We start from the raw sequence: 72,089 nt of genomic DNA on the forward strand, positions 1-72,089 counted from the left end.
TCTCAAATGAGAGTCGAGAGTCTCTTTCAGTGTATCTCACTCTCTAATCTGACCCTCTCCACTTAAATAAGTGAGACATATAAGCTTTCTCATTTGAGTATTTACTCCACATAAGAAGGGAGTCCAAAAAACCCAACAAAAATAAATCTCTAATTGCAGCAATGCTCTTAGAACCCTTTTAAAGGAAATTATACTTCATTTTGTTGCTCTTACAATAGAAAAAAAATTACATTACTACAATTCCGTCTAAAAATAAATATCACATTTTAGAAAAAAAATTATTTCAAAATAAATGTTACATTTGACTTTTTAATATAACATTAATTATTTTTTTCATCAATATTTCTAATATATGTCAATTTAAATTTTGAATTTAATATTAATATTATTCTCTTTCATCTATTTAATAAGGTTAGTTTTATAGAATTATTACTATTTTTCCATCTATTTATTAGTTTTTATTTATATATATATAATATCTTAGGAGGATATTTATTTTAGGAAGAAAGAAGTATATTTTATACACTCCAACACTTTTGCAAAATCAATCAAATTAAATTTAAGGAAATTTCTAATAAACATACTAGGATAATAATGAAGAAAGTAAAAGGAAAATATTAATATTAGAAGTATGAAAAAGCCTTAAATGCTTACTTCTTCAAACAAATAATAATTTTTTTTGTTACAAAAGGGAAACAAAAGTAAAACAAATAATAATGTCTAATATTTAATTAGACATATTAATTAGTATCTTTTGATTAAATACTTAATACATTTATTAACAACATCCTTCATTCATTAATATTTATTTTTCTCAAGCCCCTTTAACCATTAATATATTATTTATGCTTCAATTAATTATTTCATCACTAGTCCGCGTCTCGCCTTAAGATTTTTATTCTAAAAATAAAAAGTAGCAAAAATAAAAGAAAGTGCATATTGATTAGTTTACCCAAAAAGTGATATGCAAGGACTTATTATATGTCTTAGGAGGCTGGTGTTCTGCAAATTAAAAGTGTCCCTCCAAAAATGTCAATCCAAGGCAATCCTTTTAAAAGTTCATTAATAATTCATTTATTATTTTATAATTTTTTTTACTGAAACAATAGTATTTAGTATTCTCTCTATTTGAAAATGAAGAAAGTTGTTTAAAAAAAACATTATAAAAATCTTCGAATAATTCATTGATAAAATTAGATTTCCGACCATGACGGCAAAGCAATTTTATATATTTAACATGACCAGATGTCAAGCATTGCAATGACGAAAATGGTAGTAGTAAAAGTTTTGAATGATGTCCTTCCTCTCTCTGTTTCTTGCAATGAATGCCAAGACACAATTCATTACGTTCGGCATGGTGGGTGGAAGTAACTTCATTTGTCAGAATATTTGACAATTTTTTTAGTTTTCAATTTGAGAATTGAATTGAAACCATTAACTCCGTCGTCCATTGGTTGTAGACCATTAAATCATTGCACCTAAATTCTAGAATTTAGATGAATTCAAACATGGCAATAACTTGGTCCCAACCATAAAGTCAAATAATGAGAATTAAAAAAAAAAGAGAGAAGAAATTACTGCTCTTTCCATCCCAAGATAATAGTAATCCCATGTAATTTTACACGAACTATAAATAATAATAATTTTATAAAATTAATCTTATATAATTATTCATTTATTTATAAATTTTTTATCTATCATTAATATTATAAGAAATATAAATAAAAAATGTAATTAGTATTATATTAAAAAACTAAAATAATATTTATTTTAAGATATTTTTTTTTCTTGTAATAAATAAAAGATCTTATTAATTAGTATCCTTAAAATATTAAGTAAAAATAAAAACACATATTCATATAAAAAATATAATTTTTTTATCTTTTAATAAAAAAAATTATTTTACCTTCATTTAATATATCTACTTAGCATTTGCAATAAACAAAAAGAGCATCTTCTTTTCCACGAAAGTGAAAGGCAAAAACTTTCTTCCCCTTTTACTTTTATGGCACCATACCACACACCTCTTGACCAATTCGGTCCCGAAAATCTGTGACGTCATCAGACGCTGTGTCGTTTTGGACTTTCTGCTTCTTTCTTCCTTCCACACAGCAGCCACCATTTAACTGACAACACCAGCTCAGACTTTCAGACGCAGTGGCATTTCCGTTATTTTCATCCACGCGCTGTGTCGTTTATTCAACCTTGCATGCGTTGCACGCAATCAAACCCTCCCCCTGCACCCTATTCACTACTCCTTCATTCATTCATTCATCACACTCTCACAACTCAACTCAACGCCTTCTGTCGTTTACTTTACTCATTTTCTTCTTCTCTGTTTCCTTCTTTTTCGTTCTTCCCAGAAACCACCGTCGCTCGCCGCCGATCACGACGGCGATTTTCTCAGCTTAGTTTCTGTTTTTCTCGATTCCATGTGTTTTCCGTGCTCTGCCGCCGCCGTAAGCCGCTTCACGTGACGGATGGGTTGCGTGCTCGGGACGCCGGCCGGTGCCGGAGATCAGCGCCTTCGCCGGAGCGAGAAGCGCAACGGTGCAGTCGACGAAGGCAATAATGCAGTTGGGCTTCGAGAGAAGGAGAGAAACCGGCATACCGGCGATTTTCCGGGGACTCTTCCGGCGCCGGGGCGCCGGAAGCCTAGACTCGATCCGTGTGCCGTCACGCAGCAGGGATGGCCGTCGTGGCTGATGGCCGTAGCCGGCGAAGCCATCGGCGATTGGACTCCTCGTCGCGCCAACACTTTCGAGAAGCTCGCTAAGGTTCTTTAAAAAAACTAATTTTAATTATTTATTCTCGTTTTATTGTAAAATTTTAAAAAAAAATGAAAATGGATATATTTTAGTAACAGTTTGTTATGTTATGTGTTGTTGTTGTTGTTGTTGTTCAGATTGGGCAAGGAACGTATAGTAATGTGTATAAGGCGAGGGACCTGGTGACGGGGAAGATTGTGGCATTGAAGAAAGTGAGATTTGATAATTTGGAGCCAGAGAGTGTGAAGTTCATGGCAAGAGAAATACTTGTTTTGAGGAGGCTTGATCACCCCAATGTTGTGAAGCTTGAGGGTTTGGTTACTTCTAGAATGTCGTGCAGTCTTTATTTGGTTTTTGAGTATATGGAGCATGATCTTGCAGGGCTTGCTGCTGGTCAAGGTGTTAAGTTCACTGAACCTCAGGTACCACAATTTTAAGCTGGTGTGTGCTACTGGTTATATGTGTTTTGCTTTTTGCATGTGCTTTTGCTATGATGAAATTTGGGCATGAAAGAGATTTAATTGGGTTTTGCAACCTTCGGTGTTGTGGATTCTGATTTGGGTTTTGTTTCAGGACATGGTATTTTATTTTATTTTTTGCCTTGCTACGGTTGAAAGTAAAAGTTGTTTCTTCATAGAGTGTATGTCTTTGATCTTTGCTCATAGAGCTTTCTAGGAGATGTTGGGTCCCATGCACAACTTTAAGCATGTTTAGTTTCGTGTTTATTCCACCATTCTTTGATGCCCTCAGCTTCTCGTATGGTGTTTTGAAAATTCCTTTATCGTGTCTCTCTAGTAAGTAAGGTTATTGCTTAATGAGGAATACTTTTGCTTTCCTTTTTGATGGAAAGAAATCTTACTTCTAGGGAATAAGTCTACTTTTATTTTTCGACAAATATTAATATTTCTAGCATGATGAGAGATTATTTGGTTATTATGAAGACATTATAATTTTTATTTATAGTCTATTCCTAGTTTAAATGGAAAACAGAGTTTGCGTTTACATGGTAGGTAATTTACAGTTTACAATTGCATATAGTTGTATGTGAATGCTAAATCATAAAACGCTTATTTCTTGATTCATGGGGGTTTTCACACTTGGTGTTTGATGGAGTTGTATGTAGCAGTGATACTTTCTGAATTATTGACAGATTAGGAGGAAGATAGACTTATTCGTATTACAGAGTAAAAGGAAAACTCATACTGAAAGGCTGATTTGTCTCTCAGTATATTCTTTATGACAGGTTAAATGCTTTATGAAGCAATTACTATCTGGTCTTGAGCATTGCCACAGTCGAGGGGTGTTGCACCGTGATATCAAGGGTTCCAATCTGCTTATTGACAATGAAGGGATCCTTAAAATTGCAGATTTTGGACTGGCAACTTTTTATGATCCTAAGATAAAACAGGCAATGACAAGCAGAGTTGTGACCCTTTGGTATCGCCCTCCTGAGCTGCTTCTTGGGGCTACTGTTTATGGTGTTGGTATTGACCTTTGGAGTGCTGGTTGCATCTTGGCAGAGCTGCTTGCTGGAAAGCCAATAATGCCTGGCCGAACAGAGGTATTGCTCTTCATCTTGTTTATTGGTGCTGTTGTCTAAACTTAGATTTTTGGATACTCGTTGTGATGCTTCTAATCTGTTCACAAATATTTTAAGCACCTGTTAGCAGTTTGCTTTTAATTCATCTTGCTCCTTACCCAGAGTCACTTTTAAGGCTCTGTGCATAGGCAGCATCTTTTTGCCGGCCATTTTCATTGGGAAGTTCTCTTAGACACCAACCAAGTTAGGTAAATAGGGGCTTGTGTTGGACAGTGTCATCAAATTTTAGTTTGTTGATGACACTAACCTATCATCTTGATGGACCATATATAGATTATCAACTAGAATACAAAAACCATATTAAAGACAAACAAAGATGAAAAAGAAACAACAGAAAATGAGAATCATTTATTTTATCATCTGAGAGTGCAGAGGAATTAGTTTAGGTATCCTTTCTGTGTGAAAACTGTACCCTTTGTGGCATTTACGTTATAGTACCTTCTGTTTTGCAGTTAATTGAACCTTATTCACATTCACTATATGCATCTTTATCTGCATTCCAATATCCCCCTTTTTTTTCCTTTTAAAATTAGTATTATTTTCAGGATGATACATGACTAACTTTCGGGTTGCTTGGGGCCAGGTTGAACAACTGCACAAAATATTTAAGTTGTGCGGCTCTCCATCTGAGGAATACTGGAGGAAGTATAGATTGCCAAATGCTACTATCTTTAAGCCCCAGCAGCCATATAAACGTTGCATCTTAGAAACATACAAGGACTTTCCTCCATCTTCACTACCTCTAATTGAAACCCTTCTCGCAATAGATCCCGAGGATCGTGGCACTGCCTCAGCAACACTAAATAGTGAAGTGAGTGATCACTGTGTATTAACCTTGTATTTGGGATATAATATATAACATATTTCATATCTGTATTCTGTCTGCAGTTCTTTACCACAGAGCCTTATGCTTGTGAACCATCAAGTTTGCCAAAGTATCCTCCCAGCAAAGAATTGGATGTAAAACTGAGAGATGAAGAAGCAAGAAGGTCCTCTTCTTCTCTTCTCATGTTTGAGAATAACTTCTGGACTGATTTTGCTTTTTGTCCAGTTTCTCATTGATGGTTTTCATTTCAACCTCAGGCAAAAGGCTCTAAATGGGAAAGCTAGTGCAGTTGATGGTGCAAAAAAAGTCAGAGTACGTGAGCGTGAACGTGGTCGGGCTGTTCCAGCCCCTGAAGCCAACGCAGAGATCCAAACAAACTTAGATGTAAGTCATACACGTAGTTGTTTGTGTCTGTCATCCTTTTTGCCTCCCTTGGTTTTTCTATTTGTTTTAATTTCTTATTCCTTCAAATCCCAAGTTCGTGCTTATGTCATAGACTTCCATGAATAATGAATATCTTAGGTTCTCTATACTCTTGGGACTAACATACACTTTTCATGACTATTTTAGGTCCGAGTTTCCTTTATTTTTTTATTCTACATACTCAAGCTGGCATAAATTTTTCATGAAACCTTGTCATTTGCGCGATTAGCTATATTTATAAATTGTAATGATGTCTGGAACTTGAGAGTCCTAGATTCTTTAGCAATTTTTTACTTTGGATTCTTTGATCATGTCTACCCTGAAATTTAAAATATGGTTTTCATGATAATATTTTTTATTCCTTGGGGACATAGAACTTTGTGAAACTTTTGTTTGATCTGATGATCTCATGGTGAATTGAGCTTTTCATTTAGTGTCTTATATGTTGCCTTGAGCAACATTATTACATGTGTTACTCACTGAATTTCAGAGGTGGAGAGTTGTGACCCATGCAAATGCAAAAAGCAAGAGTGAGAAATTTCCACCTCCTCATCAAGATGGAGCTGTTGGATACCCACAAGATGCATCAAATAAAGGACCTGTTTCATTTGGCGCCCCAGACACTTCCTTCTCTTCAGGGATATTTAATTCAAAACCTTCTGGACATGTTAGGAATCATGCTGCTGCAGGGCTTAACAGAGGGAGGAAAACTAAGAAAGATGAGTCCCAGATGGCATCATCATGGAAATTCATGCGTCCATTCAAACCATCAACAGCTGGACTTTCCATGGATTTATTATTTAGGAGCAAATAATCAATCAGTTTCTTTTGATTTTGGCTTCCTAGAATATGAGGGTAGTGATGATTTAGGCCTTTATACATCTTTTTTTGCATTTCGCAATGGTTTTCATTTTTTTTGTGTCGCTCCTAATTTTTTGTATTTCATTTGGCATAAAGTTGTTGTATAATCTACAACGGGGATCCTTACATTTGTATATTTAGAGGAATAAATTCTCTGCTGTACAGTTTCTGGGAGGACTTAGTTCTTGAGGACCTTGGAAATGTTTCAATTTAGCTAGTAAATGAGTTTTAAAAAAAGTACTGTCACGTCTAATGTTGTAATATACTATCTCCGTCTCCAAATATAAAAACTTTTTAACTAATTTACATGAACAAAGTTGGTTTATTAAGTGTTTTGTTTGGATTACGAGTGAAATAAAGAAAAAAAGGAAATAAATATGAATGATAGAAAGGAAAAAGAAATAAAACGAAAAAAATGTTTTCTTGTATACAAACAAATAGAGGAAAGAAATGGAAAAAATTCTCTCTACTTGTTTAGATAAGTAATAAAAAAAAGTCAATCAAAATAAAAAAAGGAAAAGGTTAACTAGTGCTACAAGGGATATTGGTTAAGAAATTTAAAGTAGAAATATTTTTATTGGGAAATAGAAAATTATATTACTTATGATCTTTTTTATACTATTTTATGATCTACATAATACATATTTTTTTAGTTTCTTAATTAATGTCATAAGGACAGTAAGATCTGATAAATAATTGTAGTCTTTTGCAAAATAAAAAAAATAATTATAAGAAAAATATTTTTATAATAATTAAAAATATTTTTTTTATTCTAATGATTTTTCTTAACAAAATTATTATTATTATTTATATTACTTCCATCAATCTTTTTTTATAAGACTTGATTTACTCATTCACCGATATTAATGAAATTAGTAGTATTAAATTAGTCCAAGTTTATATGTTTTTCAAATATTTTCATGAGTTTTAGTTATTTTAATCTTTCTCATCATTAATATATTATTGTTTTCACTTTTATTAGCTATACATGTGAATAGTTAAAGTAAAGTTTTTAAAATACTCTTTACACAAGATAAAGTTAAACTCTCAAAGAAACTAAGACATTAATGTATTCTACTTATAATTTATTTAACTAAGAAAAATAATACAACAAACATTTTAAATTAATTCTTATGAAAAACACCCACGAGGGAGCATAACTTTTTATAAAATTAAAGAAAAAATATAATAAAAGAGAAACAATTTCCATCCCATTTCATTTTAATCCTGTTGGAATGATCATGGCATGTACTTTATAAAAAGCAACAAATAAATTTCTCAAAATTCTTTGAACACAGGAAATTAGGAATGTATACCTTTTACCTTTTATCAAATTTATTTACGTGCAGGTCAATAGCTTCGAGGAAAATCAATAGCAATTGAAGCGTGACAAGAAAATGAAAGGGACAACCAAATTCCAATGGTATACAATTCAATTAATCGAAACGAACATCATATAATAATAAGCAAATGGATAAAGTTTGTTTCCAACCAAAATGAACAAGTTAGTTATAATAAGCAAATGGATAATGTTCGTTTCCAACCGAAATACGTAACGCCAGTTGATAATGAGAAACAGTACTTTATGGAAGGATGTGGGTTGGTAAGAAGGTACGTTGTATGATCCCAAAAATATAGAGATGCTCTTGCATTTGTTGACATGGTTTGACACATGTCACGTGAAGAGAAAGAAAGAAAAGAGAACCGCAACTTGACTTCAACACACGACTTGTGGTTTTCCTTTTGCAAGTTGTGGTTTTCAAAAGTACAGCCAGAAAAATTCTGGCTAAGCCATGACCCCACAAAATTCTTCGCTTCTTGTGAATATCCATATCGTATCATCATCCACCAATGCCTAACCACCCCCCCCCCCCCCCCCCCCCCCAAACCGTGTTTTATGTGAGACATGGTAGTTTTGAGCAACAACAACACAGCACTCGCCAAGGAGGAGGAAGAAGAAGAATAAGGAATTTCTTGGACATATGAGGCCTTTAACGTTATGGGGTTTGCAAAAGTTTGTTCCTTTGATTGGTTCTGTTGGTGAATTGTGGAAAAAAGATTGAATTTTGAGAATTCGTATGGATTGTCTGATTGTCGTGGTGGTGCGTGTTTTCATCATATCATACCCCATGACTCTGTGTTTTGGTACTTTAAGCTCTTTGTCTGAGTATGGATTAGAGAAACATATGAGGGTGTTGCATTTGGGTATTCCATGTTTTGCTTGTGTGATTTTAAGGATGAATACAATGATGTGCTTCACATTATTTTTTATTCTAGATTATGTAAATAACACTTGTGGACTAGTGATTTTTCCCCCTTGCTATTGGATTGGTTGTCTGGGCTTAAAGGCAAACGGGGAGTTGTTGGGGCTTTCTTAGAGGGTGCGTTGAATTAATGTTCCTTCTTTAATTTATGGCTCAACCTCGCAATTTAAGACTGAAAATAATTGTAAGATATGTGATAAGGTGTGGACTAACTGTTGAAGGCTACAGATTTTCTATGTAATTAATATAGTTATGTGTTTGCATTGTATTATCTGAGGGAACTTATCAATAATTTCTTTGTTTCTACAGGAGAGTGCCTCTAGTCCGATGATGCCGTAAAGTCTGATTAATAGGTTTTTTACTTTTCATTGGAGGAATCAGTTTATTTATATATTCTGGGCTGTTTGGTTTTGGGAGTACAGTTGAAACATGAATTATCGATGTTGATGCATGAATACACTTAAAAGATGGTGATGATGGAAGATAGTAATTGAAGAAGTGATTCTTTTTGGGAAATTTGGAAGAGCCCTGCCTGAAAAATAAAAATGGGGTTGCCACAGGTGGCTTCAGGCTGCACTGCCGAGGAAGTGGCAGCATCACTAGGCACATTTGTGCAAACTGCACCTAGAATGGCCAGCATAGGCAGCTATGAGGTGAACTTGTTGGCTGGAGAAGACCTAGGTAATTGCATGCACATTGATGTGCTTAAATCTGAAAAAAAAAATGTTCTAGAGCTTTCAAAAGAAACACATATTTCAAGTATGTGTAGTGATAGTAAGTTGAAGAATGACCCCATGGAACAAATTAGCAAGTTGTTTGTCAATTCAGAGAAAACTAGGCAGACACCTGTTTCTAGGACTGTAGGTTTTCAAATTAGAGCATCAACTCCTCGTGTTAATGGTTTCGGAGGAAATGGATATTCATCACCTGTGTTTAATGTCATCAGTGATGCAACTGAGGCTTCTGAGTCACAACTTAGAAAGCAGTTATTGTCACCTTTGAATGGGATGCTGCTTGCAGATCATTTTAAAGGTGATCCACTAGACATAGGTGCTGGTATTTATCAAAGTCGTTCAAAGGCTGGTGATGATAATTCTAATGCTTTACATGAGTATAAGAAGGATCATATTGGAAACAACAATCAGATTCACTCAATGATCTGGTCTACATCTTGTTTCCAGGAATTTACAAATTCATTCTGTAATGACTCTACTATAAACCATATTGTATCTAGTCATCACCAACGTGCAGAGCCATGGTCTTATAAGCATTTTAAATCATCTCCAGTACGTAATGTTTCTGAAGAAACAACTAAAACAAGGTCCCAAACAGCTGCATTGTCTATACCACAAAAAAATGTGTCATCACCTCCCTTCCCTTTGTCTCCTCTGGGTAAAAAATCTTCTAAAAATGAAAATTTGGGAGAATGCAGAAATATTGATGTTATCTTGGATGATGGCAATTTTACTTTTAATAGTGTGGAACAGTCACTTGATAGAACTTGTCAAGGCATTTTATCAGCTCAGGAGATACCAGGTAAATCACAGCTCAATTTGAACAATATGCAGCAAAAGTCTGACCTGTTTACTCCTGACAACATGATTGATATGAAAGAATACTGGACTCATTCTGGTAGCTTTCCTCCTCGGGATGCCAAGTTATGTGGAACTATGAGTAGACTGCCAATTAGAAGGTCCTTGGTTGGTTCATTTGAGGAATCTTTGTTATCTGGTCGCCTACTATCTGGGAAAGTTAGTCCGGTTGGTATTATTCTCATATACAGGCTTCCTACTTTATGCATTAGTTTCCTAATGACCTTTCAGTTATTTTACTCTTGTAATTGTTGTGGCTTCTATTTGCAGAAAATTGAAGGCTTTCTTGCATTGCTGAATGTAACTGGTGGCAATTTCTCACCTCAATCACAAAAAATACCATTTGCAGTAACCAGCGTGGATGGAGACAAGTACTTACTTTATTATTCATCAATTAATCTTTCAGGAAAGCTATTATCAGGCAAGTCTAGAGTTGCTAAATTTCAGAGAACCCTTAGCATGGATGAATCACGATCTGAAAAGCCTCGTATACGTATACCTATGAAAGGACGTATTCAACTGGTAATTCACTATAAGACCATTAAAGTTAAATTGAGAACATAATTTCCCCCCTTCTAACTATAAATGCATTTATATGTATATGTAAGAAGAAAATGGTTATGCAAAGTGTTGCAGACTTGATGCATAAAACTCGACAAGGTAGCATTATACAACTGCCAACTTTGATTTGAATTTGGAAAGAAGTGAAGTGACTAATTGACACATGGTGTGTAAAGGACAGGGTGCTAAATTAGTTCCTGATTTATCACTAGTGCACCACAAATCTTGAAAAAATGTTAAACTATATTCACATCTGATTCATGATAAATCTGAAAACTTTGTTCCAAACAATTAGCTTGTAATTCCAAAAATTCAGGTGTACATTATCATAAATAATTTCAGAATGAAACTGACTTTACCGGCACCAGCTTGGTCTGGTTCTGGATGCATGATTAGTTACCAAGTGTTCATTATCCATCTGGGCATTTTGATTCACTGCATAAATACTAATAGTGAAACTAACTTCTTACCGTCAGCAATCTGGGTTTATACTGTAACTTACTCGTGATCGCTAGTATTGCTAGGATGACAGTTGTCTGAGGAAGGGTGATGAAAGTTATGATGGTTGATCAATAGTTCACAGTCTTTGTTTATCATGAGTTATGGTGCTGTGTGGAAACAACTGGCTGTCTAGTTTCTCAATTATATTCTGCGTTCATGTGTGGAATTCTACGTAGTTTTACCAATTTGTGTGTGACAAATTGACTGACTTAAATGCAGGTTCTCAGCAATCCAGAGAGGACACCTATCCATACCTTTTTTTGCAATTATGATTTGAGTGACATGCCAACTGGTACCAAGGTAGGATTGGGTGAATATATCACATTCAAAGTTCTATTAGCATGCAACCATGGATTTGCATGTCATAATCCTCATCTTGCTTTTTTTCTTTCATATTAGTTAGAGAAATAATAATGAAAATCATTCATGCACTCTCACTCAACGGCTCAAGCTTTTAGGAGAGTTGTTTCATGACATGGTATGCAAGTCTCTATGACCAAATGGTCTATAGTTCAATCCTTTCCTCCCCCATTCTTCTGATAAAAATTGAACTTCAGCACTAGATAAGACAGTTGTGCATGCTTTAAGCCCGAATCACTCATGTAAGAGATTATGTTAAGCTTTTGGGAGAGTTGGTTCATTACAGTGTTAATTGAAAATTTTAAGCTGAACATATTAAAAAAGTTGCATTATATATTTAGCTTTGAATATAGATGTAAGATACCAAATGTGTAATCTTGTCTTCATATATCGTTCACATCATAAAAATACTTTTATATGGAAACAGAGATGTAAATGATATAATATACTATTGGAGCAAATTAGGTAATAGTGAACCTATTCATAATGAAAACAGAGCAAATTAGGGTACAATCCGAGTTTAAGGGAGTACAATGGCCAATTGGAGCAACTTGGTGTAACTAGACTACAATATACCTTGGCCTCAATATTAAAGGCCAAGACTGGTGTGATCTGTGTTCGAACAGCTGTTAGTTAAGGATTTCTTTGATATATAATAGAATATAATTGCATAAATTTTTGTTAGTGCATCTGCCTATGTTGAATAGAGATGAGCAAGTTCTTATATCAACTATAAGATTTGGTAAATTAAATTGTACCTGGCCTTACCATGCCTTGAATGGTCAGTCTGCAAAACCTTTTGGGCTAAGCACTGAAACCTGCTTTTGTTAAATTAATCTGAAACTGTATGTTTTATTTAAATATGAATAATCTTCACTTGTTATTTCTTCCCCTTGCTATACACTGTTTTAGTGTTTTATACCAATTTTTTTTACCAATTCCATGTTTAATGAGCTTTTCTTGTATTCCTCTAAAGTAGACATTCTTGCGGCAAAAGGTCACTTTAACTGCGTCTAGATCAAAGTCTATGATGGGTAAGGAAAGCCAAACAGATTCTGACACCAGAGCTGATGCCAAGTCTTCGTTGATCTCAGTCACCAGTCACAGAGATAAAGATCTTCTCACCTCAAAATGTGGAGAGTTTGATAGTTTTACATGTTCAAAAGCTGGTAAGGAAGAAAACTTTAGTTCAATAGCATGCCTCATTAATCAAGACAAATTTTTACATGGTTCTTCCAAGATCATTGACAACGCTATTAACACAGGCATTTTGCTTTATGCTCTTCACCTTCGCTTTATGTGCCCCTTGCCTAAGAGACGTTCAAGGTCTGTTCATAAGTGCAAATCTGGCCCTGTCTCTGCTGATATGAGAAATATTGTGGACATTGAACAAGAAAGAAGCTTCTACTTGTATGATGATATGAGGGTAGTGTTTCCTCAACGTCATTCAGATTCTGATGAGGGCAAGGTATGTAAATATATATATATGTGAAGTGGTTTTAATGCATTCTTGCACTAATAGCTTAGGAAATATGTGGCTCATGGTATATTTCATGTCCTTAGAAATCATTCTTGGGTAACCATGAGCATAGTTACTAAATGCAGACCGGACTGAACCCATCAATTCAAACTGTGATATTAATAAAACGGAGGGTGACTTGGCTTGACTCAGCTGGGTTTCACCATATACTGGTGATTATTGTGGACAAGTTGACTTGAAAAAAAATTCTATCTGGTCATATTCCTATTAATAAGAAGAACTTGAAATGACATCATTTGCCTAAAACCTAAAAGATAAGGAAAATAATTAAATGACATAAAAAAAAGTGATTCAACTAGTAATTGAACCTCTGATCTTTTAAATCTCTATATGTGTGTGGTTCAAGTAGTGATTCATTCATTGAATGAGTAGCTTAATAGCTTGACTGAGTCGATGGTTGGATGGTGTTTTACAACTCTAATAATGAGACTGTACCAATCTGAACGAGTGGTTAAATACTTGCTTCAATCTTGCAAGTTATTTTGCTTTGTGTTTCTGTCTATCAGGACTACACAAAGCACTGATAGTTAGGTATCTTCACTAATGAATGTTCAGTTAACAGTCTGTCTTGAGCTAAATAAATGATGTTAATCTTCTTGAAGAACATTGCACTTTTACTTTAATATGATTTCAAATCTAGTTCTAGAAGCATCACTTATGGAAAATTTGCCACTTTCTGGTTCCCTATTTCTCATGTTCTTATCTTTTCTAATGATTATTTTATCATGTCGCAGTTACATGTGGAATATCATTTCCCTTCAAATCCAAAATACTTCGACATCAGCTGCTGAAATGCCGCTGTCTCTCAGTGATTTTTGTATATATAGTTGTAAATGTTGTACGTATACAATTCATTTCTTTCAATTCTGGGGTGATTTGCCTCCATGTAACTAATAATTTGTAAATTTGGATTGTAGATGTTCATATTTGATTCATAGCACTTGCTTTGACCCTTTACGAGTGTGCTTATGCTCTCCTACTACTGTCCATCAGATGGCACAAAAGAGGCCTGAGGTGCCGTGGCCAAAACAGAAATACCATTATGCTTATACCGGAAGAGTGTGACAAATGAGAAGAGCTAATATGGAAAAAGAGTAAATAATCACATTAATCTATGAATTCAAGGAAATTAAAAAAAAAATCCTTGAAAGGATAAATCGACAATCACATAAATCCAAAATTAAAAAAATCGTGTGACTAAGGGTTAATATTAACATATTTATGGATTAAAATAGCAGTAAATAATTAAATTTAGGGATTTATTTAATATCCTAGGGACATATTTAATGTTTTATTAGTTTCAGAAATAATACTTTTAGGGACTAAGGACTAAGGTGGTTGTTTATGTAAAAATTCTTAAGGGGTTTCCTAGACTATCAATGATAGGAAACAACAGAATCTTGAAACCTATGGTTCTCACAAACAATCAATAAACAGCAATAGATAATGATGTGTACCTTTCTCCATAGGAAGACTTGTACCTTTCTCCGTAGGAACTTCTCTCTGGTGCACTTTGATTTCCTTGAAAGATGAGAGAAATAAGATTTCACTTCCTTTGACATTTCTTTTCTGCCTCTCTCCGTTAGTGATGGCTATGAGTGAGAGAGAACACTTTTCTGGTCAGGAAGGGGACCTTGTTTCACGTTAGTGGGTATTAAGCCCCTTTTATAACCACTACTCCCATCAAGTAGCAGTCAACCCTAGAAACTTCTCCTATTAAGCCCAATTACAATTTAGTCCTTAATCGTTAATTATTTACTTATTAGTCCCTACATAAGTCATATGCCTCTCACATGAGACATAAATTCTAACATTCTCCCACTTGGCTCATGTGACATTAATAAACATTATGGACTAAATAAATAAATAGATTAACTAACATAATGCGCATTAAAATTGACTAAATTGTTCTATACATTGGGTACATCATAATTTCATGATTAAGAATAGGAACCAATTTGAGTCATGGCGGTTGTACATCATCTAATCGACATAGTCCCTTCCATGTACTACAAATTAGTCTTCTCCTTAATGTGACCATTAGTTAGGAGTACATAATTGGTCCAACATAATGTCTTCTTTCAAGACAAAACCTGTTAACATTACTCTAACACAAACATGCATGCAAACATAGAGAACAAGTAATCAGAAACATATCATAATAGAGCTCAGAGTGTCAGCAAAATTACATAAGGTAAATTACACTTAATGATCATCAATAACAATAATGCCCATACTTTCAACATGTTCTATAATGTCTTGGGCAATAATCCCTTATTCAAAGGGTTAACTATCATAAGGTTTGTGCTAATATGTTCTATTGACACTCTTTGTTTCTGAACTCCTTCCTTCACGACAAAGTACCTCAATTTTATATGTTTAGCACCCTTAGAGTACTTGTCGTTCTTACAAAAAAATATTGTTGCGGAGTTATCACAATACATTTTCAGCGGCCTAGCAATACTGTCGACAATTCCAAGCCCTGAAATAAAGTTCCACAACCAATTAATCTGAACTGTAGCCTCAAAATATACTACAAATTCAACTTTCAGATGCAACAACAACTGATGCATACAAAATAGCTTTCATTTATTTTCGTTCCATATCATTTCTAGGACATTCTGCGAGACTAAATTAGTCTTCCTTCTAAATTAGAATAGGTGATGTTAAATACCTTTCCATCTTGAATCTCTCTAGTACTTTATCGATATATATACTTTCTGAGATAAGTTTGACAATCCTTGTGATCTATTATGGAATATTTCTATCCCTATCACATAGCTTACCTCATCCATATCTTTCACTTCAAAGTTTCTAGAGAGAAATTTCTTAGTCTCATGAAGAAGACCAAGATCGTTAGTTGCAAGCAAGATATCATCAATATACAGAATTAGAAAATAACCTTACTCCCACTGACCTTCAGATACATACACCGATAAACAATATTTTCCTTAAATCTAAAGGAAATAATGGTATCATTAAACCTCAAATACCATTGGCGGGAAGCTTGCTTTAAGATTGTATATTGATTTCTTTAGTATGCACACCATGTGTTCATTTCCTTCAACTGAGAACCCTATTGGTTGGTCCATACAAACATTCTTCTCTAAATCTCCATTAAGAAAGGCAGTTTTCACATCCATCTGATGTAACTCCAAGTCATAATGAGCTACTAATGCCATGATAATCCTGAAAGAATCCTTTCGTGAGACCAGTAAAATGTCTGTTTATAATCAATGTCATCTTTCTGAGTAAATTCCTTAACAACAAGTCTAGCCTTGTAACATTCAAGGTTGCCATGAGAGTCACGTTTAGTCTTGAAGACTCACATACAACCAACTCTCTTACAACCCTTTGGTAATTTTACAAGGTCCTAAACACCATTATTTTCCATGGAATCTATCTTTTCTTTCATGGCATTTAACCACTTCTCAGAACTATCACAACTTACAACTTGTGAAAACAAAACTGGATCATTATCATTAATGCTTAAGTTTGTTTCTGTTTCATGTAGGTATACCACATAATCATTCGAAATAGTTGGTTTCCTTTTCTCTTTGAGACCTTCTTAATGCTACTTCTTGTGGTTCCTCCATAATAGGTTCATTATGCATCATGGGTTCATTATTGTGTTGCTCCTCTTCATTAATTTTGTAGCAATAACTGAAGGAGCAATCACCTTACTGTTAGAGGCATAAGCTAAAAGGACTTACACTCTAACTTCTTTAATTTCCATTTCTCGTGGAACTGTACTCCCACTGATTTCATCATTTCTAATGAACCTTGCATTTCCAGATTTGATAATTCTCATACTATGATTAGAACAATAAAACATATACCCTTTTAACTTTTCTGGATAACCAATGAAATATTCACTGATTGTTCTTGCATCCAATTTTCTTTCTTGCGGATTATAAATCCTTATTTCTGTCTGGCAACCCTAAACATGCAGATGCCTTATACTAGGTATCCTATTTGTCCACAGTTCAAAAGGTGTCTTTGGAACTACCTCACTAGGAATCCTGTTCAACAACTACATGGCAGTTTTCAAGGTATACATCCACAAGGATACGGATAAAGTCTAATTGATTAACATACTCCTAACCATATCCATTAAAGTTCTATTCCGCCTTTCTGATACACCATTTTGTTGTGGTGTACCGGGAATTGTGTATTGCACACAAATGCACGTTTCTGAACAAGCTTAGCAAATGGACCTGGGTGTTGCCCAATTTCATCATATCTTCCGTAATACTCATCACCTCTATCATATCTAATAATTTTCACACTTATGTCTAATTGCCCTTTTACTTCATTGTAGTAAATTTCTAAGGCATCCATTGCCTAAGAAATCTCGGGCAGTAAGTAGACATAACTGTAACGTGAATCATCATCAAAAATGGTGATAAAGTATCATTCCTTTCCGAAAGAACTAACATCAAAAGGTCTACAAATATCAGTATGCACAATTTCAAGAAGTTGAGTGCTTCTTGCAGCTCCTTTCTTTGTATGTTTTGTTTGTTTTCCTTTAATACAATCCACACAAATATTTAGATCCGTAAAATCTAGATAAGGAAGAATTTCATTTTTTATTAATCTTTCCATCCTTTCTCTAGAAATGTGACCTAAACGTTTATGCCACAAGAAAGCAGATTGTTCATTCACTAAACTATGTTTAGTGCCAACATTATGATGCAGAGTTAAAACAGTTTCAGCATACAAACTGTTTATTTCCAATTTATATAAACCATCACAAGAATACCAGTACCAATGAGATGATTATGCTTAAATAAATTGAAACATTCATTACCAAATTAAAAGAGTATCCAATAACATCAAGTTTAGATAATGAAACTAAATTACTAGATAAACTAGGTACATAAAGAGTTTTCAGTAAATCTAAATGATGTCCAGTGTCGAGTTTTACGCAATAAGTATCGACTGCTTACACTGAAGTTTCACTTTATTCCCCATGAAAATGAACTTCTCATTTGAGCTTATGGTTTGGATTGTAAGGAATCTCTGCATAATGTTAGAAACATGAGTCATACATCCAGAATTAACCCATCATGTATCATGGAAAACTTTAGTTAAGTTTGATTCAAAACATACACGAGCATTAAGCTCACTTTTCTTTTCGAACCAAGACTTGCACTTTAGGTAATCCTTCTGGAAATGTTCGGATTTCCTACAAAATTAACAATTATTTCCCTTTGATACCTTCCTTTGGATTTGCAAAGAGTCGTTATTGTTCTTTAATGACCATTTGCCTTTATCATGCTTCTTCATAAATTTCTTTTCAAGCTCCTTGATTTCCTTGGTGGCTTACATAATGAACTGAGTGACTTCCTTGATTCTTAAGCCTTAATTTTTTCCTGAACTAACATACTGTGCAATCCATGCACATTCCATTTATCTTTCATGGTATTATAGTTCATTTAGAACGGGCCAAACTCAGACGGTAATGAGTTTAGAACAAACTGAACAAGAAAGTTCTCATTCACAGCCATTATATTCCCAAGGTCTTAAGTCTTGCTGCAATGTTTGTCATCTCAATGACATGTTCATACATAGTACGTGAACCATCAAACTTCATGGTGGTCAATGTACTCATTAATGTCCCAGCAACAGACTTATCAGCTGTTTGAGAGCACTCTCCCACTAATCACATAAACTTTTTAGCACTTTCGATTTTAGGGAGAGTTGTCTTAATACTGTTTGCAACAGTCATTCTCATCAACATTAGGCTGAGTCTGTTAGATCTTTCCCAAGTTTTATAATGGACTTTCTCTTCATTGCTACTAGCATCAATAAAAGTAACAAACTTCTCTTCCAACATAGCAAGATCATGATCCAAAACACTAAGGTGAAATTGGACTTGCTCATTTCATTCAGAGAAGTTAAGCCCATTAAAATTGGCTCAGATGATACATAAGAATCCAATGAATTCAAAACATGTATTACATAATAAAGTTTACATAAGTGTTTTGAGACATAAAATACATGTCATACATATGATTCATTCAGATAACGGTTAATGTATATTGATGTTCTCCTTTGGGTGATACACCAACACACAACATACAAACATAATGATGCTAATAAAATTTTAACATTATTTGACAATTAAATATGCACCAATTAGTAATATCTATTTCCTTTGGGCATATAAATAAAACTAATGATACACACAAATTGCCTACAATTATATTCATTAATTATAAGAACAACTAATCAACCTTTGGACGATCCATAAATGCCTTATAACAATGAATTTCAATTACCCATAAACCAATAATCATATAATTTAGCATCCATTATTCTATGAGTAATTGGAATAATCATTAAGTTGGAATTAAATAACCTTACAAATTTGGTCACTTTTGTGACTAACAAATTCAACATACATTTAATTTCAACCAAGTATAATTGAAATAATCATTAATTTGGAATTAAATAACCTTACAAATTTGGCCACTTTGGTGACTAACAAATTCAATATACATTTAATTCCAATCAAATATGTATGGTCTGCACATACTTATTGTTATTAACAATTCATAGCCATTCTATTAATTTCATTCCAGGCCATAAAATAATATTTGCATTTATTTTTGTTTTTACATTCAAACACGTTCAAGCAAATATGTAGCATATACATATATTTACTGCTACCAATAATTGCAAAACATTCACATTAATTTAATTACAGAATATAAACTTTCAATCCTTTAATCACCTTCAACAATAATTTTTTTTTTAAAAAAAAAGGATCAAGTGGGATTGGAAATAGCAAACATAAGGTTGCAAATAGCAATTTCCAAAATTTCATATTCTTCCCTACAACAAACGTACCTGCGTAACTTTTCAAAATTGGAATTGAATCTTTACGTTAATGACACGCTTCCTTTCTTTCACCATTAGAAGTAAAAACTTTTTCCAAATTTAATATATACATGTCGTGTAGCTTTCTCTCCGATAATCATAAGTTTTCAAATAATCTTTGTCCAAAAATTGGTATTCAACAATAACAAAATATTGCCAATAAAACAATACATGCAGCGGAAAATAAAATTCCTAAATTTCATAATTAGGATTTATGCATAATTGGAAGAAATTAAATTATCCCTAAATTTCATAATTAGGGTTCATACATAATTGAGAGAAATTAAATTATCCCTAAATTTCATAATTAGGGTTCATACATAATTGAGAGAAATTAAATCATTCTTGGAGAATCATAAATTTCATAACACATGCTCTGATACCACATGTAAAAATTCTTAAGGGGTTTCCTAGACTATCAATGATAGGAAACAACAAGATCTTGAAACCTATGGTTCTCACAAACAATCAATAAACAACAATAGATAATGATGTGTACCTTTCTCCATAGGAAGACTTGTACCTTTCTCCGTAGGAACTTCTCTCCGGTGCACTTTGATTTCCTTGAAAGATGAGAGAAATAAGATTTCACTTCCTTTGGCCTTTCTTTTCTGCCTCTCTCCGTTAGTGATGGCTATGAGTGAGAGAGAACACTTTTCTAGTCAGGAAGGGGACCTTGTTTCACGTTAGTGGGTATTAAGCCCCTTTTATAACCACTACTCCCATCAAGTAGCAGTCAACCCTAGAAACTTCTCCTATTAAGCCCAATTACAATTTAGTCCTTAATCGTTAATTATTTACTTATTAGTCCCTACATAAGTCATATGCCTCTCACATGAGACATAAATTCTAACAGTTTATTCATTGAAACAACTATTTTGAACAGCGTAGGGCTGGTTAATTTTCTCCTCACGGCATTTCTTTTCATTTACCTTCTCTGTTCCAAACCCCTCTCTATTCAATATAAGCATGAAGACGCATGGTTTTGTCAAATTAATCCAAAGGCAAAAGAGTGCTAGAGTAGAAACCCCCATGTGAGAAAGAGGAACTACTTGTAACCTTGTTAGCGACTTCATCATAGAGAGCCCACTCATACATTCTTCTCTAAGCTGCATTGAGCTTGAAAAGTAAGACAAGTATAGGTATTAGGGCATACAGAGTACAATATAGGCTAAACACAGGGAATGGAGGTTTTTAGAGCAATATGTTAGGGCAAATGAATGAACCACTTCTATTGTTTTCAAACTTAGTTCAACTCTAATATTTATTTGGTAGTCAAAATAAGAAAGGTGAGATAGGACAAGTTATCTTATTTTACTTTATTGTTTTGCCAAGTCAATAGGACTGAATAAACTTATCCAGTTTACTTATTTTATCCTATTTGTTATTTTAATAATTATCCTATTTTATTTATTATTTAATAAACTAATTCATCATTTGATAATTATATTATGAAATGAACAAATGTATATGTCATTTTATATAATTTATTTTACTTCACCTTACCTTTTTATACAATTAAAGAAAAAAAATCAATTCTTTTTTTCTTGATTTATTATCTTTATTTAAACAAAATAAAGAGAAAAATGTATCTTCAATTTCTTATTTTATTTCTTTATTACAAAATATTTTTTGTTGAGGAAAATAAGAAGAAGGGGACGAAAAAGACATTAAGGAAATTATTAAATTAAATCTTAGACTTAATAATATTTTTGAAACTTTAATTTAGTTTTTAACTGAATGGTGTCATGTGATCGATGTAGCCGACCTCACCTAGTGGGATAAGATATTGTTATTGTTGTTGTATTACAAAAAATTCTTTTTCTTCTTTGTCTTCTCATCCAAACCAATAAATTGAATAGTATAAAAGAATCTGACTTCAGTAGTTCCCATTCCCCCAAGATAATGAGCTGAGTGAGGATTCTACAACATGAAAAAATTAGCTATTCAAGTGGGTTGAAAAGTTGAAATTGAAGTTCAACTTAAATTTTTATATCAACTTATTATAAATGGCAAAGTTTTCTTCTTCAAAAATGCTTATCTTATCCCCCCAAAATGCATATAGTTTTCGACTAATAATAATTACTTGGAGCTAGAGATCATATACTAGTCCCATTATTTTAAAAACAAGTTGAAGTACAAGTGTGAGGTAAAGTCTCACATCGACCAAGAATGAAAAAAATGAGCATCATATAAGTGAAGGAAAGACCCATAAAAATAAGCCTTAAGATTTTGGGTTAAGGTATAATATTGAGTTCACTTATGTAATTTGCTCATGACTCTCAGGTGTTAACCCTCGTTTGTTTTACATTTGAACTTTAAGTTTTTGGGTTAAGGTAGGATGTCGAGTTCACTTATATAATTTATGACTAGTTGATATAGATCTCCCTAGTATTTACCTGTCACGACCCACTCTTGGGACATGACCGGCGCACAGACTATAAATTCCTTAGTCTGGTCAGTCTATCCTATACAACATAACCTGTAAAGACACACCATATATATATATATATATCTAGACAAATCCATATGCTGGTATCTCATCTCATCCATTTAATAACAAAGTGGATTATAATTACTAATCACCAAGTGTCTCAAAACATCATCATAGCAACAAGAGAGAATCATTTACATCTCAAAATACAAGAATTCTCTCTAAATCTCTTACTACCCTAACCCCTATAGCTGCATTATACTGGAGTTACAACCAAAATATCCATCAGACACAATGGGGACCTACCAAAAAGATAATCAAGTTCCTGGGTGTGTCAGCAAATCCCAGGAAATCGGTTACTCCACTACTGGATATCTGAGAAAAAAAATAACATAAAGGTGGTAAGTCACAAGGACTTAGTGAGAGCATAATATACTAAGCAAACATGAAAGAGAGCACCATTTAACATGAATCCTTCCATTTCAAAAGATATTAAAATGACATTTCAATAAATAATGAACGAAAGATACACTTGCTTTTAGAAATCCATGTACGCAAATAATATACATTTCAGAATTTCTCATAATCTGGTATTCAAAATAATTACTTTAAAAATCAAGCATTTATTCTACTATGTGCACATAGACCACATTATCTCTTCGTTGTGGTGAACGGTAATTATATAACTACGACATTTAGCTCGTAGGTTGCATTATCTCTTCGTTGCAGCAAACAGAGCATATAAATATACTATGAGAATTCAACTCATAGACTACATTATCTCTTCGTTGTAGCAAACGGAAATATCATTGTACTATGAGAATTCAACTCATAGGCTACATTATCTCTTCGTTGTAGCAAACGGCATATATCATTATACTACGAGAATTCAACTCATAGGCTACATTATCTCTTCGTTGTAGCAAACGGCATATATCATTATACTATGAGAATTCAACTCATAGGCTACATTATCTCTTCGTTGTAGCAAACGACATATATCATTATATTATGAGAATTCAACTCATAAGCTACATTATCTCTTCGTTGTAGCAAACGACATATATCATTATACTATGAGAAATTATCTCATAGGCTACATTATTTCTTCGTTATAGCAAACGACATATATCATTCATGAACTCAACATAAATAAAATTAAACAAACAGTTCAACATTCATCCTTATACATTATCAAGATCTCAAAATAAATTTCAAAGCTTACCAAAAACATATATGTTCGAAAGTATACTTGTTTCTCCATAGATGAACTTTAAGAAAATCGCTAAGTATATTAGCTACTCACCTAAATAACACAATCACTGACTTCTACCGTTGTTAGGAAGGTCAACCATTGTATTTTCCACAGAACCTTAAAGAGATCAAATAGGAAAAACCTAGGAAACGCGTAGCATTTTCCCCTTTTTCCTGTCACCTCCTCGTGCTTGGAAAAACCCAAAGATGTAAAAAGCTTGAAATTTTCAAAACCATGGGAGGAGATGAGCGAAAGGTTGAAGGATTAAATCTTTGGGGAAAAAGGGATAGGGTTAGAGAGGTGTGGCTGCTGCAAGAAGAAAAAGAAAAGAAGTTTTCGGAAATGGGGAAACTCTCCAGAGTTTAAAAAAAACTGCAAGAGAATGAGTTTTGTTATATTATATTATTACTTTTTCTTTTCTCTTTCCTTTTTATTTAATCGATGTGTTTCATTACCTTTCTTGGATTTTTCCAACAAAAAATATATTTAATTTTAGTATAATCCTCAATTTGCCTACATTCAATTGAACTTTAGATTTAACATATTTATTTAAAGTATCATCAAGAAATGATTTAATTAATTAAAATGTAAGAAATAAAATAAATAAATGTTGGCAAAATTGAGAATTGAACTAAAGTTGTATTTTTTTTTAAAAAAAAAGATAAAATAAAAGAACTCAATATTTCTATTTTAAAATGAGAAGACTAAAATTACAAATTTGAAAAAAAAAAGAGGAGACCAAATTGAATTTAAGCCTAAAAATTATTGCGGAAATAAATTTTTAAGGTGATTAAAATATAGATTAATGAGTAATGATTAATCAACTTGTCATATATGACAACTTATAATTACATGATACTCCTTAAATCCTTATTTTTTTCAACATTTATTTATTTTAAAAACCCTTTTATTAATCCTTAATTTTGTAAAACGTTGTTTATTTTTACTTTATTTTTTTTATCTCCATGTTACACTAAAATGAATGGCATTTTACAAAATCAAATATTTACGGAGGATTTTTAAAATCTTAAGAATTAAAATGTCTTTCTTACCTATATTCTTTCTTAGACTGAGGTCATCTCCTCTTCCTCAAATTTCAATCCAACAAAAAACAAAAAGGAGGAAAAATTCATTTTACAGCCTCAAATTGTAATCAATGCATGCACATTGCACACAAAGTCAGTAACGTCACCTAACTGCGCGAGTAACGAGAATTGAAGGGAGCAGTGAGGCACTATCTATTTGCTTCTATTGGTTGCTGTGCGGTATTAACTGTAATCCTGTGAACTTACCAAACTAAGCTAGCAGACATGTCTCTTTCAACCGAGGGCAAATAAGAGAGCAATCATTATTTGCTTCCCACATGATTTTAGTAGTAGTACTTGTTTTTGCAGCCTGGAAAGTTGAATCTACCTTTTATGAGATCTCCCTTGCTTACACCTTTTAAAGAGATCAATTTATGAAACTCTGAATTATATTGGTAGAAACCAGGATATGTCAATACTATCCCACATGGAGTTAATCACATATCGAGACTCACTTAGTTGAGTCACTATAATGCTTGTTTGATTTTATATTTGGAGAATTAATTTTAGATATATTTTATATGTTTAATTTTATGTTAAAAAAGAGTTTAAGGTTAAAACAGTTTTAAGTAACTTCTGTATTAGATTTAAAATTTTGTAATTAATTTTACTCTAACTTAATTTTATAATAAAAATATTCAAATGTTCACATAATTTAAAAATCAAGTATCCAAAATCAAATCAATTTTATCAACGGTTAATTTAAACACGCACAATGTATAAGCTTAAATCAATTTTATCAGATTATAGTTACTTAACTAATCTCTAAACACTAAAGGATCTCTTTAAAAAATGATTATCCACCAAACAAAATTTTAATGTTTTAAAAAGTCGAACTCACTTATTGCTGCAAGTCTAAATTTTAAAAGTGTTCCAAGTTTTCTGGTCGTTTTGGTGACGTGGCAGCAATTTCGGACTTTCCTCACCTATGAGAATGACCCAACCCCTTTATTCATCACTTCTTTCTTCAAGTTGAAGGTGAATGCATTGTGAACACCGGGCATAGACAAAGCAAAACTTGGGCTGTACCGATACTGAGATCAAGGTTTTTTATTATTTCATCTGGGTCATACAGTTGGCACGCATGGAAACTGTAATTCTAGGGAAGTGTACATTTTCAGCTAGGATGCAACTTTTATAGTATAGTATATTAAGAAGTGTCCACGGAATTTGAAGATTCCCCCACATATAGCTGTCACCATATACTCGTATTTTATACCAAATTGGATTTGTTATGAAAATGACAACGCAGCAAGGAAAATGCAGTTCGTTGATTCTCACTAGCAGGGGTCTTCCACAGATAATTGATTAAAGACTAAGGACAAGCCCAAGAGTGTAGAGGCTGAGGGAAGAGATTAAGGTAGGGTCCTAATTTGTTAACAAAATAGACAACAAGACTGCTGTTTAGGGCAATCCCATAGACCATATGCACATGGTCAACAACAAGTGCACATGGGTTTCACAGACCATCATGTCACCGTCCACCAAAAAGACATTGTGGAAATTCCCACAGTATCCAACCCTCACCAATAATCTAATCAAACACTATTCGGGCAAAGATAGCCAAAATAATGAACAGGTATGATTTAGACATCTATGGAAAGTAAATAATGATGAAGTAGCCCGAGAAAGCAACGTCCAAGATAGCCAAAATACGAAATTTATAAGGATAAAGGATCTGTCACACACGTAAAAGTACAAAGGGCACCTTATATCAATGATGATCCGAGTCCTGGGATTTCCATGAACATGTTACACGCCCGTGTGAAATCATTTATGATTGTGGAAAGGTAAATAAATAAATTAGCCAAGTTTTGCCAACTCATCTTGTTCATATAAAATCAGGTGTTGGATGATTCACATTGGTGTTGCTCCGGAAAGCATTATTAATGTGCAAAAGTCACAGCTGCTGCCGACAGCATATTACAGAATCAATCCTACGATCGATAACAAGATCAAATCTTCACCAATTCTATGTTTGGATTAGTGGTAAAAGATGAAAGGTAAAAAAAAAATAGAAATATACTATTTCTCAATGAAACTATTATCTTATTTCATTTAATACCTCAGATTTTCTTTTCTTTAATGTAGTAATTGGAGATTATTGTAATTAAAACTTTTGACTTCATGGTAGAATTCATATATTCTCACAAACTTTTGACAGGTTATGGAACTAATATTCAATCCAATATTAATTATACATAAAATTTCTCACCCCTTGTTATGGACGTATTTTGCAGAAAAACAAAATCTCTCCCCACAAATTCAGTATGTATTACCAAATGAGCCGCAAAAATGAGTTATTTAGTAATATGAAATTGAGTCAATTAATCAATTTATCATTTCACTTGTCAGAAAAAGGAAAGGAAAAAACTTCAATCTTTTTCATCATAAAATATATACAAATAACAATGATACTTGAAAATCACATTTCAATCTGAACATACTCAACCTCATTGATTACAAGTAAAAAGCATTGTATGCAAAGTAGTATTTCAGCAATCAACTATGTACTATCCCTATGCTATATGCAACCAAACTTAGCTAAGTGGATAGGTTGTACTCTACCACTGATCGCAAAATCATGTACTTTTATGTCATTGTTCCTAAACATAAACACAAGTCCTCAGATAAAATTATTAGGAAAAAAACGTACTACCTCTCTACATACAAGCATCAATTATTAATAAATAATTACAAGGGAAAAAGAAGAAGAAAAAGAAACCTGAACACGCCTATCATGCATACAGATCAATGTAATGAATAATCATGGCTTTCATGTTACAGAAATTCAAGATCACCTCTAGGGTCTAGCAAAAACACCCCAAATCTTACCACGCCCGAGGCTCTCCAAGAATTTCTTCGACCCGGGAACATCCATCTCAACAAGCTTCTGCGTATATACACAGGCTCCAGCAGCCACCATTTGCTTCCTGCAACTCTTGGAATGAACAAGCAAAGCGAGCAACGAAACAGGGTACTTCTTATCCAACCCCTGCAACGAAGGGTTCAAGAGATGAACTGCACTCACAACCCCTCTTTCGTCCTTGCGGAAAACCCTCCGATTCGCCGGGTGCATCAGCAGCACCGACAATGCCATTGCAGAAGCTTCTTTTTCCTCCACACCCTTCCCATCTAACATTTTAATCAAACCTAAAACGCACCCCAATTCCCCCATCTCCTTCCTCGCCCTCCCACTGTTCAATCCCAACGCGTAAACCGCCCTCGCCGCCGCAATCCGAACCGCCAAAACCTCACGATTCAGCACCCCAACAAGCCTCTGAACAAAACCTTCACCAACAAGAACTTCACCAATTGGACCACTTTCAGCCAAATGTCTCAACATTACAACCGCAACTTCAAGACTCTGAATTTGAGTCCCTGAATCCCAGTAATTCTTCAAACACTCAACACCACCTTCTTTCACCACCGTAATCCTCAAATTCGACAAACCCTCGGTCTCCTCCGACGAAGAATCCGAATTAATCAAATTAGACAAACACCCTACCGCGTTTTCACGCGCCACCGCGGTTCCGGAGGAGGCCAACGCAATCAGAACCACCACCGCGTTCTCCTCAACAAAATTATCTCTAATTTCCTCAAACGCGGCGAGGTTGCGCAGCACGGCGGCGGCAGAAGCCTGTGCACCAGGGGTGCCAGCCTGGCAAATCTCCAAAAGCGACGAGATTCCGCCGCGAGAGCCAATCGCCCTAGCGTTCTCCTTCGTCAAACTCAGCGCCCGAAGCGCAATGCATGCTTTCTCAATAGCGAACCCGCTTCCGGAATCTAAAACCCTAAGCAAGTGGTTGAGAAGGAGCAAGCCCTCCGCGAGAAGCACGCTCTTCGCGCTTTCCACGGTGGAGACTTTTGAGATGGCAGCGACGGTTTTCTCTTTTGTGTCGGAGGGGGGGGAATCGAGTAGGCGCACGAGCACGGGAACGACTCCCTGGGCCACCGCGATGGTCACGTTTTTGTCGTCTTCTTGGAGAAGGCCCAGTAAGGAGTCCATGGCGGAGGCTTTGGACTCGGGCGACCCGATTTGAAGACGGGTTATTAGGTTACGTGATTCGGAGCGGATGGCTTCGCGTTTCGATGAAACGGAAACGGAAACGGAAACGGCGTCGTTTTCGAGGAGGAGGCCGCTGCGGAAGAGAATGTCGCAGTCGCTGACGTGGCGGTCGAGGGTGGCGAGGAGGGAGTCGAGGTCGCTTTGGGTTTTGAGTTTTCCGTTTGGGAGGGTTTGGGGTTGGCATGAGCGGGAGAGCGAAACGGCGTCGTTTAGGGTTTTGAAGATTGAGTGGAGGAGGTGGAGGGAGAGGGGGTTTGTGGTGGAGGCGTTGGGGAACTCGGCGGAGAAATCGGTGAGGTGGGTTTGGAGTTGGGTGAGTTTGACTCGGGCGAGTGACCATTTCCCTTTGAAGTTTCTCACGCTTGGGAGCTCCGAGTCCAGAAAGGTACTCAGAAGCTCAAGGGAATCGCTGATAGCATCTGTTTCTGTTGAATCTTTCATCTTTGATTTTTCGTTGTGGGAGAGAAAAGAGAGTCTTTTGTTCATAATCACTTTGGAGAGAAGAGTAATGTCAAGGATTGGGAGCGTGGACTACACTCGCGAGTTGGGGCATTTGGGGTGGCTTTCATTCCCGCCACGCTTCTCTTTGTTTATAGTTAGTCCTCACTTTACACTGTGCCCGCGGTTTTATGTTGTACAGCTCTTCCATGCTAGTTGGTACTTTAGTTTTGCTTTTCATTCACAAACAAGTAATTGGTAGAAAGAAGGTTTGTTTTTGTTTGGCTAATCAAATATATTCAGAAGTGAAATATGCATCGTGAGCTGTGTTTGATTGCATTTTTTTAAAGAATAAAATAACACAACTTAGTTTTAAAACTTTGTTAATGTTTTTCTCTGTTTTCAAACCAGAAAAAATAGGAGCGGACTTAACAGTTCTAGTCAATTTGGTACGCGCAATTCGAATTGGTTTACAATTTCAACTTCCGTATTTGGATTACACAGAGAATTAGAATTGAAAATTATACTATTAAAGTTGCATGTATTCATCAGATAAAACGCTTTACGAGTTAGATTCGAATTTTTACATGGGTACTAGCGTCTGAAGCAAATAGATATTTATTTTCCTATCTACGTACGAGGCAGGGTAGGTATAAACATACTCATGCCTTTTTTTTTTTATCGGCACAGATAATAATATATGAATGATAATAAAGGGTATAAGCTATAACCAAGTTAACCACATGACAAGTGATTTGTTGTTTTTTTAATACATCTCATGTTTATATTTAATTAATGGAAATAATTCAATTAAATTATTTTAAATAATTAAAAGATTCAATTAAATCACTTAATATTAGAGGATTTAATTGAAAATTAAAAATAAATCTATGCACCACAAGCTTAAGATGCATTCACTCGGTGTAATTGCCCACTGGTTGAAAGAAAATACGCAACTTTTACTCTTCTCATTTAGCCAAGCTCAAGTTGTGAACAAAATTCTCTGCAGCAGTAACTGTGAATCAAACACTCCCTGTTGAAAAATGCATTCATTTCTAAGTTTCCAAATGTTCCAAACAATTGCTATCCAAGCCACCCTCCATAAATCTTGCTCCGATTTTGCTTTGAGTAGATGAATGTGTTGCCAATAATGTTCTTCCGGTGAATTTGCTAGAACCGTTGACACATGAATCCATGAATAGCATGTTTTCCATATATCCATCATTTGGCCACAAGAAAAGAAGCAATGATGAGATATGGATTCTTCACCGCCTCTACAAAAAATGCATCTCTCTCCATCACATCCCTCCACACTAAGAATAACGCCTTTGGTTGTGCCTTCACCCCCCACAAATTCTTCCACACATCCGTAGGTTCATTAGGTTGTGATCCCACTGTATCCATATGCAAAGCTTGATATGCCACCTTAACATTGAAGCTACCCGTGGAATCCAACTCCCACCTCCATTGATCCTCACGATCACCGTTAACTGTAACGATTGCTAAGCCTTGATGAAGTTCCACAACTTGAGACTTCTCCCACTCAAACAACCTCCTCCATTCTAAACTCAACTCCCATCCACCTACCCGCCATACACGCCCACGTTTTTTATAAGCTCATATGGTTGATAAACATACTCATAACTCATACTAATATATACCCGTTGAGTGAAATTACTAATATATTTAGGTCTTAAAATGATACTAATTAGTTAAGTTTAGTGCCTTAACTAACATCTCAAAGACTTATTTAACATACTTTTAGTTTCAAGACTATGCTGATAATGCCTACCACGTTAAGGAAATAAAGGAGCTATTTACTAAAAAAATTGGTATTATTCAAGCCAATTAGGAAATAAATTTTGAATTTCAATTAAATCAAAAGTGGTAGATATTAATTTAAAATATCCAGTGATTTACCACTAAGGTTTATCTCCAATCAAAAGAAGGTGCATGCATATTGGAAATTGAATTTTTACCACTAAGGTTTAGGTGGTTTAAATGTAAGTTGAAGATTACATTTTACTAGATGAAGATTATTTGAATGAATGCATTGAAAGTTATTTTTGTTTCAACTTCTAAGATAAATTATTTATTATAGTTAATGACAATTTTCATTATAAATAGATAAGAGAATTAGTGAAGAAATAACACATGAAGAGAGAGTGTGTGAGAAGAGAGGTTGTGAAACAAAGTCACATTCTTGAGAGAAAAGTATTTTGGTATAGGAGTGTTATCATTTCTTGTAACTATTGAGTGAGGTACTCGAGTTTGTAGAGTGATATACTATTTAGGATATGTTATAATCTTGTAATCATTTTTGTAATAGAGAAATACTTTTGAAACGGTTTCGAGAGCGTAGGTAAGAGGTGTCGAACTACGTTAAATTCTTGAGTTTGTTAGTATTTTTTCTACAGTATAATTTTTGTTGTGTTCAAGCTCACTATCTTTTCTGGGTGTGGGTAATTTTGTTTGTGAGAGCATTGATTACCCAACAATTTATTTATTCCTAGTGACATAAGCTTTGTATTAGTAATGGAAGAAACCGAGAGAGAAAGAAATGGAGAGGATTTTAACTCATTGGTTATTAATTAGTTAAAATGGCTAACAAACCAATGAATTCTTCCTCAAGTAGTTAGATCAATCAATTTAGTTTTCTTAAGAATGGCTGGAGAACACACACAAAAATAATATTAATATATATTGATACATAAAGAAATCCATCAAACTTCTTATCATTTCAAAGCAACAATATATTGTTCATGTTTATAACATAACAATACAATGGATTCAAGATGAAAATCTTGAAAAATAATCCTTTGTTTCACTTCATTTTCATTTTGGTCCCATTATCCTCAATATTATTCCAAAACATACAAATTATAATACACAATAGTTAATAATATATTGTCCATCATGGAATACAAGATGTTTGTTTTAGCAACACTTTGCTTATGTCATCCATGTTACAAATATACACATGAAACATATGGAGAAAAGCTTATTCTTGTTCATTTTCATCCATGCTTAAATTCTAAGCTATCTTGAAAGGAGGGGATTTGAGAGATGGATTAGCGAAAGGGCCCTCAACTAGTCCCTTAGCTATTAGCCTATACGCTGCTTCAGTAAAATGAGGCCCATCCCAATTTATTTGTTTTGAAGGATCTGAGCAAACTATTGCAGCAGGACTACCACATAATATTTGAAAACTGAGATTGTAAGGTTCACCCTTTCCACAACATGCTCTGAAAGTTTCAGTCTTACCGGAAGAAAAGCCTTCATTTCACAAATTAATGAACATGTTAAGAATAAATGGTTGCAAAATTAGAAATCACATATATAATATCCATCTAATAAAAAAAACTATAAACACAACTCACCATATTGTTGTGGTGCTTGAAATAAACGTTTGGTAGCACCATAGTAATCAAAATATGTTATCTTAACATGTGCGTTGTTTTTTCTTAATGTCTCTATAGCCTTTTTGAGTTGCTCATTGTAGTACTCAATGAAAGTATTGTAAGCTATCAAACACCCAAATTGATCATAGTCTTCTTTCTTTTCGCTATTCACTATTGCCAAAACAGCAGAATTACACCCAATTGGGAAGTTCCCTGGTACCACTAGTTCTACCGCTCCTTCTTCTATTAATTTCTAGAAAATAGAAACAAATATAAAATTCAATTTATAATCAATTATATTTTAAATCAAAATTAACAAAACTAATAAAATTGAAGTTGACATAAATTTGATACAACATACAGAGGTGGTATTGGCAATTGTTTCAACAATTGATGGAACCATTTCTCGAAGTTCTGTAATATTTTTATATGGGATGAGTGCATTGATGTCATTCCCACCAATCTCTCCTACTAGAAACAATGAGTTTTTGAAGTAATTATCGCACTCTATCATAAAAAGGAATAACAATTGTTAGTCATATTGGAAAAAAAATTCAAATATTCAACAAAAATATTATTAAAGGGGTTTTGGTAAAACCTTCTTTGCTTGTACAAAGGGAGGATTTGAGTCCTTTAAACCAATCAAATTGAGCACTCAATGAAAAAGTAGCTTCCTCTATATTGATTCTTTTTTGTACTAAAAAATCCTTATCAAGTGCAGTTGAACCAGCGTATGCAAAATTCACTCCTTTCTTAATGTCTTGTCCTTTGGTGAGATTCAAATAGGCTGGCAACATTGGCATCCCATATGCCTCGGCTACAATTAAAATGATAATAGCTAAGTGTAATAAACAATGTGTGGTTTCTAAGATATAATATTGCATCAAGGAAAATTTATTTAAGATATCCGAAGAGAGAGGGAGAAGAAGGGAGAGAAAATAAAAATACCTATAAAATCTATGATTAGTCGTCCATTTGACATACGTCCAGAAGGATGTTTAAAGTATGTTGAACCATAAGGACTATTGCCAGGCATAGGTGGGTGGTTATGAGCAGCATTTCCAGTATCACTTATAGAGTCACCAAAGTTAAAAATAGCTTCATATGGAAGAGGACTAGCATTTGAAACAACATTTCCAAGAAAACCACAAGAAAAGATTGTGATAAAGAGAATGGAGATCTTCATGATGTTGCTCAAAGCTAGGACAATCAAACTTATGTGTTTGATGTGTGCTTAGAAATGGGAATTGAGTGCTTTATATAGTGTCACACCAACCACCCAATTGTTTTGTTAGATCTCTGCCATCTTAATTTTAGCATGGCTATAAATACTATGGTTCTTAAAAAAGTGAATCATGAGTTGTAAGTTAAGTTCTTTATTTATCCAAAACATGCCCTTAAAACGAGTTTGTTACTCCATGTTATTCGTGTTGACTTTTTCTATATGGAGCTAAATCTCTATAATAAGATTTACACATTGTAACCATAGATTGAAAATATTTTTATATATGCAACGATAAAAAATGTCTTATATTAAAAAGAGGAGAACAAACAATAATAACTATTGAATTGAGATTAAAAATAATATATTGATATTAAAATATCATTGTTGTCATCTTCATTATCGACATCGCTACCAATATCACTAAATTGACAATCATGATAGTGATAGTAATAGTAATGACAACAACAATGATAATAAAAATAATAAATGTGATAGTAAGAATAATAATGATGATAATGACAAGTGCAATAGTACTAAAGGCTAGTAACAATGGTGATAACAAAAGAATCATCCAATTAAACCTAAAATGCAAAATATTCATCAACTAAGTAATCTAATACCACCATGTTTCCTAGGCCAAGATTGAAATTAAAATTATATTTAATTTCTTAATATGACTTACAATATTATTTTTCTTTTAATATATGATAATTATGTGTCTAATACCTAAGTAAATAAAAGCATGATAAAAAAATTTAGTATTATCCTAAATTTTTATATAAATAAAATAATACTTAAAATAAATGCTTTATAAAATCATAAAACGAACGTGGTTGAGGGGCACTATTAGATTATGTTTTAGGGTTCAAAGCTTTTTTTCAAAAAAAATTAATTGTAATTGTATTATTATAGAAAATATTTGTTATAATAATTACTTTAAAATTATATATAAAATAATTTTTATACAAAACAAATTACACTAAAAATTCACAAAACTTTTTTTTTTCTCATATTTTCTTTATTATACATTAAAATACACAACTAAAAAAACACCCTCACTTTACTTAATCTTTTAATTAGATATTTTTAATATTTTTTATTCTCTTTTTTAAACATGTATTTTACACACTATCCTGCTACTAGTTAAAAATAATTCTCTTTTAATGATTGCATCTCAAACTATATATCATTTCTTCATCTTTTTTTTATATACTTGATCTTTTTAATCATCTATTTCTTTCCCTTTAATCTCTTTTATCTCTACCTCTCTATTTAATTCAGTAATTTTTTTTATTTTTTTTACTTTGTTAAAAATAACTTTATATCACCAACAAGTTGCTAATTCAAATGATTTCATTTCCCTTAAATAAGGTCTTAAATTTAAATCTTCTAAAAAAAATATGATTAAAAAAGATTGATCAAAGACAATTGATTAAATTTTAACAGATATTAGTTATCGATAAAATCAGTAAATATTTTATATCAATAATATAATAATAAAAAAGTAATTTTATATCAAATTTAAATTATGTATTGTAAATATAAAATTTAATTTATATATTTTAAAAAAATTATTATAAAATAGTTTATATTTAAAAATATTTATTTATTATAAAATAAATATCTAGCAGGTGAAATACTAGTAGTTGAACATACTATGGTTTGTCTTTAAATTACTAGTTTAAATTTTATGATATTGATCCTACTTTTATCTCAAACGATGTTCTAGAGGATGTATCTTCTACCCTGTTTCATCGCGATGTATAATTGAGATGTGTCCTAGAGTTTCCCTGTTAAAAAAAAAAAAAATAGGAACTGGGAGGTGCAAGAGTGATAGATAGATAGGAAAAATTTTCCATGTCAAGTCTTTGACTCCATTTGTCCTGGAGTTTATAAAATTGGATTTGACTCCCCTGTTCAGTATATTGTATTTTAGGTGATAAAATGTAGTTATAAGTATTAATTTTACAATAAAATACAAATATACAAATGATTTTTAAACTATCATATTATTAACTGGTAATGTTTAATTTAAAAATATAATTATATTTATTTTCTAATAAAGTTTACCCTCTCCATTTTAGAAAAAACATTATTACCGATTCTTGTCTTCACAACTACCAAAACGGCCTGCTTCAATTGAGTTGGGCTGGCTTATGATGACATGAGGAGAAACCGAATTCAATCAAGTTTGGCCATTTTTGAACGCAAAGTTTGAGCAAATCATTAAACAATGACCAAAAAGAAGAAAATAAATTAAACAAAGACCTAAAAAAGTAATGGAAACATATCTTGTCTGTGAGGTAAGAGTAGTTCCTCACTTATAAGTGACAAATTGAGCCCAACTCAAATAATCCCGTAATTAAGGTTGGATTGGGTTCCTAAAGTTTAGGCCCCAAACAAAAATTGAACCTATTTTTTTGGGTAAAGTTTTTTTTGGTAAAGCTTTTAAACCTATTTATTTGATTTATCCTAATAAGTATTTTAATTTTTTTTATAAATTCTATATATTTCTTAAAATTTTGTATGTTAAAATTTTTTATTTATTCTTAATTAGGTCTGATTTAGCATGAGATAAGATTAGACTAACCAACGAATTTGTATCTCAAGCAATCTAGATCGACTTAGTTCAATCCATTTTTCACACATTCTAAGCTCAACAAGCATGAGTCAAGCCATAAGGTTAGACTAACCAATAAACTTGTATCTTAAAAAATTTAAATCAACTTAGTTCAATTCATTTCCATATTCTGAGTCTGACAAACATGAGTCAAGTCGATCCGAAAACTTAAAAACTATATTATTTGCTAGGACTTTTTTAGTGAAGCTTGACTTACTACTTTTTTGTGTGTTTGTGGTTGGTGTTAAGCTTTTTCTTATATATGTTCATAAGTTCTTAAATTAATTATATGTGAATATTTTAAAATTGTACAATATATACTTAATTTATTTTACATGCATACTTTATTAAAGTTGAAAAATATTTCCATGTAGATGATAAGTTTATTTGATTTTCTATTTTTGAATATTTATTTTTATATTACACTATTTATCATAACAATTACACTTTTTTACATTATTTATTCTATTGTTTTTAATATTAATTATACTTCAATATATTTTAATCAGTATACTAATTAGCATAAAATAAAACTAAAATTTATAAATAATATTATAAAAATGTTCATTTATATCATTTGATATTTATCGATTAGCTCAATAGATAATCTTATCACATACTTGTACTTCAATAAGTTAGTAATTTTTAGTTACTATATTAGAGTTGGCAAAAAGAATGACTTGATTCCACTTGGTTTATCGAGGGAAGCATGAAAAATGGTTGGACCAACCCATATTCTTCGTGAATCTCATTTTTTGAAGTCGACCAAACCCGATGGTCCATCTAATTGACCTATATTGATCCATTTTATTTTTATTTTTATTTATTTAAATTTATATAAATTCAAATGAAAAAATAAAATAAAGTTAAAATAGGTCCGATTGAATTTAAACCTATATTTTTTAATTCTAGTCCAACTGGACGAGCTCATTAAATCGGCGAAAATAGGACCAATTCTAATTAAACTAATATTTTTTCAGTCCAACTTGATTGACCTGATCCAACAGAAGAACACACCCATCCAATCCATTTGCCAGCTCAAGTTGTTAATCTATTTGCCATCAATTTTTAGTTATCAACTTGTATATCAGCTTTGAATTAATTTTTTTTCTTCTTTTATCACAGATGGACATATATAAAACTTTGATGTAAATTTTCCATTTGCAAAAAATGATATTTTTTTACCCTGTTTTTTAATATGATAATACATGTTCTTAGAACATACAGCACGTGAAACTAATTATTCTAAGGAGAATTTTTTCCATAGACAAAATTTAAACATAGTATTTAAAGAAAATTAAACATGTGCACTACTTGAACTAATTATGTTGATATCTTTTAATGTATTCTTCTATTTACATTTCAAAATTATAAAAAAAGTTTTAAAGTTACCACATCATTTTAAAAAAAAAATACTTATCATTTTCCAAGAAACTGTATATAGCCACTACTTAAATTTATACTTAGGATTTTGTAATTAATAGAATCTAAAAACATAATTCCAAACTTAAATTAAAATGCCAATTACAGATTAAATATTTCATACTGTACTTCATAAAATATGCCTAGAGAGTGAGAACAAAATTTATAGGAAAAAGTGAGAGGGCATTCATGAGCTGCAGGAGGAAGAACCCCATCCCCATAGACATATCCAATCCAATATTCCTTGACCCTATAGCATTCGAACAGAAACAACATTGAAACCAAATATACATATATATATATATATATATATATATATATATATATATATATATATATATATATATATATATATATATATATATATATATATATATATGTATGTATATATCTTCTTTAGATGAAAAGATATAAAGTGGAAATGCACGTGAAAAGCACTCAATCCTTTACATATACTATCTTAACGGGCAAGTTTGGAATAGTGCATGTAGTTCGTAATCAGAGAGCTCTATGCTTCACAATCCTATAGTTGAAAATTATGTGCGTGACCACAATTTTGAAGCAACTCCACTAAACTGATTGACTTTTTTTTTCTGAACTTCTGTATAAAAAATGTGTATACTATTTTTTTGTATAATTAGAGCGCTAGGGTAATCGAAAATAAATTGATTTTTAATCTTAAAATCTATTAAAAGTCTAACTAGGGATCGTAATTTCTTCACATATTGCAAAATAGTATGACACACAATATGTTAGTTTGACTGATTTCTACCCTGTTTTTGCTGGACACAAAATATATTTCAAAATATATTTTGACCAATTTCCTCTTTTTTGATTCAGATTTTTTTTTTTTTTTGTAGAGTTTGGACCTCCAAAGCATTGACATTTTGTTTAAATGGTGTACAGTGTGTGGATCTGGATACGTGCACCCTTTCTCTAAGTTTTAGAATAATGAGCCCATAAAGTCACGAAAGAAAAGAGCCCACAAGATCACACTTTCCCCCTTTCTTGCAAAGATTTTTTACCTCCTAAAAACCGAATGTATTGTCTTTGACACCTGACTTTGTTGAAATGAAGCCTATTAAGATTACGTTGCACAGTTAATACAAAAAAAAATTATAATATATTTTCTATAAACATTTTACAATCATTTCATTAAATTAGTTTCATATATATTAGTTATCCTATAAATAAAGGGTTAATTCTCTCTAAAAATAAATAAATATAGAGTTAATTACCCACGAAAGATGGTAAAGTTATAATTTTAAGAAGAGACTGCATAATAATCGTCATACATCTTTGACAAAAGAAGTTAATCTCATAGCCAGGTACAATTAGAAATATCTCCTGGTCTCAGAGAGAGAGAGAATTAGTTCGATCTTGATATTAAGGTGAATTGGTTTTAATTTAATGAATTTAAATTTAATTTGTTGTCAATTTAAAATATTGTATATTATTTATAAATAAAAAAACACATACGATCATATTATTTAAAATATTCTATATCTGAGCAAAAAAAATTAAAATATATTGTATATTATTTATGAATAAAAAACATATACGATCATATTATCGTAGTATTTAGAAACACATACATTCAATTTATTACTAGTCAATAAACAAAATATAAAACTTAATAAGGAATTGGAGATAATGATGGATCCTTCTTTTTTTTTTTTAGGATAAAGAAATTGTATTTCAGTCTAAGGTATAAAAAATTTTGTGGGATTCAAAAGGAACACTTATAGAAAATTTATATTTAGTTCATTCCAAGAAAATAAGTAGGGGTTCCAACTTACAATCTGTCATGCAACACCTTGTCATATTCTACTAAAAAAACCAATTCATTAGAATTTAGAAATGATAACGATGGATCCCTTGTTGATAGCAAGGAAGTGATTTAGCTATTGAAAATGCATATAGTATTGGACACAACATAATAATCGATGGGGTTTAGAAAGAGTGAACGTCAAAACGAACAAATTCACTTACAAGTTGGTTCATCAAAACGTAAACTCTTGCCGTATCAGTAATTGATTTTCCCATTTTCCACTTGCCATGATAGCCTAGAAGAGCAACACCTAGCAGATTTGTATAGATAGAATGTATAACTATATGGTCCCTCTTAATTTTAAGAACATATTCTTTTACATTTTTTTTTCTCTCTAGCTACCCCTTCTGTCCTAATTAGTTTTGGTGTACGATAAGGAAGTAAGGAGAAGTGATGATAAGGCCAAATATAACATTTTAATTAATTCGAGATATGGGGAATATGCCAATATGTTATTATTTTATGTGACATTGTGATGTAGATGATGGTGGCTATAAATAGGGGTTTAGTTATTTAGAGTTTGAAATTAAAATTCAATAGTTAAGAAAGTTAAGAGTAAGAGAGGGGTCTTGTATGTAGATGAAGAGTCATGTCGGGTAGCCAAGGATGGGTTGCCTAACTATTCCCATTCGTAGGACTTTGTCTAAAGTGAACATGAAGTCCTTAGATTGGTTTATTGGCAGACATCCTTGGTTGGTTGACTGACTTTTATCTTACATGTTAGACCTTTTTACTTTTCACATATATCATATGAATATTGATCATAAACAAGTTATATCCACACTATTATACGTGGTTATTTAATAAATCATATCATATCATCTCTAGCTATTGAAGGTGATCATCATGCGTTTGATTTTATCTTAGCATATGCACACGGTAAGATATTGCATGAAGCTCTTAATTTCAAGAAATGTTATTAACAAATGTTTCAGCGGATTAAAATAGCATTTAATAGTACATCTAAAATGTAAGCATTAAATTATTTCCACATGATTTATATCCATAATAAATATTTTGTGTGTTGTTAACCAGATTTTTAGGAGATTGATTAAATAATTCAAAATACTCTAGAATATTTTTATTGGAATTCATATTAAAAAATGTATTGGAATTCATATTAAAAAATGTATTGGAAATCATAGTATATATGTGTAAAAAGTATTATAACTCATAATTATAAGAAACATATATATTACCACATTTAAATGTATTAATGATTAATTTATTTTTATATCATTAATTTTTTATAAAGTTTATTAATGAGATATTACTCATTTCCTATCAAATGAATGTATTTTATGAGCTATTAATAATATAACTCATTCTCATTGGTTAAAAAGTATTCTTGAATTATGAATGGGATAATTATATTTAATCACCACTTAAACCAATTAATCTTAAGGACATTTTTAGAATAAAATTTGAATTTATATTAATATATATATATAATAATTAATTTAACTATTTTTTTTCTTGATGATTTAGTTCTCTGTTTTTTATAAATGAGACCAAGGTAGTAGTTGTGAGACTTCCTATTTTATTCTTTCATTTTTATTCACAATAAATACATGTGTAAATTAATTAAAGATCGAATAAAAACTAAGAGTAATTGATAAAAGAATAATTAATGTTATCTTAAACTTGTAAACAATATTAAATATAATTGTTTTGATAAAAATCCGACTATTAAAAAAACTCCTCCTTTTACATATTTGACCGTCTTTATTCATTTGCTAGAACGAAAATCAAGTCATCCTTTGGCCTTTGATAATTTTTAAACTTCAATAATATTTTCTCCATTCTCAAATGAATGATGTTTAAATTTTTTACATATAGATTAAAAAAATAAGTATTTCAAGAGAAATAATATTTATTAGGAAACAATTTTACTAATATATTTTTGTTCTCCTTTTAATTTCAATAAATATATTATTAAGTTTTTCAAGATAACAATATTTATTAAGAAGCAAAATTGAAATAGATATTTAAATATCTTATTAAAAATTAAAAATATCAACTAATATATTTTTTTTTCAAAAACTAAAAGCACAGTCATTTTGATTTTGAGACAGAAGAAATATTAATATTAACAAGGACAAGACGGTCGGTCATGTATATTAGTTGCTACAAAGGATGACTGTGATTAAGGAAGTGGACATGGCGGAGAAGGTATAGGTTCAAAGACATGGCAGGGACAAAAGGATAATATGCCACGTGCTTTACATTACTTTTTTTTTTCTTTAAGCAAAATAATTTTATTAAAAGATTGTAGTCCAAGTTGTGCCAATAAGTAGTTTGCAACAAAAAATTAATACTTTTATTGACTTCAGCTTATATTTTGTTTCATTGACAACCATAATTAAAAATGGTCTGATGAAGATACTTAATTTGGTTTTATGATCCTATTTATTTAAACATAAAACAAATATTTTATTCATAATTATTTTTTAAACGTGTTTGTAATTTATAAGCAAAATTATATAATAGCTTAATTTCATGGTTGAGATTTAATGAGAGTATCATAGTCGATCTTTTTACATGATTAAAACTTTCCTCATAGTTCAGAAAAGTTAGATTTTCACTCTGGGAACAATGTCGTGATACGTTGGTAATAATCATTCATAAGAAACAATGTTGCCTAAGAATTTTTTTAAAATAAATCATCAAGCCGATCCAATATTAATTAATTGGCAATGCATGTCTGTTGGCATCACATATTTAGAGAAGCAGACACCTCCTTTTGCTGACGGTTTTGCAAATCATGCTCAGAGTTGGTTGATTATCTCGTCTTACGTATACATGCCAAACTTTCTACCATTTTCCCATATCATATTCATATATGATGAATAAGCTAAAGTGGCACTTTTACAGTTCCTTTATAAGAAGCTATTGAGTGCAGTTCTTAATTTCAGGAATGGTTGTATTAACCAGCATTTTAAAGATATTTGATTAAGAAACATTTTTAAAGTCCTAAAGTATTGTTTTAAGTTTTAATGTCCTGGTTAAACATTTTTAACTTACAAGTTGAGGGGCTCCATTTTCGTTGGAGACGAAGTCCCAAGAATTGGTTAAGCTACCTGACATATAGATCTCTCTTTCACTTACCTTTCAACCTTTTATGATGCCAAACATCGAATGACGGAACCCTCTAATATTTATAGCCACCATGTTACATAAAATAAAATAGTTTATCGTTATATATATATATATATATATATATATATATATATATATATATATATATATATATATATATATATATATATATATAAAAAAATTTTATAAAATTTCATATAAGTAATGTACAAATTTAAAAATAATTGATAAACAAAATTATATTGAATTCAAATTATTAAAACATAAAGTATATAAAAAGAAAATGAAAAAAAAGAGTATAATATTAAAAAATATATAGATTAGAGATGATTTATACTGATATAGCCAAATAAAAAGATTTAAATTGTCTAAAAATGTTTTTACAAAACATTTTTTTATTTTGAAGTATTAATCTCGTTGTATTATCCTTTTAACCTGAGTCTTTTTTTTTTTGAAAATTTTTCACATTGCAAGTGAACTCTTATCATAAAAATGATATAAATAATAATAATAATAATAATAATTACTTAAATAAATCGAGTTTGTCAAGTTTAACAAGCTTTTTTTTATAATTTGACTTTGATTTTTTTATCTAAAATAAACTTTTTAATTTTGAATTTAACCTTTATAATAAAAAAGTTCAACTTTAAATACACCGAATCTTAAATAGACGAAGGCATAGACTCTTTGACAACCGCCTCACTCATTTTGATCCCTAATGATAACATATTCTTCGTTATCACGAAATAAATGTCATCGGTACTCTTATGCATTATTACTTCTCCTTTCTTCACTATGTCATACCAAAAACTGTGACATTAGCCAGGGAAAGAGAATAAAAAAAAAGTATGTGTTCTTAAAATATTAAGAGGGACCATCGATTTATATATCCATCAATACGTTATAACGTGCTAAGTGCTGTACGCGTTCTTCTAAGCTATCGTGGGAGGTGGCAAATTAAGTCAACTGCAGGTATTATAAGAGTTTCCATTTTTAATGAAACCACCAACTTGCAAGTGAATATGTTCGTTTAACATTCATCCTCTTTGAATCTCATATCAATTCTTTATACCCAGCCAGATTATTACGTTTTGTCTTGTAATTTACATTTTCGATTCTCGAATAATTTCCTTGCTATTGACAAGGGATATATATAGTTATTCTATTATATTAATTTAATTTTAGTTTATTGACAGATAAATTATATGTAATTTTTTTTAAAAAAAGCTTAAAATTGTAAATATAATGATTTAATTACTACAACAACATGATTGGATATTTTTAATTATTAGTTTAAATATTGTACTAAAACAAGTTAAATTTAAATTCATTTAATTAATACTAATTGACCATAATATCAAATATCTTACTAACACACTACACACACATAAAAAAAAAAAAGAGCTGACTGCCTAATTCTTTATATAATTAAAACCACATACTTTTATATTTCGGCCTATTTTGGCTTAATATAAGATTTCCCTTTTCATGATGGAAATATGATGATTCTACAATATATAATCTCTTCACAAACATTACTTCTTTATGATTCAAACCAGCTAGTATTCATATCTTAGAAAGTTGAGACTACATAAGACCCATATTTTGTGGGTAATTATCTCTTTGATTATAGGATATATATATAACTAACAAATATGAAATTCAATAAAAGAAATAATTATAACATGTTTACAGAAAGATATATGTTTAATTATTTTAATTTATTTGATTAGACATGCTACATAATTTTCATAGCCTTGTAAACTCAATCAAAGGTACAAACAATTGGCTTGTTTCTTTTTTAATAAGAATAATAAATAAATAAATAACTTCAAAAGGAAGGGAGCTGAGGATTGTGAACTTGTGATCTTTTTTCTTTCATGACTTTATGGGCTCATTTTATTAAAAAAAAAAAAAACTTGAAGAAAAGCTACACATGTCCCAATCCGCTAACCACTTAAAAAAAAATTGAATGCTTTGGGGGTTCAAAATAACCAAATAAAAGGATTTTGAAACAAATTTGCAGGGAGAAATTCGCAAGCAATTATGAAAACTTAGTTTATATCAAAATATTTGAATACTGTTTGAAAGAATTAATTACTAAGTAATATATATTTAATTTTTCAAGAGTCAAATTAATGTTAATTAAAGTTTCAGAACGCTAAATAAGTAGTTCAGAACACATTTAGATAAATTGCTTACACATACATTGATATTATCACATTATATGAAAGTTTATTCATGAGTTAGGTTATGAAACTTATTAAGAAAAAATATAAAAAGATTAAAAGTCCCTTTTAAATGTATCATTAGCTAGTATTTTTCTGAGAAGAATATAATATTTTATTTAATGAAATATATATTAACTTAAATGGTAATAACATTTTAAATTTTATTACTGGTAAAAAGGTAAATGGTTAATAACACAAAAATTGAACATTTCATGTATTTTAATGATGCATAAAATATGTTAGACATGTATAAGGACAAGTGTATCCTACACAACAGTAACAATGAATTTACACAATAGTATGAATCTGAGAAAGGTCTGATGTCGAACCCAAATGAAGAGTTATATTTTCAATTAGTCAAATTTATTAAACTAATAGTACATATGATTAAAAAATGATTTAAATATTTTTATGATTTTGATTTGTATAAGAAAGCAAATAAATGAATATAAAGAGAGTTTTTGAGTTATAATAAGAGTGATTAGAGGTCATGATTTACTAGTAGTAATTTTTTTTCAATCTTAGTCCTAATGAAATTCTTTTCCCATGTAGTTATCGATTCTCAAAATCAACTAAAGTCTATGATCAAGGTCAAATGATGTTCTTTTCTTTAAATCAATACTCAATAATAATATATTTGTCAATTTAAGTCAAAGGATAAAATCAATTCTAGGGATGATTAATTAAAGAATAACTAATCTATCAAAGATTACCCAAACAGTTTGATAATATAATTTGGTACAAAACATTCTCTACCTAAATCTATTAATTACATGCAAATGCAATTGATTGAGTATTAAAATGATTGATTCCAAATAAACAGTAAAATAAGGAAAAGAATTAATTAACATAAAACAATGAAGAATTTTATTAAGAACAAGGAGAATGGTACAAATGGACAATTACATCATAACCCCCGGACTAGGGGACTAGCCACTCATTATCAGAGTAAAACTGATTATCTTATAAAAAGTAAATATAGACATACCAATAGGCAAGAACAATGATCACAATCCGTCCTAACGGTGTTGTCCATGCTCTTCAGCTCTCAAAAGCCCTCAATGTCCTCTCAAATTCGTAAAAATATAATACAACAAACAACAACAACAACAACGCCTTATCCCACTAGGTGGGGTCGGCTACATGGATCAACTTCCGCCATAATGTTCTATCAAGTACTATACTTCTATCCAAACCATTAATTTCGAGATCCTTTTTTATAACCTCTCTTATAGTCTTTTTGGGTCTTCCTCTGCCTCGAATTGTTTGTCTTCTCTCCATCTGGTCTACTCTCCTCACTACAGAGTCTACCGGTCTTCTCTCTACATGCCCAAACCACCTAAGTATATTTTCCACCATCTTCTCTACAATAGGCGCTACTCCAACCCTCTCTCTAATAGCTTCGTTTCTAATTTTATCCTGTCGAGTCTTACCACACATCCACCGCAACATCCTCATCTCCGCTACACCTACTTTATTCTCATGTTGGCTCTTGACCGCCCAACATTCTGTTCCGTACAAAATCGCCGGTCTTACCGCAGTCCGATAAAACTTTCCCTTTAGCTTGATCGGTACCTTTGCATCACATAACACCCCCGATGCTTTTCTCCATTTCATCCATCCTGCTTGAATGCGATGATTCACATCCCCTTCAATTTCCCTATCATCCTGTATTACAGACCCAAGATATTTAAACCGTGTGACTTGAGGGATAATATGATCTCCTATTTTCACCTCTGAGTTAGAAACCCTCCTTCTTTTGTTGAACTTACATTCCATATACTCCGATTTGCTTCTGCTTAGGCGAAAACCATGTGTTTCTAGAGCTCGTCTCCAAGTTTCCAACCTCTCATTCAACTCCTCCCTCGACTCTCCAAGGAGGACTATGTCATCTGCAAAAAGCATGCATCTCGACGCTATCTCTTGGATTTGTTCCGTGAGGACATCCAGAATTAAGGTAAAAAGGTAGGGGCTAAGGGTTGACCCTAAAACTAAAGATTAAACTCAATGAATTTTACAAAGCCCGGATACCTATATATAGCTTCCTAGAAATATCTGCATGAAAAAGTGCACCACGGTCGTGGTCAGAAGTGATGCTGAAACCTTGGGTCATTATGGATTGACCATGACCCTTATTAGTTGACCACAACCCTCATGATTTGACTATGGCCGTTGTCGAATCTTGGCACTGTTATGGAGAGCTGTTATCACTTTATTATGGTTGTGTTGAATACCACGGTCGTGACCAATGTACAACAGTCGTGATCAAGTACAGAGTCTTCATATCTTCATAAATTCATGTAATTTTCAACTCTTTCACTCAATTGAGTGGCTGTAGTCCTACAGTACAACAAAACTAGTGTCCAAACATAAGTTTTGTCAAGAAAATGAATGCAAATGACACAAAAACTTACACAAAATATAACTCAAAAGGTGGTTTATCATTTACAAATATCAATTTTAGTATATCAAGAAACATGTAATATCCCGAGTTAGAGATTGTCATATTAACTAATATTTATTGGTTTATATTATACGAGTTAAAGAAAAACCATAATACATAAATAAATATTGTACTAACCTTATTTAAAAATAGAATTACGATAGTAATTTAGTATTGTGGGATGAAGACACCTTTATCTTTGCACATATAGAAACATTTACCACTTGTGTTTACAATTTATAGATCTTATTATATAGATTTAACTATGTGCATGATAACTATAGTAAAAGGCAAAACAAATAACACAAAATAATGTGGAGAAATAACAAACTCATATTTAAGGACATGTTTTGGTTAAAGAAATATCTTAGCTTACAACTCATGACTTACTTTTTTAAGAATCATAATAGTAATAACTACGTTAAAATTAAAATGACAGATATATGACAAAACAAAATGGTGGTTGGTGTGACAAAATATAAAACACATAATTCCAATTTCTACATCTTACAAGTTTGCTTTTTTTATCTTAGAGCAACATTATGAAGATCTTCATTCTCTTTAGCATAACCTTTGCTTGTGGGGTTGATGATATGGGTTGGATTTATTATGTGCATTGAAACTGTGTTTTTGAACCTGCTTTAAGGTGTTCTTGAACTTGTTGATGAAAATCAAAGTGTCTCCATAAAGATAAGAGCTTTTTGGACCCAAAAATTTATTAAAATTGCATGTGCCTGACACATGATGTCCTAGAGTTAACAGAGCAAACAGTCATGAGATCTCTGGGCAACAATGAAGGAGGGGGGTGTAGGGTTCAAACAATAAGTGTGTTTGAGTGTAATAAAAAGGAGGATGAGTATAATTTGTTCTTAATTTTTTTTGGTTACATAAATTAAAAATTAAATTGATTTGCAGGTTTCTAAACTATTTAATAATTTTTAATTAGGTGCTTAAATTTATTTATTTTTTCAATTGAATCCCTAAAGTTGTATTTATTTTATAATTAGGTCCCTAATTAGTATCATGTTATAAGAAAATAATATGAAAATAATTATAACAAGACATACCATTAATTACGTGAGTAATTATTGTGTTAAGTAAAATATTTGTTAAGTACAACAAAAAAAATCAAAATGTATTAAAATAAAATAAAAAACTTCAAAATGTGCTGAAGTTATTTTAATAATATTCCAAACTTTTGATTGGTTGTAGATACAGATAGAGTGTTCATGCGTGAATTAGTTTATTTAGGATTCATTGATGTTATTTTCATTTTTTTTATTGTCGCATGAATAAAGAGAATCAAAATTCCTTTTCTATGGTGCGAAAGCATTAAGTACCAAGTAATGGGTTCTTTGCAGAAGATCAGTGAACTGCAGACTTTGCTTTTAGAAAAGGTTCATCTGGAAACCCACTTCCCTCCAAAACTCGATCCTCCTTGCTGTGGTGTTAGGCTGTAATTGAAAAGCCGTAACACTCCCCTCCAGTACATAATGTTTTGTCCTGGACTAAAAGCCTTTTTGGAATTGGATCCATGTCAATTTAGATAATACACAGGTTCTACCTCTCAAATGCAAGTAAAAGTTATTTCATATAATTTCTGATTTTCACATTTTTAACGAAAGGGTTGGTCTTTTGACGCAAAACTACCAAATATAAGAGTGAAAAAAAAAACATAGTGGCTTTCATGTTAAAAACATTAGGGAAATTTGCATTGAAAATGACTTTCTTGTATATCGTTTGTCTTCTTTCTTCCAGCAATAGTCACAGTCACAGGTTCCACAACAACCTTAAAGTTATGAAATGGACCTTTACTTTTTTGTAAAACAATTTACCAAAATATGTATTTTTGAAAACTATATACCTCTCATCAATGATTTTTGTCACGTAGAATATAGGAAGAAGTACCATTCTGAGTGACACCTCGCGTTCAAGCTTTGTCTTTTTGCAAAAGACATCATGCTAAGGTTTGGTTTGACACCACTTCAAGTGTCCTGTCAATGGAAGAGACCGCACCGCACGTAGAGGTTTGCTTTCTTGTTTGCAAAGGAGATAACCTATCCCTCTTTCCCTTCTCCCTTAACCATTCAACCCACTATATTTATATATCCTAGTGCCACTTCATTTTGTTTTTGTTCCTTTTGGTTTTTCCCGTATACCCCCCAAAAATTCTATACTCTTTATGAGAACTTGAAATCCAGGATGAAATGGTCAAAACTCCAAAGGTTACAGAGTTACCATGGTTAATAACTAGTAATTTCATTGATTTGAGAAGTTGCAATATTGGTGTACATAATATGGAGAGAAATATAAGAAAGACAAAATGAGGGGTGGGGCAATTCGATACGTACCTCAATAACCAACCATAACGAAATCATAATATGTGTGCCCTGGGAAGCCTCTCCGGCTGTTTTATTGAATGCCACTATTAATTTCTGACTCTTATTCCGCTAGAAACACTTAACTAGACACTAGTACATAATGTTCCATCTACCTAGCAGTTACTACTATTCATAATCATTGATGCAATCATTAAAAATGCATTCTTCCTTCATTAGTCAATCAGTTAATAAGTTAGGCAAGACTATAAGCCTTAAAATCCCTTCCTCACCATTGATCAATCAGTTATTGATATGGCAATAATCTGCAACAGAAAATGCTTTGGTCTGCCACGGCACATTGCAGTTAGCAGAAAAGGAAGGCTGAAAAGGTATTTCTTGGCATTATTATGGTATAAAGGGAAGACACTTTTTTCCTTTAGTAAGCATGATCCTGTCAATTGAGCAGCTTAAGTTTCATACCTCAGTCATCCATTATCTAACTTATCCACCACCTTAGTTCAACTTTTGTGATTGTTAATCTTTATCCAAACATGCACACAGAAAAATGCACTCAAACTTCAGGAGCATCAAGAAACAGCAAGCCACTCGCACCTGATGACACACTATTTTTTCACCCAACCAAAATAATTCACTAACAGCTACCAAATCTGCCACTTTAGTAGCCAAGTCCATCATTATATTTTATATACCTAAGACAACCAAGAACAATTGCAATACTGTACGCTCTGTATCATCTTTGCTCTGCTCAACAACATTATTCACTGACCAACACTAGAAGTACACTCTGCTTAAGAAAGAGAAAAACAGTGTAATATATCCTCAAAACCTTGAACACAATGCAATCTATCCTCATACCAATCAACACCCATTAATTTAACCAAAGAACAGTAACAAAAATGATGCAAAACAAACAAAAACAAAAAATGGCCGTCACGATTACTATCAGAATAACAGAGCATGTCAACAAATACAAAAAGGCCAAGAGAGCCAGAAATTACCAACATAATAAAACAGCACTTTCCCTTATTAGAACCAAAACCTTTCTATCGTTTTCCCCCTTCTCGTGATCAGTCTTTCTGCATCTAAAATTACACGACAAAACACAAAAAAGTTATAGTAGAACGAACAAAAGTAGCAGAGCTATACAAACAAAAAGGACGTTTATGATTCCAAAATAAGAACCTAACGATTGAAAAAAGCCTAACAAGTTATGTGTGAACATACTCTACAACTCATCAGAGTTCATTCAGACATGCATCTTAATTCGCAATGGCTGAGAAAATTTAGTATCAAAAAGCCCCAACTCAACTCAGGAGAACCCTTTCCCAAGCTTCTGAATCGCACAAAACATTTTCCTCCTCGACCCAACAGCACTAATCCCCATATCCTTAAGATCCTCTAAGGTTAGCAAGGGCAAAACCTCGTCATCAACCTCGTGAATTTCGAAGACGGGAGCGTAACGACCTAACCCTAACCCATTGAGCCAAACCCTAACACCGTCTCCTCTTCCAGAATTACCATTCCTTTCGTGGTAATGCAGCACCTCTCTTTCTTCATCCACGCCCAAATTCTCCATAATAGGGCTCTGCTCCTCCCTCAAGGGGCTTTGGGAGTGTTCCGCGGAGAAGTCTCGGTGGTGGTAACCGTCGACGACGCCGACGTCGACGTCTTTGTCATCCTCTTCGCCGCCGTCGATTCGCGAAATCCAATTGGATCTGATTCGCTTCGAGCCGCCGCGCTTCTTGGAGTCCTTAACCTTCCAGCTTCCAATTACAACGCTGTCCACGTTGCCGTCGCTCTCTAGGGTTTCGCCGAACTCGGCAGCGGCGGGGGTGAGGTTCGTGAGGGGGCGGGTCTTGGAGGGCTTGACGGCGGCGGAGTTCCGGGGGTGGTCAAAGGCGAGGCGCCACGTTTTCGCTGCGGCGCGGCGGGGGTGGGAGTCGTAGGGCTGGTCGCCGATGTCGCCCAATCGGACGCTCGGCCGCCGCTGCCGCTTCGATCCGATGGGATCCGAGGAATTCGCCGCCGTTGTTGGGGCTCCGCCGTTGAGCTGTGCCTCCGGCGCCGGAACCTCTGCCATTCTGTTGCGACTCCGGCGAAGGGTTGTTGTTAGGGTCTGTTTGGTTTGGAATTTTTTTGAAGAGGGATTTAATTGGGGATTCTGGTTAAGAGAGAATAAGGAGGAGAGTGGAGTGGAGTGGAGGTAGTCACCGAAGCAATCGGACTCCGCAGTGTTTATGTGTTTTGTGTAGAATAGAAGGGAATGGATAATAATTAATGGTAAATGCCCAATTTCTTCTTTGTAGTTTTAATTCGGTTATAATTGCATTCATGTGTTATGAAACCAATAATTTAGTCTTTAAATATATAAATATATATTGATAATTTAGTTCAAATGTTAACTTATTTTTGTATTAGTTAACCTTGAATGCTACATGACACACATGAAAGTTGGTGTGATAAAGTATAATGTTGTGTGTTTTTAATTAATTGTTTAAGTGATTTAATTTAAGTATTTGAATAAATTAATTAATAAATTTGGCGATTTGATTATATGTGTATGCGGCTAGTGAGTTTTAGTGTTTTGAGCTTAATAGGATGGATTTTAGTTTATGGTTAGATGGTCGATGTCTATAATAAGGTTTAGGTGTAAAAAAAAAGAAATTACAAGAGTCAAAATCTCTAATTCAATTCTTAAAAATTTAAAACACAAACACAAAGTTCTCATTCTACTTTTTTCATTATCTTCAAGAAAATATATTCCTTGAAGAATTGAGAACCTAGTTTTCTTGCTCAAAAGAGATATTTTTTTTTCTTTATTTAGTGTCCATTAGTTGTCCCTTTGTGTGATAAACACCTCTCCTCCTTTTTTTATATTCCAATTTTGTTTTTCTTCATTAAGGTACCCATGGGGTTCAATGGAAAAGACTTAGTTTTTTGGTTTGATTTTGAATTGGTTTTGAGTATGGATAATGCCTTGTAGTTTGAATTGCTAGTGGAATTGAACAAAGTTTCCTCCTTAGACCCAAAGTTTCCTTCTTTCTTCATTTTTTTCATCTCAAAGCAAGTTTCTTGGGTTTGACAGGTAAGGGAAGTTGTATCCTTTTCTATGTTTAGGTTGTTGTGAGTTGGTTTCAAGGTTGTTGAAAAATGAACCATGTTCTTTAAAAAAATGAAAGTTTGAGCATTTAAGGTTTTGAGTTTTAAAATTTTGGTTGCTATTTATTTGATGAATATTGATTAAAAGTTCCTATTTGTGAAGTGTTTTGATGTTGTTTATATATTTGGATTTACTGGGAAAGAGTTTGAGTTTATTTTGAGATGATTTGAAAGCCTTCAGAGACAATTCTACAAAAATTCTGAAATTATGCAGAATTAACATCCAGTGATCATTTTTGTGTCCAGTGTCGCGTTTAGTGACCATTTTCATGTCCAACGTCTAGTGACCATTTTCACTCCACTATCCAGTGATCATTTTGAGTCCAGTGACAATTTTGAGTCCAGTAATCAGTTTTAGTCCAATGACCATTTTAAATCCAATGATTAGTGTTAAGTCTAGTGATCAATTATAAGTTCAATGATCATTTTGAATCTAATGACCAGTTTTGAGTCCAATGACATATTTTGATGTGAATGTGACTAATGTTTGTTTTCCTTGGATAAATTAATTATTGAGATCTTAATGAATTTGTGATGATATGATATGCAATTGAGATGATGTTATTTTATTATTAGAGTTGACTTTACATTAAAATAATGAGATTAACATTCATATGAGTTTTTGGTGAGTTGTTTGCAAGAATTTAAGGTGTTAGAATGTCTTACTATACTTATTGAACTATATGTGGGCTCATGAGTGTGATGGACATATGAATGGTGATTCCATGATTTTATAATCTCTTATGATGTTGAGATTGGTGAATGAATTTGTGATGACATATGATATTGATTTGAATGATCATAACATACATGCATTTGATTAATGATATTGCATGTTAATAGACATATAAGTTGGGGATACTAAGAAGTCTTCAACCTAGTGCTGGAGGTTGTCATGGTGGCTAATGCCAAACGAGCCTAAAGAATAGATGGGTAGGTGAATCCCTAGATAGGTTAAGGTCTTTGCAAGTCTTACTGAGATAAGCAACTACTCATACTCATCCATTTTTTATAAAACCACACTTCTTCCACAGGGTTAATTCAAGTATCCCTGAATGGTCAAATCATAGAGTGCGACTATGTTAAGGGATGTACTTGGGTTAATCGTTAAAAAGATGAAATCTTCCGGGAGTAAAGAGTCAAGATGACATAACACGATAATTAGACATGTGCATTGATAATTGTGACTTAAAAATGATGTGTTACTTTAGGAGTTGTATTAGTACACAACTATAGGAAAAAAAATGAAGGATTTCCATATCTCTTTTTAATATTTTGATTTTATATTTCTTTTATATGTTGTTTTCTTTTAAAATGAGTTTACCCTTGTTTTTTCTGTTGAACAGTGATGATCATGACATTTGATATGGGATCAAATTATGATGTAGCCTCTGAGGAGCATGTCACTTGTGGTTGATGTGGACTTAGTGGTGGGCTTAGGGGCAAAATCTAACCCTTCATCATTTATTTATGTTTTGTCTTTGTAGAAACTAACTTAGGGTTTACATATCTTCACAGATCTATATTATATTTATTCCCTGAATGAGATCCTTGAGTTTTGTTTAGAGATTTGTTTGTGTTGTTTAATGATGTAATACCTTGGGGCACATGTACCTTTAAGTCTTACCGACTCGAGGACCTTTTATGGATGAAGTTTATATGACACGCTTGTATTCATGCAAAAAAAGTTACATGTATTTTCATTAATTAAATTGATTCAAGAGTTTTAAAGGGACTAAAAATGAATTTTTCTGTGTTAAAGCCTTAGTACTTCATGTAATGATATTTAGGATCGTTACACAAACTAACATGTGTAAAGGGACGTTCCACATCAGCCAACATTGTTTTTGACTAAAATGTTAGTGAAAATTTTTTTAAAAATGTTGATTTTATATTTTGAACCTAACGATTATCTTGAGAAGAAGTTTATTCTTCCTGATTGTGTGCTAATAGATTGTTACATAATTACACTTTTGTACTTCAATAGATATAACTTAATCACAAAATAGTTCATGACACTTTCATGAATTTAAAACATGCAAGCAACAACTGAGACAATAATATATTATTACTCAATATATCTTATATTTATTTAGAATGATGTTATTTGTTAATTTATATTAATTTTATTCATTCACCACATAAGAAAATTGTTTGCTCTCAAAGTGCACTAGTCATTGAACCAGCTGCAGTTGAAGTTTCATCACAAGTCGCTCCTCATGTTGAAGTTGTAAATGTTCCAATAATTGTACAGCACCTCCAATCTCCTGCAGCTCTTATGATTAGTGAATAGTGATTCTAATTGTGAGTTTTTAAATATTTTCACATATTCCTACAAATTAAAAAATATTATAGATTCAATCTCAAATAAAATTCATTGTCTTCTTAATTATTCTAATTATAATGCATATATTTCAATTAGGCATTAGACCCTTTGGCTTAACTTGTTGACTGTCAATGCTTTGCTGCCTCAATTGAATGCATTGGTAAATATCTTTGCTTTGATATAGTGAGTAGTCAACAAATTATCCCTTATATATATTGTTAGGAAAAAATAGGTACTTCATGCCGCACTACCTTTTCATGTTTCTTTAAAAATAAAAGAAAAGAAAGATAATAGAAGTTATTGGATATTTTTTATGATAGTTATAAAGATAAAATAGTAACTTATAAATGTAATTATAGGGATAAAATAAGTATATAAATATATGCACCAAAACACCTCATTCCCTTTCTATATTCCCTTTTTATATATAGTTATAGATTAATCTTGTTTAAAACTTTTGATATTATTTAAGTCAAATTAGAAATAAATTTTGAATTTCAATTAAATTAAAAGTTAGAGATGTTAATTTATAAGCACTTATTATTTACAACCCCATTTTTTTAAGTACACTGATAAAAAAATAGTATCATAAGTATCTTTCCAAAATAATATATACCTATTATGAAAAGTAATATCTAGAACTATGAAAGGGTTCTAGAAATTACTTAATGAAATTGGTATATGTTGTTCCCAAAAGACATTTATAATAGTCATAACAGTACCTTAATGAGTGACGCTTCATGGGTAGCACCAATAGTTGATGTGCACACACTTATTTAAATGTTGTAGACCTGTAGTAAAGAGCTAGAAAACACTTAAAATTATAGATGGACAAAACAATGTCAAAGTCATTGTCAAAAGCTTTGCTTTGTAAGTAAAGTATGTTTTGTTATTAGTTTCTCTTAATTTTACTGTGTAAAAAAATGAAATTTGATTTACATTATATAAGATGTAGTTAGTGGTGAATTTTCCTTAAAACATAGTGTCACATGAAGGAAAATGCACATTACATATAATATTGATGAAAAACGTATTATATAATTAATCAAAAGTGAATATGTGGTTCAAAATTAGGATTTAAAGAACAGTAAAGATAGGATAAAAATGAGATCTTAAAGACTAACAAAAATGGACGTGTAAGATAAAGTATAAAAATGGGGAAACAAGAGAGTACTTAGAAACTAGGAGGTGAAAATAGCAACTGCCCAATTCTCTATGAATAGATGCGATCCAAACCTTTTTTTATTGTTCGAGATGTGTAATTGAATACAGCCCAATCAGACTTTGTAGATTGCTTACATTTCTTGGTTAAACAAACTGTGGACCGAGTTTTGAACCTAAAAACACATGTTATTATCACTAAAAAACTGAGTTCTTTAGATTGCAAGAAAACTTCCATTTATTTATTCATTTTCAATACCTAATACATTGCATAAAACTGTTTTACTTTTTTATTAATAAATTATATTTCCCTTCAAAAAATTAAATTATAGTTAAATAATTACTTCCCTTGCTTTATCTAACATGATTGTAATTTTTACCTTTGAAAAAAATTTCTAAATTAATTGATATTTTTACTTTTTAGTGAGTTATTCAAATATCTATTTCAATTTCATTCTCTAATAAATATTGTTGTCTTAAAAACTTAATAACACATTTATTGAAATTAAGAAAGAGAATAAAAATATTTTAGTAAAATTTCCTCTTAATAAATAAGTACTATCTTATTGGAAAACTTTTTTTTTAATGTGTGAAAAAATCTTAAACATTACTCATTTTAAGAAGGATTGAGTATTTTAATTTGTTTTACTTGTTTGTCATTACTTTGTATCATCAATAGTATTATTAAAACTGTCCAGCCGTTGTCATATGTTGTCTAAACAGTTTTCAAGTTTTTCTTATTTGTTACTCTTTCTTGTTTTTTTTTTATAAAAAATGTGCAATGCACTAGTTTCAATGCTAGTTTCTAAAAAAATAAACTATTTAAAAAAGATATTAAAGAAAATTGATAAATATATTAAAGATAATATATATATATATATATATATATATATATATATATATATATATATATATATATATATATATATATATATAACTAAAAATGAAAAGTTAGCTTTTAAAAAATCCTACTTCAAGTAGAGTTATAAAAAATACTATAATCTATTAAAAAAACTACTAAAAACAACTTATTTATCAAATAATAAAGCAAACTTTTTAACTTATAAATAAATTAAAAAGTTAACTAAAATTCCTTATATGACTGTGACTGTGGATTTTGTACCGGTCTCTCAATGTTAGATATAATCAAATACTAATAAAATAATGAGTTTTTTTTAAAGAAAAAACAATGTGTCTAAGATGTGCTTTTAATTTCTATAAATATATAGTTTTATTTAGTTTTCGTTCTTAAATTTATTTATTTATTTTTAACAACACATTATTTCGAGGTGACGTATGAAATAATAATTATATGTATACTACATTGTCAAATTTAAAAAAAATAAAATTTACGAAAAAAAGAACGAATAATTTTTTTTTCCAGAAATCCAAAACTAAATTAAATCAATTATAAATAAAGACTAAATACATATTTTACCTCAATAAAATAAATTAATTTTAGTATTTAAATTTTTTCATGAAGATAACAATGTTATCTCATACTCTTAATTTTAAAAAGAAATTAATAATGTTTTAAATAAAATTCTATAAAATACATTCAACTTTTTTCCCTCATTTTTTCTTCTTTTAAATAATAAAAAATTCACCATAATTTGGTTTTATTTCATTTTAATTCTCTCTCCTGTGAATCCACACACGTCGACCAAGCCAATATCTAGCAAGTCTAGAAATAAAGCAAGACATAAAGTTTCCATGATGGGACAAAGTCTGTCTTCCTCTTAACACCGTCATGAAAACATTATTATTATTATTATTATTATTTTGGCATTTATTTTTATATATGAAAAGCTGAAAAATAATATTTTCTCCTCTATTATTTCAATATGGTTGATCCATATATTTAAGTAGTTAAAAAATAAATAAACCTAGTATCACTTTTACTTAAAAAATTTAGAATATTTTTTTTTCTTAAACAATATAATACTAACAATCTAATTAATTATTCTATATTATTTTATAGAGAAGAGATGGGTGGCGGTGGTGGGTAAATAAAAGAAAAATAAAAAAGCAGGGACAAAGAGAGTTTAAGAGGAAGAAGAAAAAGAGATATATAACATAAAGCAATAAGTGGCCTAAACCTGCAAGTGCATTGTTGGGACAGGCCATGTCCAAGGTGCAAAGAGGTATGGATAATGTCACCTTCTATTTCATATCTCTAAGACAAAAGGGACAAGGCAATTCAATGACCTAAGGGGCCATGCCATGAGGCCAGGTTTGCTCCACCCTTGCTTGCTGGGCCCAATGTGGCCCTCCACCCCTCCAAATTAAGACTCTCTTCTCTGTATGGGACTCATAAAGAACCTAATATAATAGCTATAGGATAATCCCAATGTCCTTATCCATTCCCCAACAACACAGACACCAACCAAACAATTTTAATAATATAATAATAATATTTCCACTTCCCCTTTCTCTCTCTCCAAAAAACAATTCCTCCCTAAAAAAATGAAATTCTTGTGTCAATACTAAATTTCATGTACTTCATTTACTGTCAGAGTATTTAAGTTTAATTAGAACTCTTTCTGTTCACAAATGATTAATGTTTTAGGTTTTTTTTTTCCACTCAAACCAAGAAATAAGTATCCCAACATAATATATTAATATTTATCAGGAAACAATTTTGTTAAAATATCTTTATTTTCTCTCTTAATTTCAATAAATATATTATCAAATATTTCAAAACAATATTATTATTACAAGGTAAAATTGAAATAGATATTTTAATATCTTATTGATAAGTGAGAACATTAATCAACTTAGATTTTTTTAAAAGACTAAAACTACAATTCTTTTGAGACCATCAGAGTAGTTTTGAATTCAAGTTCACCTATTAAATAAGAGAAGTCTAGGGAAAGTTTTGTCTCTCTTAGTACTATTATCTCACTTAAACATAATTATGTTGGATAAATGATACATGTAATCCTTATAAAAAAATTGATGTTCTTAATTTCAAAAGTTTAAGTAAAATTTTAGATCGTTAATCAATCAGAATTATTTAATTTTAAGAAGGCCGTATTATAAAAATAAAAAACTTTATTATATACAATAAATTATGATTAAATAATAGTATAAAAAGTTTTTATAGCGTGAATATTAATTGTTATTCTAATTTGAATAGAGTTGTTTAACTTATCTACCAAATAAAAATAATATTAAACAATCTCATCAAAGTTGATTGGTGTAATATCTACAATCAATAAAACTGATTAGAATTGCAGCAATAAGTTTTGATGAGACTTTTTAATCCATTTTTACTTGGTGTAACTTAGACAACCTGAGTTCGAATATATGTTGTGCAAGTAAATTAAAATTTTGACACGTTATTAATTTTTATTATTTATTAGTATGTGAATGAGGTGTTACTAATTATCGGCTTATAAGTGCGCTGAACCTAAGAATATTACATTAAATGGGTTTACAAACGCATCTATGTTGTTGTTTTTTAGCTAATCTTAGTCCAAGTTGAAGCAGCCAGAGACACATATCCCTGAGATGTTTTCTGTCGTCTTTGCCATGTTTCTGGCAATTGAATGAGCGGTTGATGTCCTCTACGGCCAGCCACACCCTCTTTACAATGTATAATTGATGTTAATCATGAACCTAAGCACTGTTAAGTTTTAATCACTGTTTTTTATTGGTTGGGGGAAAGTTGTGGTGTCAGTGTCAAAGCTACATACAAACTTGAGCAAATCAATATACGTAACCTTGTATCCCGACAATTTAGTTATAGCTTTAGATCCTTAATGCTGGATCAATATCTTCCCAATAAGCATTATTTATTTGACTGATTAGAAAGCAAGATGCCTATATTATATATTACAAACAGAAAAAGAATTAATCATACTCCCAAACTCATCATTAGCATCTAGGAAGATTAATTAATTGGTCTATATGCGTGATCATAAGGGTGTACTTGGTAACTTATCATTACCATTTTAAAGGGTTTTGTAGATTTACGTTTTAGGATTAGACCTGCATTCATGTTAATCACACTCTCAAGCTTTCTGATAGCCGATGATAAGACTACATATTCACTCTAAAATTCGTGTTGACACTTTTTAATCATGCTTTTATGATTGGACCAGATCAGGCAAAGATATATATATCAGTGTATCCCATTTACAGTTGTCGGCTTAATCATTAGGACAAACAAGCTTATACATCAAGCTTATCACAAGACTCAAGTCATTTTTATCTTAAATCAAATAACAAATAGATGTAGATTTACGTGACATCAGATTGTGACAGCACTATTGATTTTCTATGGTGAAAAGAAGTTCAGATGAATTGAGTTTTTAACGTTATTTTACTTGGGTTTAATTGCATTTTTTTTATCTTAATTGTTTATTTTTTGTAAATATTATCTTCAATAAATTAATTTAGCATAAATTATTTTTAATTTTTAAGAAATTTGTGAATTTTATCTTCTATCATTTATTCATTAATAAACACAAAAGTTGAAAATAAAGTTTTTCAAAAAATATAAATAATTAGGAGTAAAATTCACTAAAAAAATAAAAAAGTTGAGTGCAAAATTTGTAAAATAAAAATAAAAAATTAGAGTAAAAAAATAAAATTATGTTAGGAGTAAATTTATGGAGGATAAAATTCACAAAAATCTTAAAAATTGAGAATAAAATATGCCAAATTAATATGTTAGAGGTCAAATTCGTTAAAAAAATAAAAAATTGAAGATAAAACATACAATTATGCCTTTTACTTATTTTGTTAATAAGATGCTAGGCGTTGTCCCTCTTTTTGAATCTAAAGCTAACCTTGACCAATTGATCTAGAAGAAAGATATTGTTAGGTGAAGAGTTTAGCTAGGTTAAGACATCTATTAAAAGACAATTCAAGTGTTTTAAGATGAGTTTAATGGTAATTAAAATCTTGTATGAAATAAAAAGATGAAAGTTCCTTTGATTTTAATTTTTAGTATGAATGCAAACTATAGAAGCATGACCTATCAATTATTTAGCCCAAGATTCAAAAGGTTAGGATGGACTTTATATTTCAAGAATTTTTTTTAAAAATACTTATAAATTATTCATTAAAGACCAATAAATTGTTAATCCAAATAATATTGAACTCGTTTTTTTTTAATAAGATCTTAAATTTGAGTTTTACGGATTATTTAATAATGTGATTAAAAAAATTTCACTAAAAATAATCATACTAAAAAAGTTATTCAACAAAAAATATTTAGATCAATAAAAAAATTTAAACTCATGTACTCTTAAAATATAAGTCTTGTATATCCTTAATTACTACCTAAATCAATTTTTATTGACTTTATATTATTGATTTTGGTACATACATTGAGTCACAGGTAAAAATTAATGCACCCTTACCCTTACGTACGCACGAACCTTATGTACTTGTTGATTAGCCCTGTCCCAACCCCATGTTATTAACTACTGCAGTCTGCAGCTTTAATTACCCACTCACTCGATGAAGCAATGAAGAAAATAGATACACGAGCTTGGAAAGTTACTGAAGTGCTACACTAAGGGTATGCTATTTTATCTTTTTCTCCCGAAAGTTACCAAACAATGATGGCCTTGAGGTACTCCATGTTGATGATTAAAAACCTAAGTTTGTAAAGTAGCACTAGTAATCAATGGTGATTCAGCTTCCAGATTTTAATGTGTCGTACATGCTATGCTTACTGCAGTAAAGGGGAAGAGAAGGGTCCTAGGGGATATTTACGTGGCAAGCTACAAGTCTATTATTAATTAATAAAACCAGACAGTGATCAGAATTATAGTTAGTTATGGTTATCTAGCAAGTACGTGATTATACATATTCAAAGCCTCATTTATATACACCTCGATTTTTTTTCTTTATTCCTTACTTCTTAAGCTATACTACTTTGCAGAAATTAAATCAATATAATCTTTCCTCTACCTTCTTTATTACACCGTCTGAGGAAGACACTTTAACTTCTGTCAAGCTGATTGTTGCTTTATATACACAAGTCAGAAGGGGTTTAGATGCTGACTTATCATAGATTGTACCCACAGACAATAATAGGACCCATTTATTTATTTTAAAAAAACATGTTCTTAAATAAAAATGCATTTACAAAAAATTATTAAAAAAATAAAGTTCTAAATTTTTTATAAGAAATTAAAAGTTTATATATATATATATATATATTGTATGTACGTATATCTACTTTATTTTTATATGCATGTCAATAAGTTATAATTATAACTATCTTAAAATATATCTGAGGTATAGTTTATTAGCATATACTCATTTTTTAAGAAAACTTTTCTGAAGGGTTAAAACTTTGCAATGGATATGAGAACTGATATTTAATTCAAATAAATATGATTCTTTTAGGGGATCTTCCAATTGATTGACTAATTCAAATAATATATATATATAGAGAGATATGTATATATCTAACTAATATAGAAATATTAGAAAAATATAACTAATTCTTTCTTTTGTTTGGACCACTGGTTATTTGTTGGAAGTTTTATATATTTTAGTAACAAATTCAATAAATCTTAGTGTAATGTTAGGTGTATTAGTTTTTTTTTAAAAAAATATGTTAGTAAATTATAATTTTAATTATCCTAAAATACATTCATAGTATAACTTGTTAACGTATCCTTCTAAAAAATAAGTTAGAAAATCTTGTATATACGTCAATCATGAAAATGGCTTTTGTTTTAATTTATCCAAAAAAAAAAAATACTTCCATCACTTACAACCTTTGAGGGACAGTTGCATTGTTGTTTGACAGAAAAACTGTAATTGCTTCTCTCGCATGAAATAAATTAGATCCGTTTGGAAACACTTATAATTTCTTTTCTCAGTTTATTATCCCCTCCATATTTTACAGTTATAGGCTTTTAGCAGTGAAGGATCGATCCAACTGCCAGAAGTAATTATCTGTTTTCATTTAATGACTTAAACTTTTGAAATAGGTTATGATATATATAGCATCGGAATTTTTGTGACCAAGCGATTTGGGAATCCAATTCCTCAAAGTAAAAGAGTGTAAGGATAAGTATAGTTAGAGCTATTGATTATTTTTTTTTATAAATTAAATATAGGCATAATAATTTCACTTTGAAGAGGCAACAAATCCCTGATTTGATGTTATTTCTTAGTACACTCTTCTTAAACCGAAGTTAAATTTGAGTACAAAATAGAATTAACTATGAAACCATTCATGTACTTCTTGCAAATACTTTAAGCTTTCAAGGTAATCATGTATCAATAGTGGACTTTGACGGGCTATCAAGAAAATCGATAGAGGATTTTGAAGGAAGATGTTAATTGCTAAGGGCTTAACAAGAATAAAACATTATTAATTAAATTCAATTTCAACATTGAACGAGCTATGATCAATAAGTAGGGAAGCTTGGAAATCCGTTCATGATCGATCGTGATTTCAGCCACAACTTCAAGTTCTTGGAATTAGATTGTATCGGGAATGTAATTGTGGTTATATCAAATCCTATTTGTCTACAATTTTCACCAACATCGAGAATCACAACAAAACTACGACTGTGTGATTGTGACTATAATTTAAAAGCTTGGTCAGAATACAACAACAAAGTCTCATGCTATTTGATGAAATCGGTTACATAATCACACGCGACATTATTACACATGATTAAAACCAAAGTTTTAGAAAACACGTTAGTTGAAAAAAGAGAAGAAGAAAACAAAATTAAGAAGTTTTATCACGTAGAGACAAAGCCAGTACTGCATTGCTTGTCAGTTGAGGGAACCCTAAAATATTAAAAACATGGGGGACCCCTGAATTGCAGTTGGACGTGTTGGTGAGCAACAAATATGTACAGCATTTAGTTCTTTGGGCACCAACAAATCTGTTTATTGCAAACAAATGGCAGCACCTTGTCTTCTCAAACTTGTTTGGTTGGGAAGTGTGTTCCAACTTTTTAACATTGCTTTCTTGGTCATGTGGCTTTCTTAGGTATACTTACAGGAGCCAAGTGACAAATATGCATCAACGGCCCAGAGAACAGTTTCTACAGTGTCCAAAATCCAGCATTCATGAGTCATGATTTGAAATTGGAAACCATTAAATATGCAAGCTAATTAATCCACCATTACTATCATTAAACTTTATTAGCCTTAGGCATATGCATAAATTGGTGGGTACCATATACTCTCACACATCTTTTTCAAGACTACAAGGATGAATAGAGAATCTAGATGAGGTAGTTGGTTCTAGAGCAAGCTAGTGTCTGTGGGGAAAAGGGTAGGATTAGACACATGTCTGAATAAAAAATCAAGCTCTTTTCTAGTAACTAACGCTAGCTATGCAAGATACATCAAAACCCAGTTGATCATGTTGTGTATAGCTCTATAGCCTCAATTGGAAAAGACACATAGAAGAAGATAGTGCATATGATTGGAGAGGACAATTCAACATGCAGGTCGACACAGAGAAAACAGGTGGAACACAAAATCCACATGGACTGTCTATATCCATAGAGGCCACGCTTAAGGGGAAAAAAGGTTCTTTAAGTTGCTTGGGGAAGGAATTCTCTCTTTTCACTTCAATTTTATGTGCATTGGTTTATCTTGTGCTTGTAATTAAACCACATGTGACTTTTATGTATACACTTATGTAAACTTCTATTCTTCTGTTTGATCTTTGTGCCAAAAACATAGGCTTTTCATAATTGAAGAACTTTGAAGAATAGAGCATGTGCCTATGTGGTTTATTTATTTGCTATGAATTAATGCTGATTGATGGTCTTTGTCAATATAAATAGATAATCGATTGATACATAGATATTGTCACACCGATTTCAAAGTAGTTAGAACGAACTTCTCTTTGTTTTCACACCAGCATCTCCAAAATCTGATAGGGAAAGGGAAAACTTTGAATTTCCTATCCTCTCAAATTAAGCTCAAGCTCTATAGAATAATAGCCGATATTTAAATAGCTATGATTTAAATTTCATCTGTATAATAAGCGATTCATTAGTTAGCTGTCACATAAAGAATTGGAATTTTTCACTCCCTTAATTACATGAATCATAAAGAAACCTTCGACAAAGTCAATGATATTTTGCATCTATAAAATGGTAACAAAAAGAAGAAGCAACAATCTTGTTTCAAAGCGAGATTAGTGATTCACAAAATCAGTGATATTTCACATTATCATATGATAAAAAAAAGTGAGAACCCTGTTTCAAAACTATTCACCTGATTAAAAATCTTAAGATAACCAATTAACCACGTCTTTATGAATTATTTGCAAAAGGTCGTTGTCTGTACTTAATATTTCTATCTTGGCCACGCCACATTTTAGCTATGGTTCAATGCACACAGCTTGGGAGGAATTCTTCTGTGTTCCCATTGCACATGCACTCTGAAAGCATGGAAGATCTTCTTCTGTTTGACAGTTCTATCCTTGTACAAAGACAGAACTCCAGTGTCTATGGAAACAAAAAATTGTCACGTCAATTCCCTTGCTCTATTTTAATAGGCGAAGTTAATTGAATAGTTAGAGTATAATATTTTAAAAGAGTAACACAGGTACACACTTCTTAATCTTAATTACATATAACTAAGGCTCTTACTCACTGGGTTGAGCAGTGTACATGAATTATTATACACTCTTTAATGCATTCTTACTGATTAAAAAAAAAGAATAAAACATGTTTGCGCATGCCTTTGTTCGTTAAGCAGTGGAGTTAGGCTAGCTATTATTAGCATCAGAATAGTTAACCAAATTACATAGTTTATTAATTATATGGAAATTAATTATTATTGATTTTTAAACTCAAATATATTTGTTTGTTTTTTTTCACCGGAGGGTCGAGCATCATCTTATTATAGAAACTTGACAGTGTGGCTATTATGAATAAAGGGGAGTGGCTGGACAGATAAATAATAATAACAACAATAATCATAATGATGCCAAAACTCTGAAGATTCTGAAGACACATATACATAAAAGCTAACTAGACCAACAAACAAATGCATGGCCAGTCATGTCAAGAACATGATCAGTTGCATCAACCCCTCATTTCTCAATAATGGTGAAATTAACTGTACCAACAGAATAACTGCCACCACAAGAATCAATACTTGGATATAATTTACATGGAACAGAAATTAATTTCAATGTCTGCTCTGTATATAGGATTGATAGTCTCTCGGAATTTGTGCATCATAAGTCCTTGGAGAGTCAACAATCACTGAAACAGAACAATGGATCTAGAAAAAGATATGGTCTTATTTGGTCGGTATTTTCTGTCCTTTTGGTTCTTCATCCATTAATTTTGGTGCCCCTTAATTATTCATCTTCAAAGGCCACTTTAATCTGATGGACTAGGAACCAAGCCAGACTCTTTACGCTACGAATTACCCTGGAATGATGATGTACTTATATACCGATACCAAGCGTAGCTTTGGTTTTTCCTCCTAATGCCTAACTTCTTGTTGGCTCATTCTCATGCCTCTTTGGAATTTCCTTACCTAGCTAGTGTAAAAGCTAAATCCTGAAAAAGTTTTATGAAAAAAAAAATCAGACCTGGGAACAATATATCATATTATATGAGTTACATAATAATGTTTTCAAATGAGGCAGGGTTTGAAAACTTACAACATGTTCGTAGTTTTGTAGGGCAGCTCTATGAATTTTATATTAATGAAAGGAACATAAGTTGTTGCTGAATCCACATGGATGAAGAAACTTTTGCCGCTGGTCCTCTGCGTCCCAGAAATGACTACCAGTATCCTGAAAATGATGTTTTTGTCAATAATAATAATAATAGTAGTAGTAGTAAAGAAAAAAAGAAAACCATTCTTTTTCCTTTTTTCTTAAAAATAAATTTATTTATTTGGCTGTTTCTGTTTATACCTCCTCAGAGAACACATTTGACCTCTGCCCTTGAAGAAAAAATGAGACTGAATTATCCAAAAGATAGTCACTAGCAATGTGGAAGATGTTGGTGGGGGTCATGGTGGTTGTATCAGCAAAAGTAGTGGCTTGGTTGTTAGGGCTGTTGCAATGTGACACAGATGGTAGTGGTGGTGATGGTGATGCCATGCTATTTAGTTTCTGAAAATTCAAAGAGACCAAGTTAATTTCATGATTAGACATTTTAATTTAATTGATAACATGGAAATTGTTTTCTTCTTCAATCCTCACCTCTGGTCTAACCAAGAGGGTGTCTAGATCCGTTGCCAAGTCATAAAACATGGGATTCACTGAAGCAAGCTTCATTGACAAGAACTGCAGAAAATTAGAGGCATAGCTAGCTTGTTAGCATATACATTATACATATAACTAATGAGGAGGTGAAGTAACTAGGTAAATAAAAAAGAGTATATTGGGGGTACCTCAACTTGATTCTGTAGAGACTGAACATAATTGATTATTTCGTCCAACATAAGGGCCTTTCCAGTCACCTAGTTAAAAACCAAACCACATGAAGATGTCAGAAGAAATGTTGAAAAACTAACGTATAAAGGGCAATTCTAGCAAGAGCACATTCACATAAACACACAAGTTACCTACCAATCAAAAAAGATAACAAAGGAGTTGTTAACTAAAAAAAGAAAATTTATTGGTCCTACATGCAAGTGTGACATGAAGTTCAACTTTACCTACCTTGTCACAGCCTGGCACAAGCCGTTGCAACACCTTCATCCTTTCACTTATCTTCTCTCTTCTCACCTGAAAAATCCATTTTCTTGCAACATTAGAGGAATGAAACATGAAGATGAAACCTCTAGGGAAAGCCAGCACACTGGTGGGGCCCACGTAGCCATAGAGATGGTAATTTTTCAAGTTGTTAATAAGAGAGTTACAGTGTACCCTTTCAGCAAGGCTGTGGCTATCCGTTGCCTGACCCCTTCTTGCTCTGACATGGATATAGCCTGTTGGAGGCTCTTCGGGACACTTTCTCTGTTCCTTCTTCTCTTCTTTTGCCTTGTCCTCTTCTTTCAACCCACCATTGCCCTTCCTTTGTTTCTTGTTTTTCCTTTCTGTTGCAGCATCCTACAATAATTAACAACAAAACAACACTAATTTGGTTAACTTATTGAACATTGTAGTATAGCAAATAATGCTGGGAGAAAAACACAAAACTTAGATAATTAACAAAGCTACAACATAAGACATTAATTTATTGGAGTAAGTAGTCTGTACGCGCTGACAGTGTAAAAGTTTCTTATAAGTACCGTAGTTGAGTCATAAGCCTATGGTATGTTCATTAATTTTTATAATAAATATCTTAAAAGTTATATACCAACAATGATTTCTGATCAGTTGAAAAGTGTAATAAAAAAATTATACTAAAAGTGTATAGAAATAAAACTCAGTTTATTTACCTTGGATTGGGGGTTACTAGTCAAGGAAGATCCATTTCTGGTTTTCCTTTTCTTCTCCACAGGAGTGTTCACCTTCTGAGTGACCTGCTCCCCAGTTTCAAGCTTGTCCACTACCATGGAGGACTGAGGGCTAAGGTTTTCAGTGACAGAAGGCTCATTGTCACTGATGGTGATCTTGGAGCTCTGATCAACACAGCTAGTCTCCTGGTTTGTGACATTAAAAGATGATGTTTCATGAGGGAGTTGTTGAAACTGATGAGGAGGAGGGGAAGGGGTGTTTAAGTTGTTGGGGAAGAATGCAGGGTCAACAAGAAAAGGATGGTATTGGTATGAAAAAGCTGCCATGTGTGAGTGAGAGAGAGAGAGAGGTGTGTGTGTGTGTGTTTCTTTCTTTCTTTGGTTTTTGGAGAAAATGCAAGTTATGAGGAAGAAAAGTGATGGAAGAAAGGGAAGCAGTGGTGTGGATGAGTCAGGAAAAGTTGGTCTGTGACAAAACTAAAAGGCCTGGTCTCTATATATAAAAAGATTTGTGCACATATAATAGCTGAAAATCTTTAAAAGCAGTAACTCCTAACTCAGCTCCCATTTGACTGGTCTAGTGTCATCAACTCATTTTCTTCTTTCACATTAGTGATTAGTGATAATAATGAATGAGACCCCAATTATGATAAACAGGAGAGATTATTTGACTTTGTGGGTAGTTTGATTGTTGGGTATCCTTTATAATAATAAGGTAAATGTTGATAGTATTCTTAGGAGACTTATAGGAAAATAAAAGAGAAAAGAAATATTGAGATATGAAAAATACATTCATCTATAATTTTAAAATACGCTCTTATATTATTTTTCATAACATTTTTTTTAATTCATTAACAAATTTCTTACGTTCACTTAGTTGAATAAATAGTACTACCCCTTTTTATATTTTTAAATGTTTTAGTCTTTTTTATTATCTTGAAATAATTGGTGTTTTAGAATTTTAAAGTTTAATTAATATTTTTTTTAAATATATCCATATTTAATATCTCACAACTTATGGTGGAAGCATCAATAATCAAAATATTAAATAATTTTTTTTAGTTTAAATATAATAATATTTTATTTCTCTTAAATATATTTTTTTAATTTACCTGCAGTAGCCTTAAACATATTGGCAAAATATGGTGTGAGTTTAACAACTTCGAGTCAAATTTTTGAGTTTTCTCCTAGTTTTATTAATTTCTAATGCACTACAAGCTTATTTAGTTAGTATTCCTCGCTTTAAAAAAATAAAGCTTGTATTCCTAGAGGCTTTTAGTTCTTTTATTTTTATTCACTAAAAAAAGGGTTAAACGTAGAATGAGGTAGTAAGTAAAATATATTAATGTCATAAAATTTTTAGAAGTCTAACTTTGTCTTATACAAAGAATAGTTTAAAAAATTTATTTGGACTATTCATATGCATAGTCAATAAAATTTAAACAAATAAATATATTAATGATTAGATATATTAAAAAAATAAAACTAATAAAAAATATTTGGAAGAATAAGAGTATTGTCATTAATATTGGAGTAATGTTGAAAAAAATATATAAATTTAAGACACATCAAATTCTCAAAGTAACAGATAATTTAACATGGAATAAGTACTTTAAAATTGAGGGAGTACATAAAAAGTGGGAGACAATAGTAGATTATTCTGTAATCATACTTCTAATCATTTGTTTTAAAACCAGACAAGGTGATGAAACCGGTAAAGACATTTGTTTTCTCGTATTATTTTTGTTTTGACAGATTGTGTTTTGGTATTTGGATTATTGACAATTATATATATATATATATTAAATAATAAATTAATAAAAATAATAATAAACTAAATAAAAGTAAACATCAAATTAATATAAATACAGCATATTATTGTATATATCTCTAGTAGTGACATAAAATAATAAATATTGATTTCACAAATAAATATAAAGTTTTACAAATATTATTAAAAACTATTATGCATTAACTTAAATTCATTCTTGGAAGTGATAAAATAAATAATTCAAATATCATATACAAAAATAACAACCTAACTACCAACAAGTTATTGACCTCATCAAAGGTGATTATCTAATTTTTTTAATAAAAATTAATTCAACCAATAAATATTTCATACTAATAACATAAAAAATTTATAAAAAAAACATGTTTAAAACTTAAAGTTTGGAAGTTAAAGTTCAAAAGGTGATCTCCTTTGGGCCTTTGCCCCTTTGAATACCAATAAAAAAAGTGGCAAATAAATTTTATGTTTTTATTTAAATAAAAACATAAATCGGTTCCGTCAGTAATGACCGGTTTTTACTCGGTTCAACGTCAGCTACTTACCATTCATGCATGTTTCGTTGACGTCAAATTTATTTGTTTATTTATAGATTTATTGATGTTAAGATTTAGTTAGAAAATGAGAAAGTATCACATATACATAAATATTAAAGGATTAATTCATTTCGATCAAAATAACTGTAATAGCACATCATTAATTGAAAAAAAAACCTATTTCATGATAATGACAATAACTAATAAAGATATTAAACTATTATAATTAATAATGTTGCAACAAAACATTAGATGACGCGTGTTAGATAGGTTTGTTAAAAATATTTGCGTTGATTTGATCATAATATAATATAGTTAAATAAGTTTGTCTGTAACATAAATTATTTCAAAAACTGTAGTAATATTATTAAATTATAATATAAAATTATTATGTCAATAATATAAAAATTAATAATAAAATTGTTTACTAATGAAAATCAATTATTTTCTTCACTTTTAATTATTTTACTAAACGTACTCACTGTTTCAAATTATAGGTTTTTGCTTTCAAGGATTTTTAATACATTCCAAACATGCTATAGCGAATCTTAACTTAATTTTTATTGCTTCTCTCAAATTTTAAAATTAGGTTTGGTTATGATTTTTTTTATATAATTTTAACTTTTATGAATTATATTTCTATTGTCACATGCATACACTT

The 72,089-nt window shown here is 31.6% G+C and overlaps 6 protein-coding genes across 14 annotated transcripts; 2 read left to right on the plus strand and 4 right to left on the minus strand.

Moving 5' to 3' along the window:
- Positions 1-2,034: 2,034 nt before the first annotated feature.
- LOC100793033 (probable serine/threonine-protein kinase At1g54610) lies at positions 2,035-6,687 on the plus strand. The gene is made up of 7 exons (XM_003523118.5): positions 2,035-2,777; positions 2,906-3,190; positions 4,012-4,329; positions 4,952-5,179; positions 5,257-5,357; positions 5,452-5,578; positions 6,108-6,687. The coding sequence occupies exons 1-7, from the start codon at positions 2,481-2,483 to the stop codon at positions 6,429-6,431; spliced, it is 1,680 nt and encodes a 559-aa protein (XP_003523166.1). The 5' UTR covers positions 2,035-2,480; the 3' UTR covers positions 6,432-6,687.
- A 1,460-nt stretch (positions 6,688-8,147) lies between these two features.
- On the plus strand, positions 8,148-14,253 carry LOC100793556 (uncharacterized). Of its 8 annotated transcripts, none has more exons than XM_006578654.3 (7): positions 8,148-8,492; positions 9,052-10,502; positions 10,605-10,856; positions 11,616-11,696; positions 12,736-12,925; positions 13,022-13,224; positions 14,031-14,253. In XM_006578654.3, exons 2-7 carry the CDS (start codon positions 9,288-9,290, stop codon positions 14,085-14,087), a joined length of 1,998 nt encoding a protein of 665 aa, XP_006578717.1. In that variant the 5' UTR covers positions 8,148-8,492; positions 9,052-9,287; the 3' UTR covers positions 14,088-14,253. The 8 variants fall into 8 exon arrangements, with proteins under 8 accessions (XP_006578717.1, XP_006578714.1, XP_006578719.1 ...); XM_006578651.3 differs by having other exon boundaries at positions 8,158-10,502; positions 14,031-14,134; positions 14,214-14,253; XM_006578656.2 differs by having other exon boundaries at positions 8,158-10,502; positions 10,605-10,641; positions 10,741-10,856.
- Positions 14,254-27,367: 13,114 nt separating this feature from the next.
- Positions 27,368-29,773, minus strand: LOC100794077 (uncharacterized). The gene has a single exon (XM_003523120.5). The coding sequence runs from the start codon at positions 29,508-29,510 to the stop codon at positions 27,759-27,761; it is 1,752 nt and encodes a 583-aa protein (XP_003523168.1). The 5' UTR covers positions 29,511-29,773; the 3' UTR covers positions 27,368-27,758.
- Positions 29,774-32,284: 2,511 nt separating this feature from the next.
- On the minus strand, positions 32,285-34,095 carry LOC100794616 (GDSL esterase/lipase At5g45910-like). The gene is given in 5 exon segments (NM_001255938.2): positions 32,285-32,738; positions 32,843-33,116; positions 33,225-33,370; positions 33,462-33,680; positions 33,812-34,095. Coding segments are annotated over 5 exon segments (1,119 nt in total). The 5' UTR covers positions 34,050-34,095; the 3' UTR covers positions 32,285-32,496.
- A 15,882-nt stretch (positions 34,096-49,977) lies between these two features.
- LOC102660352 (protein bicaudal C homolog 1) lies at positions 49,978-52,366 on the minus strand. Of its 2 annotated transcripts, XM_006578657.4 has the most exons (3): positions 51,301-52,366; positions 51,075-51,158; positions 49,978-50,141 (listed from the first exon to the last, which is right to left on the minus strand). In XM_006578657.4, exon 1 carries the CDS (start codon positions 52,154-52,156, stop codon positions 51,386-51,388), a length of 771 nt encoding a protein of 256 aa, XP_006578720.1. In that variant the 5' UTR covers positions 52,157-52,366; the 3' UTR covers positions 49,978-50,141; positions 51,075-51,158; positions 51,301-51,385. The 2 variants fall into 2 exon arrangements, with proteins under 2 accessions (XP_006578720.1, XP_040870932.1); XM_041014998.1 differs by having other exon boundaries at positions 51,075-52,366.
- A 14,269-nt stretch (positions 52,367-66,635) lies between these two features.
- LOC100796018 (transcription factor bHLH137) lies at positions 66,636-69,590 on the minus strand. The gene is made up of 8 exons (XM_006578658.4): positions 69,086-69,590; positions 68,571-68,753; positions 68,364-68,429; positions 68,093-68,161; positions 67,902-67,985; positions 67,611-67,811; positions 67,353-67,487; positions 66,636-67,248 (listed from the first exon to the last, which is right to left on the minus strand). The coding sequence occupies exons 1-7, from the start codon at positions 69,428-69,430 to the stop codon at positions 67,395-67,397; spliced, it is 1,041 nt and encodes a 346-aa protein (XP_006578721.1). The 5' UTR covers positions 69,431-69,590; the 3' UTR covers positions 66,636-67,248; positions 67,353-67,394.
- Positions 69,591-72,089: the final 2,499 nt, after the last annotated feature.

The sequence above is a fragment of the Glycine max genome, chromosome 4 (assembly GCF_000004515.6).
Source record: "Glycine max cultivar Williams 82 chromosome 4, Glycine_max_v4.0, whole genome shotgun sequence".
Classification (NCBI taxonomy): domain Eukaryota; kingdom Viridiplantae; phylum Streptophyta; class Magnoliopsida; order Fabales; family Fabaceae; genus Glycine; species Glycine max.

Bases quoted from the DNA above. Each gene is read 5' to 3' on its own strand.
- LOC100793033 (XM_003523118.5), top strand. From the start codon at position 2,481: ATGGGTTGCGTGCTCGGGACGCCGGCCGGTGCCGGAGATCAGCGCCTT. The intron at 4,330-4,951 runs GTATTGCTCTTC...GCTTGGGGCCAG, and splicing joins TAATGCCTGGCCGAACAGAG to GTTGAACAACTGCACAAAAT. The intron at 5,358-5,451 runs GTCCTCTTCTTC...TTTCAACCTCAG, and splicing joins AGAGATGAAGAAGCAAGAAG to GCAAAAGGCTCTAAATGGGA.
- LOC100793556 (XM_006578654.3), top strand. From the start codon at position 9,288: ATGGGGTTGCCACAGGTGGCTTCAGGCTGCACTGCCGAGGAAGTGGCA. The intron at 10,503-10,604 runs GTTGGTATTATT...TTCTATTTGCAG, and splicing joins TATCTGGGAAAGTTAGTCCG to AAAATTGAAGGCTTTCTTGC. The intron at 13,225-14,030 runs GTATGTAAATAT...ATCATGTCGCAG, and splicing joins CAGATTCTGATGAGGGCAAG to TTACATGTGGAATATCATTT.
- LOC100794077 (XM_003523120.5), bottom strand. From the start codon at position 29,510: ATGAACAAAAGACTCTCTTTTCTCTCCCACAACGAAAAATCAAAGATG.
- LOC102660352 (XM_006578657.4), bottom strand. From the start codon at position 52,156: ATGGCAGAGGTTCCGGCGCCGGAGGCACAGCTCAACGGCGGAGCCCCA.
- LOC100796018 (XM_006578658.4), bottom strand. From the start codon at position 69,430: ATGGCAGCTTTTTCATACCAATACCATCCTTTTCTTGTTGACCCTGCA. The intron at 68,430-68,570 runs GTACACTGTAAC...TGGATTTTTCAG, and splicing joins GCCACAGCCTTGCTGAAAGG to GTGAGAAGAGAGAAGATAAG. The intron at 67,488-67,610 runs GTATAAACAGAA...CATCATTTTCAG, and splicing joins CAAATGTGTTCTCTGAGGAG to GATACTGGTAGTCATTTCTG.